The sequence below is a fragment of the Argopecten irradians genome, chromosome 11, assembly GCF_041381155.1.
Source record: "Argopecten irradians isolate NY chromosome 11, Ai_NY, whole genome shotgun sequence".
In the NCBI taxonomy this organism is placed as follows: domain Eukaryota; kingdom Metazoa; phylum Mollusca; class Bivalvia; order Pectinida; family Pectinidae; genus Argopecten; species Argopecten irradians.
Window position 1 is genome coordinate 15416195 of NC_091144.1, and position 60948 is coordinate 15477142.

Here is a 60948-nt window from a genome sequence, read left to right on the forward strand (position 1 = left end):
ATATAGATTCCACTTTTTTAGAAATAAATCTCCGGATCAGATCCGTCTCGTTGATTATAAAGCACGTGAAGTACTGGTCACGAGGTGTGGTTACCACGAGAAAGGCCGTCGTAAAATTCGATGTCGCCTCCCCTGTGTACGGCGCTAGTAACACAAGTACAGAATGAAGCATGTGGTACGCTCTACTCCAAGATAAAATGATCATAAAATAGTTTTATGTGTTGCATTTAAACTGTTTTGAAAATTCCTTTTCCTTTTTATCTAACGAGAATGCCGTTTCTCATGCCGTGTCTCCTTTATCGCAGAAGCAATAGGGAACATGAAATATTGCAATGTTCCGCTACCTTCTCTAACAAGTATTTACAAAAACAAAATATTTATTATCATTTTGTCATATTCTTAATAACGACAAGAAATGTAATAGTAATATCGAAATCAAAACAATTTTACAAAAACACAATCTGAAATGATAGAAGATGGGACTTAATACAATACAATATACAATACAAAGGTATAAAAACGGGGAACAAGGGCTACAATATCATGAATATATGTTGTCACCGAATCAAAGCATACGAAGGCTTGCATTTACCACATTACTTTTAACTGCTATTTTTATCGTTAACGCAACAGCTCTTAGATTCGGATGAGGACAGCTACCATTGACACAACGTCATGGTTCAGTGATATAGCACTATAAAAAGAGCAAGAGTTCGACTACACAAGAAGACTCAACACGAATATACCGCAGTCTCTCAAAACATGTACCGCCCACTTTATTCATACACGCAAAACACCGCATACATTGGAGGCCGTCCTTAAATGACCCTGGCTGTTAATAGGACATTAATTAACTCAATCTAATCAAACAAATAAACAAACGGACACGCTGTCAAGAAGACAGGAACGAGCAACAACGAAATAAGGATGGGTATCATGGAGACAGGACAGCTGCCAAGGGCCGTCCTTAAATGACCCTGGCTGTTAATAGGACATTAATTAACTCAATCTAATCAAACAAATAAACAAACGGACACGCTGTCAAGAAGACAGGAACGAGCAACAACGAAATAAGGATGGGTATCATGGAGACAGGACAGTTGCCAAGGGTACAAGTGCTACGGTATCAAAATTGACATATTCTAAACGGGCAATAAGGGTCTTTTTATCAAAGATCCAATGTAGTTGTAAAGGACATATAGACGGGTGTAAATAATATGACGGACGTCAAGATGGCAGTGGTGTGTGTCTAGAAGGCAAGTGCAAATGTAGGTGTCAAGGAGACAAGGAGAGGTCCCAAGTAAATGAAGAAAGTTGTCAAGGACGATGACCAGTATCACACAGAAGATGTGGTAGATGTAAATAAAGCATTGGAGGAGAACGATTGCTTGGTTGACTGAACAGCTCATCCTAGCCTATTGTATAGTCGCATATTCCATTCTCTTTATGCTGGGCGCCAAGCAGAACCAGACACACTCACATTATAGAATATGATTATCAGGAAAACATAACTAGGCTCATTCCTCACAGGGTCAAACTCCCAATTCAATACCAAAAATGAGGCGATCAAGGGAGACATTAGGACGAGAAATTAGTCATGAAGAGAATATATAGGATTCTAAATTCAGTCGCCTTCTACAATCATACAATGAGGCAATAGGTAGAATTCTGTCGACCTACCTGCAGAGCCTGAGCAGGAAGAGTGTTATAGTAATATGAAACGGTACCGATAAAGGAGTGGGGGTTGTAAAATCAATCATGGCCAAGGCAAAAGAAAATGACAAAGATAGTGTTGTCATGGTGATTTTAAAGTTGCAAAGGAAGCAGAAGATTAGGTCATTCTCCAATACATGATAATAAAGTAAAACGTCTTCGCGCTGTCATATATCAAAGCAATGCTCTAGGATTGCGGAATGCAGTAGCGCTGTGCTGGTGGTATGCTAAGGTTGTAGAACGGCCTCCAAAAACACGTTTTTGAAGAGTCCCGTTCATAACTCCGAACACTAATAATTTGTTGATTGGCGGAACTGAAACGGTTTGATGACAGACATTTACTGAAAAAACATCCGCAGTCACCGATTTGCAAGAACAAATGCTGATAACATTTTAACGACATAATTATCGGGTGCGTCTAGTTCTGAAGACATATTGTTTGAGAGATATTATAGGTACAACTTACAGTGACCAATCGGGTTAACATACATTTTATCAACATGTAGACGATGTCAGAATGTCCAAATCATCACTCTGTCCACAGCTGGGCTCTATTAACAACTGGCCATAGCCGATAAGGCTCGTGCAAACGGCGCGTGCATCTATGACCTTTTGTTCTGACAGGAACATGAAACGGACATACTGAAATATAAGTAAAGAGGTCATACGTTGGGTTCATGCCCCAGGGTAACAGCGTGGTTGATAATTCTATAATACTACATAGTATAATAAAATCTTCCAGCTTTTCTAAACACTCTCAGAAAGAACATCCAGAGTTTATAGTTATGGATACACACTGTGTTCCCCAGGTGGTAAACACAACTGACCGATATCCCAGATAGGTAGACACACGAAGATAGCAAAACTGAATTAACGTCAGGCCAAGTTTCCTTTGAATCTAAGATGAAAAATCATCAATACTTTCTATGGGTTTGTGTTCCCTTTCCTCGGTATATTCGGAACAAATAATGAGAGTTGGATTTAAACTTAAGGTGAATACATTCCTTCCCCTCGGACTATTGTGAACAAATGGTACATGTGGTATAATAATAGTTAGGAAATCCTTATTTACCTGTTTCCGATTTGATACACTAGGTAAATGTAGAGTTACTTCAATCTATTTATTTATTTATCTGTATGTGTGTGGTATTCTGGCGTCGATTGGTAGGATGAAGTGGTCATTCTTCGAATACAACATCACTTTATTTGGAAACGCTAAACAAGTTCCAGTTGTTTGTTTACGTAAACAATCTAACAATGGTGTTAATTTCTTTAGTTCATGCCTTGACAATGCCATTTCTGTTTACGTAAACAACCTAACAATGGTGTTATTTTCTTTTGTTCGTGCCGTGACAATGTCATATCTGTTTATGAGATGGTTCAATCTAGTTACATTATACATATAATCATTCAACAACGACCACTTATAGAGTCGTTTTATTGAGTAAGAGAGAGAGAGAAGGGGCCATTGAAGTTTGTGTTTGCAAGTCATGATCATGTTATCTGGTATATATCATCATATTTAGCGCCATATACATATAACATCAAGACGCTCATAGAAAATAGTTGGGCACATTTGGTGTTTTATACCTTGTCTCCATCGCTTTGGATTGGTGTACTAGGTTTAACGTCCTATTAACAGCCAGGGTCATTTAAGGACGGCCTCCCGTGTATGTGATGTGTTGTGTGTGTGTATTGTGTTTGTTTGATTAATTAACGTCCTATTAACAGCTATGGTCATGTATGGACGGCCTCCCATGTATGCGGTGTGTTGCGTGTATGTTGTGCGTGTTTTGGGAGACTGCGGTATATTCATGTTGTGTCTTCTTGTATAGTGGAACTGTTGCCCTTTTTATAGTGCTATATCACTGAAGCATGCCGCCGAAGACACCAAGCAACATACCCCACCCGGTCACATTATACTGACAACGGGCGAACCAGTCGTCCCACTCCCTGTATGCTGTGCGCTAAGCAGGAGAAGAAACTACCACTTTTATAGACTTTGGTGTGTCTCGGCCAGGGGACAGAATGTGTAACGTCCTATTAACAGCCAGGGTCATTTAAGGACGGCCTCCCGTGTATGTGATGTGTTGTGTGTGTAACGTCCCATTAACAGCCAGGGTCTTTTAAGGACGGCCTCCCGTGTATGTGATGTGTTGTGTGTGTAACGTCCTATTAACAGCCAGGGTCATTTAAGGACGGCCTCCCCTGTATGTGATGTGTTGTGTGTGTAACGTCCTATTAGTAACAGCCAGGGTCATTTAAGGACGGCCTCCCCTGTATGTGATGTGTTGTGTGTGTAACGTCCTATTAGTAACAGCCAGGGTCATTTAAGGATGGCCTCCCGTGTATGTGATGTGTTGTGTGTTTAACGTCCTTTTAACACCCATGGTCATTTAAGGACGACCTCCCATGTGTGTAATGTGTTTGAATGTCTGTATATTTTAAAAGGCTGCGGTATAACTCGAGGCAAAGAAAACGATTAGAAAACAGTTTATTTGAAATGTCGATAAGGACAGGATTTTTTGGCAAAATATAGGACCGATCAAGAACTAATGACAATCGTAAAATGTTAGACGTCACAGGGTTTTTTTTCTGTATATATGTATCCCCATGCCCGCTGAGGCACTAGTTAGAGTGTGGTATCAGATGAACCCCCTTGTCAGACAGAGTCCGTAAACTAGGACCTACCTGATTACCACAGTCGGTAGGTGGCGTGTATTTACCGACGGGTCATAAAAACGTTTTACTTAGCCTAGTATCATATTAAACGTACAATCGTGTAAACCAGGAAGCAATTGCAATAATAATGACATATAATTTGATGTGGAATGTTCGCTCAAACGGTTCGTCGAATTAAAAGCATAAAATCCCAGCGTCCACAGCCTGGTTAAGGTATCAAAATAATAATTTCTCTGTGATAATGAAATAGATCCGATGATAAAATGTATCACATGTCTGGTGTAAATGACAGTACAAAATTATTTCCTTGGTTGCCTTAAAATCGAATAATAAATGTATAATATTTTACTAAACCAGATCATATGTATCTACATGAACAGAATAAGAACAAGCTCGAAAATACACCGAAGTTTCCGTCTTTCAAATTTATATCGACGAACAAAAATAAATGAAATCAGCCAGAAAATCCACCGTCTGGTGTCCAAATTACCATAATATAAATAGAAAGTAAAAATAAACGATTTCCTTTCATACTTAAGGGTGTAATAGTGGCTGGTCTAGGGCAATACACTCATGCCGCCTGAGGCTGTATTGCCAAGCTACCCATGCAAGAAAGCATCGTGACGTCACGGCGTCAACAAAAATTCTATTTCCTCGGTAAAATTTTAACATTTTTTCACAAACTTGACTGGTTTTACTATAGAGGATGCAAACAACGGATTTTTTGTTGACATTATGTATGAAAAAATGACTTTCAGCCATGGATTTCTTCGATTTTATTTCAAAGTTGTAAAATTGCAATAAAACGTCGAGGTATGAAAGAAAAATACTCTTTCATAAGTGGATATGAAGGATAGGGACATTCTACCCGAGGGTCACAAAATATAGTAAAACCTTAAGCCTCTACATTTTGTGACCCTCGGGCAGAAGGTTTTACTACATTTTGTGACCCTCGGGTAGAATATCCCTATCCTTCATATCCACTTATGAAAGAGTCTTATATTATTGTTGGTTAACACATTCAAAGACATGCTGTGCCTCGGCCATGGACAGGACAAAGAACTAGCAACTCTAGGTCAAAAAGCGAAGAGCTGTCAAGAGCGACGTTATTAGAAAGAGCAATAATATCTCAAATTTAGTCGCCTTTTACGATCATGCAATGAGGGCAGCAACAATCTGATTTGAGGACATTCCATTACGGGTCACGTTAAATATTATGACCTTTATAGTTCACTTCAGTCCGAATGTATTTTTAGGTCACCTGACCCGAAGGGTCAGGATGACCTATGCACGTCATGTTTCGTCCGTCGTCATCCGTCGTGCACCGTCCGCCGTGCGTTAACTTTTCACATTTTGAAATTCTTTTCAAGTTTTACTGGTGCGATTTAGTTGAAACTTACATGAAATGATCCTGACATGGTCCCGACAAAGTGTTGTTATTTTTGGAGTCGATCCGAAATCCAAGATGGCCTTCACAGCCATTTTGAAAACCTATTTTGAACTTCTTCTCAAGTTCTACCGGTGCGATTTGGCTGAAACTTGCATGAAATGATCCTAACATGGTCCCGACAAAGTGTTATTTTTCGGGTCGATCCGAAATCCAAGATGGCCGCCATATTGAACACAAATTTTGAACTTCTTCTCAAGTCCTACCGGTACTATTTGGCTGAAACTTCCGTGGAATGATCCTGACACGGTCCCGACAAAGTGTTGTTACATCTCTCGTTGATCCCAAATCGAAGATGGCTACCATGACACCAAAGTCTATAAAAGTGGTAGTTTCTGCTCCTGCTTAGCGCTCAGCACACAGGGAGTGGGACGACTGGTTCGCCCGTTGTCAGTATAATGTGACCGGGTGGAGTGTGTTGCTTGGTGTCTTCGGCGGCATGCTTCAGTGATATAGCACGATAAAAAGGGCAACAGTTCCACTATACAAGAAGACACAACATAAATATACCGCAGTCTCCCAAAACACGCACCTCGCACAACATACACGCAACACACCGCATGCATGGGAGGCCGTCCTTACATGACCATAGCTGTTAATAGGACGTTAATTAATCAAACAAACAAACAAACAAACACTACATCTGATTAATTTCCTATATGATTATTGCTAAGTTAGTCAGATTTCAAATTAACGTTAAGGCCATTGTGCCTCTTGTCTCCGTCTTACCATAAACTAAAAAAAGACATTTCGATATTTCGTCACAACATGCATATACGCTACAATTTGTTGTGTTTGTATGGGATAAATGGACGAAAATGGTCCAAACAGCTCCATGTTTGAATTATTTCGTCCCGTCATGAAATTTGGAAGTAGTAATTTGATCGGTCAAATTCGAAAGGTCACCAGAACCTAGTTCCCCTCGTCTAAACTAACATTTTATGGAGAGATGTATCGGTACGAAATATGAGATTTGCTCCCCGGTAGTAAGTGTCTGTTTGACGACATTTTCCAAATATCTTAACATTTAAAAGCTCCGCCTAAATTCTTAATTTTTTGTGCAATTTAAAACCATTAATTTTGGAATAAGATGATATATTTGATTTTCTTTCTATCACGATGTTGACTTGCTTCTCAAACAAAATTATATGTACCAGAGAATCGTGTTTTGGTTACAAACCCATTGTACGTCACGGGTTTCTGTGATGGTGCTTATGTTAACGTGTTAAACAGAATGGATCGTAAACAAACCCCAGCCTAGACCAGTCAGACTGTGCACAAACACCTGTGACGCCACCGTTATCTGATGTCGATAACCTTTATCCCACACACGCGCATGTACGTGCAAACGTACGTGAGTTACGTCACCCCGATTACAATATCTGAGAACAAGCATTGTTCGTGCACAGGTCACGTGCTGCACGCTATTGTTATCTCCGATAAGAAGTGTTTAATGGAACAGTTCCGTGACATAACTTTGGGGCTGATATCATAATTCTACCTGTAAACGGGTTCCGGTCGGTACAGCTACAGAAGCTACCTCCTCTGTCGAGGGTTTCCACCATTCGTGTATAGTTTCCACGCCTTAAAGAGAGCTTCCGATGCTAATCGATCAACGACAAGTATTATAAAATCGAAAAATATCCTATTACTTGTTTTTCATATTCTTTGCATCCATCATTTGCTTTTCTCCCAAATTGCATTTGCTCAGTTCGGCGGAGGCCCAATAAACAACAGTCTCAAATTTCAGATTTCTTTTTAGTATTACAAAAAAAATAGTTCAACTTGAATTAACGTCGGCAATGAATACAAATAAAAAACGAAATACGAAACTAACTCCCGACTGTGCGAATTCAAGAAAGCTTCCTAGTGATGAATTTAATCTATTTTTTATAGAGAATTCCATACAAAAAACATCCCACGCAAACAAATATTTATATAATTGTGATCTATTTCAGATTTTAGTTTAAATATGCTTAAAGATGCTCCATCGCTGACAAATGTGAAAAAACAGGAGCAGACAAATTATTTTTTTCAAATACAAAAGTTACTTAATTTACACCATAACCACCATTGAAAGGTTTGAGCTTCTAATTTTACTTAAAAATGATGAAATGCATCCCCGGAAAAAATCCGTAGCACTATGGAATGAAGTACAGATTGCACATACACAAAAAGCAAAAAAACAAAAGAAATTATTTCATATTATTTTTCGTGTTAATTAGACATATTACATGATTTAACACCAATTATTGTTCCATTTGTGAGCTTCGTTTATGCTCTGTCGGCGATGGAGCATCTTTAAAGTTTTATTATTTCCATAGTTCATGAGATTCTTTCCAGGACTTGAAAAGTATTGTAATTTACTTTGACAATAAAATTTAGTATATATATAAAAAGGGAACCAAATCTTCATGTGACATGTTTTAGCTAAATATGGTAATTAAAATATGAATAAGCTATTGTTTTTGTTTCTGTTATTTTTTAACCTTTTCAAGGATTCTTAGATCGCAATTTATTGGAGATATAAATGCATATATAGCGCACGTTATTATTGCATTGCCTAATGCGCCTTCTCGGTTCATTACGGTTGTAGGGGAGAAAACCCTTATTAAGCGTCGGAGTTTGAGGAGAGCATGCAGTAAAGTTTTGGACCGTTCCACATATCAAAACAAAGTTTTTAATGGAAGTGATGTGATAATAATTCTATCATATTAGTACGAGAAACGATGTTACATATAATTTACATACATATAGGTCTGCTACATCATTCGAAATTATGAAATTTCAAACGGAAAAAATATATGTGCCGTAACTGGGCGAAAATTTTGGGATGTTATTTTTTCTTCATTAATCTATTGAAAACTATAAGGTTTGATAAATAAAGCCGTGAAAATCATTTAAATGGCTTCAGATGCCTTATAAACGTTATAGTTACAACACAGAAATTAGATATCGGCTAATTCTAGATTAAAGTGAAAGTGCACAGCATCCGTGAATAAATCAGAAACAAATGATTTATTTTCATAAAAAAAAATATATATATATATAGTGTCATCAGTACCCTTTGTAAAGAAGTAAACAAGATAATATATCGATAGTGACACATTCGATTTCCCACTCTAACTTTAGTGTATTGTTTATTATAGGTCTGTGCGGATGACAAATACACACAGGTGAGAGATGGGCGTTACGTAGACACAGGTATGTTAGGTGTGCTCAGGTGTGTAATTACTAGACATGCCTCGTTGATTATGTGTCCTTTGTTTTAGGAAATACACTATCTTATGAAAAACAAAGCTTTCCGCCATTTTCTACAATGGGTCTCTCTATTCAGACACTACATTGGAGTTAATGCTGACATCGTCTTTTAAACATCATAGACTGTCGTTCATAACAAGGTACAGGTTGATTACATTTATAGTTTATAGAGAATTCAGATGAGAGTACAACTCCAATGTGTTTGTGTAACGCCGCCATGTTTGTAATTAACATTGCTTTTAACTAAATGATATAAGGATAATATCTAAACTGTTGAGACACTCTGAAGCTTTTTCCTAGCGAACCGTATATTAGGTCTTGTTGATTTTTTTAAAATGTATATAATAAGTTCATATTCTTCTACTCAGTACACATACGTATGACGAAAAGTGATCTTCATTCATGTATATGAAGGTAAACGTGAACTATTTCTAAGAAAGAGAGAGCATTCTATACGGTGGTACAGCACACCACCCACTGAATCGACATGAATAGATCTAAAGTAAGGCGAATGATGAGTAATATAAATTGAATATTGCAACATTTATTATAGTAAAACCATGTCCATCAGCTTTAATTTCATAAGCTGGCGAGCTAGGATATAGTGGATGTAGATACGTTTCTTTGTTTCTTAAATTATTTTTCCTTTTCCCTTTTTAAACATAATATCAAGCGATACTTTGGGTTTCCTGAGACTTTTTGGTTAACAAGTGTGTTAATTTTTAATCTATCTAAAAACTTTCTTTTATCTTTTCGAGAAAAAAAAAAAAAAATTTTGTAGCTTCTTTAACATTCTACAGTCGTTTCAAATGTCACGTGAACATGTGATCGGTAGAACGAAGTTTTATGACATTCCTAATGTTCGAAGGCCTACAATTTGATCGCTTTCCAAAATCGAAAAATAAAGCAGTATAATTTTCTTACAGTACTCTAAAATCCAAATTTATTGCTATGGACATGCAAATGTAATTCTCGTCATTCAAAGATATGACTAAATATAACAAAACAAAACAAAAATTCTTTCTATCTGTCCACATTTATTGCAATTGTAGATGCAGCTACTAGCAATCTCCTCATGAAGGGCAAATCCCAACTTTAATTCTATCGTCACCATGACAAACAAAGCAGATTCTTTTTTATAAAAAGGATAAGAAATATCTTAATGCAGAAAACGTTTATTTCATGTTTTAGAAACAACGGGATACAATGGAAAACGCCGGCACCAAAGAAGAAGAAATGGAACAGAATGCCACATTATCTTCAAACCAGAGTACAGCTACCACGGCTGTGATGAATGCAACTGCAATCACACAGAAGGATGTCACTAAAGTTACAGAGACGGATGTCTCTCCTGGCACAGGACAGAATGTTGCTCCAGGTCCAGGGAAGAATGTCGTTCCAGGTTCAGGGAAGAATGTCCCTCCAGGTCCAGGAAAGAATGTCGCTCGAGGTCCAGGGAAGAATATCGCTCCAGGTCCAGGAAAGAATGTCCCTACAGGTCCAGGGAGGAAAGTCGCTCAAGGTGCAGGAAAGAATGTCGCTCCAGGTACAGGGAAGAATGTCGCTTCAGGTCCAGGGAAGAATGTCGCTGCAGTAACAGAACAGAATGCTGCTTCCTCCGAGATAACATTAAAGACGTCACTTCGACATCTGCCTTCGGGCGTGCCATCAGAAGATTCAGCAGACTCGCATGCATCAAATGAGGATGTATCCTCTAGTTTAGGTACAGGAAGGACAGGGATCGACAACGCAGCCTTCTCCGACACAGACGTTGAAAGCAGTCTGGCAGGGTCATCAGAGGTCACTATGAAGACCTACTTCCGGTATGTTCCACCAAGCGTCATATCGGACACCACTTCAGGAACTGGTTCCAATGATGACACAGCCTCCAGCGTTGGTATATCCAGCACTGACACTAAGAGTTCCATTGAAACTGTCCAACCATACGCTGTATCCAATACCCTTGGTTTGACTGTCGATATTAGTCAGTCTGCAATCGATTCAGCATATCATAACCCTTACGCGCACGCTTATGCTGTAAGTAAGGTTGAAGAGGAGGCTTCTGCTCAAGGAAGCGAAGCGCCAGTATCGCCGGGAGCAACATCCATCACCACACATCCCCAATCTGCAGCGTCTGCGAAAGTTTCTTCTCCAGGAGTCTTCACAAGACAACTTAACATGTTTATAGGGGAGGAGTGGGAAGACGTCCAGCCAAGATGGCCGGCGATCGAACGGAAGGCTCTCAGCTGCCCGGGTAGCTTGAGGATACCTCACGACCCAGCTCATCCTCAGCGAATGGTTTTCAAACACGAACAGAGTAACCGCCAGCGTCTGGAGTACCTACAGAGCAGACGACAACAACTATCACATGATCCACTACGGTATTTCTTTTACAACATGTCGCACGAGGAACCAGTCCTGCAGAAAGACTACATGGTTAAACCTAATCCACACAACAAAATAAACCACATGATTCACAGTGCCCTCCATTGTCCGTGTTTCTTCTTCTTCTACCTCCTCTGCTGCCTTCCTGGTGTGCACCTGATGACAAAGGGCGATCTGGAGTATAAGACTGGTCACGAGGAACACGCGAGGAAGTTCGGACGAATAGCTACGGTGTTGTATTTCATTGGATTTGTGTTGGGCACCACACTGCTCGGCACTGTCGTCTATCTGGCGGTTAGCTTTGTACAGGGTCAGGTCGGGTAGTGCTGCCACAAAACATGCCAGGTGCATCGCCAACCTGCCATACGGAGAATGATCAGTGTCAATTGATTATATAGGATTAAACAAAGCTCTAGTTCGTGTAATATGGCTAGGATTCCTTAGTGTGTAGAACTTACATTTCACCTTATTAAGTTATGGTAGATAGAAAAATGATGTTCAAGCATTTGGAGTACTTGTGGAATCATTCTTCGATCATCAGCCATTCGATATATGATTTTTGAAATGACATTTGTATATTTTTTCAATGAAATAAAACGGCAATCAGCCGTTTTTCGTCACATGCATTTAAGTTGGTAAAAGATCACCGCGATTTCGTTACCAATAACCCTACATTGTGACCAATCCGTCTGTTCTGGAACATAAGTGAGTAATTACACGTATGTGTGATATACGGCGCCACTGCTAATGACAGCATTTGTGTCGTCTGGAAATACGTTTTCTGCAATGACTTCAAATTCTATTGGGTGACCAACTTAATGGGCATCTTCCTTATGGAACATCCTTTCGTTGTATTATTTCCAATGTCCGAAATATTTGTGCAACAATTTAAGTTCTCTTTGGGTCTCCGAACTCGCAAGTCCATAATAGGACGATGATCGATCAAGGTATCCTGATGTTCAAGGGGTTATTGTCACTCTCCCCTACACTGTCATAACAAACTTATAGGGTATGTACATGTATAGGGCGGTGAGTTAATCATCTGATGATCGAATAACGGTGTGTGACTGAAGTTGGGTGTCGCTCTTTGTAAATATTCATAGGAAGCCTCGATAGGTCTGTGATAGGTCAGTTTATTTCTCCTGAAATGCCTTCAGTTCTGCTATGATATACAGTAGTTCAGGACGGGGATATAACGACAGTGTTAATAAAATAACCTCTGGAATATCAATGTTTATTATGTGATAAGGTCATTGTTTCTAAACAAAATATGAGGCTATCATACTCAAACTTGATGGTACACTTTTCTACACGATAAATGCTAAATCTCTTGCTTAAGATTGTTAATCAGGTCAACATCTTCCTACGCCACTGCAGCTATGTCAGAAAAAGGAAATATCTGTTTTTCTCATTAATCCCCTCCCTTTTTAAATATGCAAAGGATATACATGTATCATACATATAGTCTGCATTGCTGCAAAACACTTCCATTGTGAAATTTGATATAGCCACATAAGTTGTGAATTAGTGGAATGTTAAATTGTGGACCAAGCAGACACATCAATTCAGTTTGAGAAAGACTACTTAGAAATAGTGGAAACAGCTTTCAGTGGTGAAAATCAAAAGTTTTCAGTTTAGTCCAAAAATGTGATTAGCACAACTAGTTGAACCTACAAATATACTTTAAACTTAAATTGTCAAAATCAAAGATGGCTGCCTGTTTCTGATTAGTACAAAATTTACTTCTTACAATATGGACCTAAGATGAATTTCAGAAATACCCATCAAATACTTTCTGTGAAATAGGAAGAACAAACTTACCAATTGTCAAAACCAAATATGACTGTAAGATTATCTCATTTTCAACATGAGCCTTAACGGTCATTTGTCCGTTAATACAATATATAGAACTGAAATACACTGTAATTTTTTTGGAGATCGTAGCTTTTTACCCCTGCGACATTGAATGAAGGTCAAGGTCATTCATTTGTAGCCCTTCATCCCAGCATGCTACAGGCCCAATATGAGTACCCTGGGCCTTTTGTCTATTGAGAAGTCGTTTAAAGATTTTAGCCTTTTTGACCCCATGACCTTGAATGAAGGCCAAGATCATTCATTTCAACAAACTTGGTAGCCCTTCATCCCAGCGTGCTACAGACCCAGTATGAGTACCCTAGATCTTTTGGTTTGGAAGAAGTTGTATAATTTTCTTTAATCTTTTTGACCCCAGAGACCTTGAACAAAGGTCAAGGTCATTCATTTGCACAAACTTGGTAGCCCTTCACCCCAGCATGCTGCAGGCCAACTATGAGTACCCTGGGCCTTTTGGTTAGTGAGACGAAGTTGTTTAAATGAAAAGTTTACGGACGGCGCACGCCACCCGACGACAGACAATAGGTCATCCGTATCCTTCGGGTCAGATGACCTAAAAAGAAGTTTTAGAGGACTAGTCACAACTAGCAAGGAACCTCTTCTAAAAATTGTGAGAAATATGACAAGAATTGTTGATTGGCAGGTACCACTGAATGGACAAAAAGCAATTTGAATACTGTAGAACTTTTCCTTGGCGTGCGATTTATTTTTGTGATCAAGATAATATCATAAAAATTTATTTCCACGAATTGATGTCTTACACAATTCTTGCATAATCTAATTCACTAATTCAAATGTATTTTCATATAATTTTAAATCAGCGAACATATTTTGAAACAGAAATCCCGAAATTTATTACGTAGCCGCGAAAGTTGGTTTACAGTAGCCGAATATACATTGTATATGTGATGACATGAAAATGTCATGTCGCATTAATTATACGAACGCTTCACTACACCAGCAAAGTATTCAGTGATTAAATTTATGAATTTCAAACACTGTAGAAAAATGTATCTTTTCAACAATTTTAGAAAAATTAATGGATTTGAAGCCAAAAAGGGCCCAAACCATACATTGTCCTTTCAAACAAGTGAGTTAATACTATATAAATATGCAAATGAGAACAGAAAAGTAATGAATATTTCCAAAACTATTTTTTATTTTATTCAAAGAATACATTTTATAGTACCTTTGCGAATAATTCATACTAAAGTCAAATAGAAACTGTATAATGATAAAGATTGAAAAGTGAATGAAGGAAAGATAGTAGTACCAAAATGTCGATCTAAAATGCAGCGTTTCGTCTCTAAGATAGGAAAAACAAGTTAATGTATAATAACAAGCGTTGGCCAACTATACAGTGCATACATGTATAACCACATCTCTCTCTCACAAGACATTCACACAAAGATGTTGTTGGGCGAAACTTAACATCTTTACTACAATCTTTTTATCTTTTCTTTTGAAATTGAAAAAAAAATGTATGTAAGGATAAACCTGTAGCACACAAATTGGTGAAAAAAATTGTCAAAAAGTACAAATCTTAATAACAATAATCTGTTGTCAAAACAAAATCACACTAGCGGCAGTGTCTGTAAAATATATCTGGAATAATGATTAAAGAATCTAATCATTAACTAATGCTGTGCAAGATAGCTTTTCTTCCATTTACATAGAAGTCTTGTACATGATATATTCATCATGATAATAGAAAACAAAATCTGTGATCCACTATAAAATGGAGTAATTATTGTAAAGAAAAAAACATCCAATCCCATGATAGTACATAGAATTAGAGAGCACCTGTTTCGTGTTTACTTGCAAAAGACAATAAGAAAAATTACATTGTAAAAACAGCAAGAAGAAATTCAATTTGCAACACCATCAAGAAGATTAATCTTCTGCTAAAATTAAATGTTTAATTGGCACAGAAGTGGGCATAAAAACAAAACCAAACTTGAATTCTTGCTTTATATATGATTATAGATATATATACTGCATTATAACAAATCTTTATCAATGAGAAAAAAAACTTTGTAAAACTTGTATCAAAATATGCTGAAGCACTAGATGTAGGTTAATACTACCGTGTTGGTTACTTGTGTCCAGTATATTAAGTGTTAATTAAGAGTGCATATGAATATGATATTTGGTTATTATATCATGAAATATCAATATGCTTATTTTATTAACAGGAAACAAAACAAAAGAAAAACGTAAGATATATATAGAAAATAACTAGGTCATACTGATATATATATTACAAAATATAACACCAATTCTCCCAACACCAGCACCGATTACAGCCCAGGGGAGGTAACTTCTGCCTAGTGACTGTTCAGACTAAATGGGGAAAATATTGTAGTAACTAGTTAGAATTACTTTAGAATCCAAAGGCTTTACACTACAGTTGACATTCTAGTCAGATTCTGCCTTTGGGGAAAATGTAAAGATGAGCACCTGCAAAGCTTCAGCCAACATTTTCTTATCTTTGGTCATATACCTAATATGTAAGTGTGTATAAGCAAATTTTGCTAAAAAAATGTTGAGAAAATTTGAAAAGTCGAATACCAGAAAAAAAGAGTGATGACTACAATCTGGCTACAACTATCTACATCACAAGGACAATACAGAAATGGCATATTGAATGTATAACAGCCTACTACGGTCATAAACAACACGGTGACAATGACCGGTTTTCTGACTTCACTTGCATTACTATACATTGTATTGCAAGGATCAACAACCACATACAACCGGTGTTTTAACAATTATATAACACTTTTACACTGTACAGAATCTACTCAAAGAATTGTAAACTGTACACACTATTTAACATCTTCACTCCTGGTCAATGAATGGTCGATAAATCACAGAAATACCTCAGAGAAAGGAAACCTTTCAAAGAAAACCTTACACTATTTTGCGGAACACACAAAATGTTCAATATTCCAACCATTTTGAAATCACAAAAAGAATGAAATCACACCATTTCATAGAACACACAAAATGTTCAATCATCTTGAAATCTCGGCAAGTACAAATATACACCTTTTCGCGGAACACACAAAATGTTCAATCATCTTGAAATCTCGGAAAATACAAATATACACTTTTTCGCGGAACACACAAAATGTTCAATCTCTCAATCATCTTCAAATCTCAGAAGAAGGAATTTACCGGGTATGCTATTTCACAATACACATGAAATATTCAAACTTTCAGAAAACGTTTTAATACTTTTCTCATTTTCTCATTCAACAACACTTTTGGTTTTAAAATATCCAACATCAAGATGGCTTTCCAATTTTCTTTTTTGCCTGTTGAAGAAGTTCATCAAAGTCTAAGGTTTTCTTAGAGTTTAAACTCTGAAGTGGGTTTAATTCCTCCATCAATTCAATATCACCATCTGAAAGAATAAGAAATAATTTACTTTCATTTTTCTTACATAGATTTATTTTAATTTTATAAGATATAAAACTAACATGGTATTAAATGTTTTAACATGTCACGTTTTCATGGAATTAATTTGGTTAATTACTTAGATTGGATCATGTTCAAGATTACTCCAACAATGTTTGAGGTTAACACGACGAGATACTTATTAACATAGCGTCGTGTGACCTCTAACGAACACGGCCAGTGATTCATGTTGCTGGACCACAGCTGATCACAATGATGTAAAATGTATCAAAAGTGTCATTTTATATGTTGTCACCTACCTTTTTAGATTTATATATCATAAATACACATATTTGCGAGACATTTCCAACATATTAATCCAAGAAGCTATGATAAATGCATTTCTTATAACATTCACCATATTTTCACTTGTATTGACTGCTATTTTTAATTCGAATAGGAATATTGAGGTTTTATGAAATTTAGGATTTATCTAAATGTGTATGCGAAACAAGCGGAACGAAGTAAGCCTCATTTCCATTATATGTTTCGCTAAATTTAAATTTTGTGTTTTGTATTAACCATAGCCGCCATAATGTTTTAGTGACAGTAAAATTCAGCACATCGACTTGCATACGTTTTAAGATGGATTTAAAAATATATGGGTGGTGTCATACAAAATTATTTGCAGGAATTGATTAATATATAATCAACAAGTAAGTCAATCAGTAATCGTTGATATATCTTGTCATTTAAATTGTCTTAGATACGTTTAAAGCCAGCGACAAATAAATGGGCGCTGCCAGCAATATGGCGAACATACGGAACTCGTATGAGGTCGCATATCCACCCAATGTAATCAGGTGGAATAAGACCTCATACAAGTGTAGGAGTAGTTCAAGATATGAATTATCATTCAAAATAATTATTTCTAAAAATTCTACCAACCTAAATCCTCATATTCTGTTTCACAGAATTTCCTTCGACCTCCAAAGCACAACTCAAACGGCTGACAGTCCGGAATGTCATTTCCCTCTGAAATGGAAACAGACCCATGAAGAAAATAGACAAACATGAACACTCAGTACAATCCAAAGGGGTTTCAATATCAGGCGGTACTCGGTACTTTTTGCCAAATGAACCTGGCTGTGGTATCACTTGATTTGGGCTAAATTACATTAGATAGCATACAGATGGTATAGAAAAGTCCCCCCTGATATTGCCATTGTACCGCCTCTCCTGAAAGATAATGAAACCCCTGAATACAACTTCATTTAATACTGATTGGAGCTTTTCTTCTACAAAATCAACATAGTCCTGACGGTGAGCTAGGACATCTTTAATTCATATCGCACTAATAGCCTAAAGGTCAATTGTCAATGTTATGGTTTTAATCATTTTCTTCCTTTTTTACAAAACAATTGGAAGGAGTTAACTCAAAGTGTGTGTCAGCAACTTACTTTCAATGGCAGCGTAGGCATCACAGGTGTAGGAAAATGTTACAAATCCATAGTTATCACTGCAAGGGAGAAAACATAGTATACTTAGTTAAGTATTGTTTTTTTCACTAAGTGACAATGTCACAATCCATACCTAAGGGATATAACGATGTAATATGTAAAGAAAGAAAGATCATCTGTGACATGTGACTATAGGATAAACTCAATAGGTAACAATCCTGGGATTAGCATGATAGGTAACAGTCATGCACCTTTTTAACATAATTTTCAAAACTTCTTGTGTGCAGTAATATAGAATTCTTTAACTTCCACTGTAATTTCTAGAAGTGAAATGCACAGTTGGTATAATCATCATTTGATCATGGCAATGTGTGTTGCACTATTATATCATACAACTTCTTTATAAGTAATGCCTTGTACATGTGTGCAGTTAGACCTGCAATCATTCTGGTATTATCTTGAAGAACCTACCCATGCTCCCTAAAGTGAAGTTGTACATGTTCTATCTCTCCAAATCTCTGGAACCTTCTCCTCATGTCCATTCGTGTATAATCCTTTGGTATACGACCTACATAGATAATCCGACGCTCTTCCTGTAGGCAGAGAAAAAGGCATCAGTTTAGAATTCAATTAAATATCAACTTTAAATACACACCATCAACCTCAGCAATATGTTTTTATAAGGTCAATAGACTCAATGCAATGTATATTTGAGAGCTTCTTTATTATCTTTGCATCCTTATCATCAAATAGATTTAATTTTTTGAAGTTGGATTGATGAAAAATCAGGAGGGGTATATTCTGAAGAGGAAATAAGTGATCAAGAAGTGCAAGTACTGGTGGTGATGGTTATCAACACAAGTTAATGCAAACCAAATATTTTCAAATACAATCAAGTTTTGCGAGTTATTAGTAACCGAAAAAATAAGTCACTGTGAAGACAATTGCACTGCAAAAGAATTAAATCCTTATTTGAGCTATAAATCCTAAAATAAATTGCCATGAAAGTAAGCTAATTTACAACACGAGTCAACAAAGATAAACATTAACATACCATCTGTTTGTTCTTCTCCTTGTTTCGGAGTTCCTTTTGCTCCATCCTTCGTTTTAGTTGAGAAGGACTTACACCTCTACAAATATGAAAACATTAAGTTTAGTATTAATCAAATAAAAAATATTTACTAGCAAATCTTAGCACAACATGAAATTCCAGGAAAAGCTAAATACCCAGTTAAACTCATTTCTCTTGTCCAAGGATTAAAACATATGTAAAAACATTAAAAATTTTATGCATTGAAAAAATTGATGATGAATCACATTGGACTCCAAAATAAATCATATTTTAACTGCATGAATTATTGAATTTTTGCCCTAGGTACTGCATTTATAACCCCTCAATAGTCATGAGCAGGGTAGAAGTAAAATAGCCAGGTACCGTAATAAAATACATAGATATTTTTATTGCAAAAACAATTTATTATCACGTATCAGAGTAGTCTATATAATTTGCTTGCACTTTTGCCACTTTGCGATATTCCTCTGCTAATGTCTTTGGACACTTCATCTTACACCAGCTCACCGGGGTCATGTTGGCGCCTGTGGATAAAGGGAGATAATTTATAATCAACATTATCAGGATGAAAATGCTAAATACCTATAATAGATACATATTATTAAAATATATTTATGTAATTAAAAGATGTTATTATAAATGTAGATTTTATTTAGTGAAATTTATATTCATATTCCTCAATATTAAATAATCTCATAACATCCTCTTCTAAAATGTTTATATTTTATATCTACAGATAATTATTTTATGATTGTATACATGTACATTCAACAATATGCAATATAGATGTACTTACCAGACTCACTGGTTGCCATGACAACACCTAGTTCATTCTCTGCTGTAGATAATACATAAGAATGGGCATCTCCTAACGACATCTATTCCAGTAGTCAAGGTTTATAACAAGACCCCATTATCACTGTTATCAAAATCTACGATCATGTCATGTATTTATAAAACAAATGTATACAAAGTTTTCTTCAATCAACAAATACAATATTGAAAAGATGACTCATTCATCCCTAAAAATTCGTAATGAATTGTTCCAGTCTTAACAGTTAGGTTAGCAGAGTCTAAATTAAGTGTCTTTATGGTGGAATGAGTTAAATAATAGAACATGACATAGAAAATTGAATGTGTGAAATATTTGACTACTAAACCAAAGGATACCACTCTTGCCACCACTATGTCACCTGGTCGGAAACACTTGTACATTTCTACCTGTAAATGGAAATATCAGAAACATTTGTGCAAAATTAAAAATGCACATTTTTATCAGCACAAACAACAAATACCTAGGATTAATTACAATTCAAGAATATAAATTATTATCAGAGTCACAGTTTGGGGTATTCTTTAATTATATTAACCTTTCTTAGTAAGGGAGATAATGCAGTAGTACTATTTACATCAAATTATTTACATCAAATTTTAGGGATCAGTTTCATTGAATTCTACATGTGAGAACATACGAAACATGTGTGAATATACAAAATGACAAGTGAGGTATTGTATTATGTTTGAAACAACTGGAGTGAAATGAATTGATAGTGTGATGATTGATGGGACCAGACATCCAACTTTAGAGACATACATGAAGTGATTGTTTAATCACTGTAATAACAAAACTTACTCGGTCTTTTTCTGTAGCTCGCACATCTTCTTTTCTGAAACAGAAATCACACAATCATGAATTGATTGGTATGGTGTCTAAGACAACTTTTTTTTTATTTAATAAATCACTTATTTTATTATTACTTTTAATATGAAAGTAAATAAGATCAAAAAAGAATCATTTTCTATTCGGGGTGAGATAGGACATGTCATTATCAACCTCAAGATAAGGTTCTTTACCTGTCAAACATGGAGCTTTGCCAAGTGTTTGACATTTTAGAATCATACCCCTGGGTTTCTATCAATCTGAAATTCTCTCCCAATTGACTCTCTAATATCGAATGGGGACACAGAAGGAACTAGCTTATTTGCCTGTTAGTTACTGCAGGACAACAAAAGACAGGATAGATCAAGAGCGAGCAGGGAACTTATTTGGTAAAACTTTCATCATGGAAAGTTCTAGTTACTTAAACACAGTCTGGTTGTCTGTTTTTTTGGCTTCTGTTGGAAATGACTTATGTGATTCCTAAAGGCTTCCAGAAACAAGAGGCCCAAAGGGCCTTAACGGTCATCTGACTAACATGGCAATAGTAAAATTAATTATATATGGTGTCACTTTGTCAGGACCATGTCAGGATCATTTTCAATTTCTTTCAACAAATTTTATTTCAAACAAGAGGCCCAAGGGCCTTAACATTTAGGAAACTAATTAGATATGACTATGGCGGCCATCTTGGATTTCGGATCGACCCGAAAAATAACAACACTTTGTCGGGACTATGTCAGGATCATTTCATGTAAGTTTCAGCTAAATCGCACTGGTAGAACTTGAGCAGAAGTTCAAAATGTGAAAAGTTAACGCACGGCGGACGGCGCACGTCGGACGACGACGGACGAAACATGACAACTATAGGTCATCCTGACCCTTCGGGTCAGATGACCTAAAAACCTTTAAAATCTGCTATCAGGTTGAAAAACAGAAAACCTGCCTAATGTTGAGGACATTAGGAGGTTCCTTGCAATCTTACCTGATCAGGCCCCTGAAGGGTTCCTTGAGAGTAATACCTCCAACACTTAAGATGGAACATTTACAAAATCGTGGATTTACATTTGTCACCTGAAATTCATGAAATAAATGTTAAATAAGAGTTCATATTTGATAAGCATTCAAGCCAATATGACGCATGGGATTTTGATGTATCGTTATTTCATTATGGTCAGATTGAATATCTAAAATATATGAAAATAAATCCATGTTTTTATCAACTTTTTGTTTACTCTTAGAAAAATATTTAGTTAATACTATTCTATATTTGACTAAGATAATTTATTGGTTATAATTTAATGTATATGTTGTATATCTTACTCCAATGAGATTTACTTTCTTGTTAGTTTATGACAGGTAAATTACTTTAATTTTAAGTTTTGTTTTCTTAAAATATATGTATGTAAGTGTCATGAACTGAATATATGTTCAGCACAATCATAGTGACAACTTCAGACATCAATATTTCTAATTCAGGAGATAATTTTTACGATCCGAAAAAAATCCTAAAATAAGTAAAAAATAAGCAGAACACAAAAATACACCTTATAAGGTAATATAGGCCACACCTGATCAATTTTTTATCAGATACTCTTTAACTGGCAGTTATAAAACAACAAAATGTTTCAAATGTGTCTTGCGGTGTAAAACATCTAAAATTGTTGGAGTGAGGAGATGGCTAGAAACGTTACATTGAATATACATGTACCTTATAGAAGTAAAGCTACGAAGCCAATTAATAGTAAAGCAGTTCATTGATTGAGGCTTTCTCTATGAAGTTGCGATTCAACTTTGCTATAGTCAAGGGTATATTGAAATGTTTCAGTGAGAGCATCACACTGAATACACTTGACAAGCCAAGTTGGTTGTGATTGAAATCTGTTTTTTACCATTTATACAGAACCAAGTAATATACAATTGTGTCCACTGTAGGTAGATGTATCAAGAGTTGACACAGTTTTTATATATCAGCTGGTTCTATAATGATTTCAGTTGATTTACTTACTCTTGTGGTAACAACTGCATCAACTGTCGGTACAATATTGAGTTCAGTGTCTGCCTTTACTTCCACAATTACCTGAAATATTAACAGGGTAAAAGTATTTCTCTAACATTATTTAACAAAGATAAAATCTTTCTTGGTAGTATGAAGTCAGGTATCAGCTCTCTTGTTCTACCTTCAACCTTTAAGAGATGTTTTGGTACATATATTGATAAAGCAGTTTGCATCATATCACTTCAAGCATTTATTTATAAATATATTCTTTACTTTCAATTCCTTAAACAAAAATTTCTTAACAAAGAAATGAATAACAAATTCTAATTTTAATCAGCTGAAATAGAAGAGACAAGAAAACATTTGCCAATGATCAGCTATAAATCATATTATACATACCTGGTCGTTTTCAGATCTTGTAGTTAAATATCCAGCTAAACTAGCATGTAGAAATCCCGATCTGATGTAACTGCCATTACCCGACACAATATTTTCATCATGTCGACATATTCTTTGACCTACAAAGTAAGATGGGACAGATATTGTACCAATGGATAATAATATATTTGATACAGTCCTTTAGAACTTTAGATTGATGGTAGTAATATGCTGTTTGAGCCTCTCATACTCGTGCAGGCTACCAAAGGGACTTTGCAATTCAAGTAATTTTTATTTCATATTATGTCCTGATTTCAAACACTGGTCTGGTTGCTATATTCTTACTCCTGATTTGACGCTTAATTATGAACTCATGGTGGTTTTGTCATGGGAAGGGGGCGGAGGTGAAGACTTTGAGAAAGGAATTAATTAAGGAGTGTAGCAGAATACGCTGTTTCCTGAATACAACTTTCAGTCAGTTTAGTCATGTGACTTTGTTCATCATGTGACTTTATTGAGGGCAAATTTTGAACAAAATGACACCATAATGAATGACTGCATGTACATGGAAGGAATATTACATTGACAGAAAATTTAATATTAATTATCAAAACATACTGCACTAAATGTAATCCAAATATGCATGAAAAATTAAGTTAGACACTACACAAGGAATTGGCATGTAAATTAAAGCATCAAATGCAGCTTTAGTATTAACTAGCAGTTCGAAATCAACAGTATCTGACGGCACGACGATTTACCCAAAACTACCCAAAACCACCCAAAACTACCCACAGCTTACCCAAAACTACCCAAAATTTACCAAAACTAACCCAAAACTATTCATAACTTACCCTATATTATCCAAAACTACCAAAACGTGTACGGAACTTTGCTGACAGTATGACATACTAACGTTAAGTTTGTAATAGCGGTTACCTCCCTGAAGCAGGAAATGCAAACCTTTGCGGTTTTCGTAATTCAGAACAACCACTGCGGTCGTTTCTTTATTTTCAATCCTAAAGGCCTATGTTACAGACAATATGCAATCACTAGGTCCATTTTTAATTCATAAACTATCAAAACTGCGTAACCGGCCCAAGGCCTAGTGATCAATTTGTTGATGAATGTCCTTTTAATAAATATGCATATTTTTTTCGCGAACCTGTAGAACCTTAATTTTTATTCATAATTACTAAATCTATAACTGGTTCATCTCCATAAGGGCTCCCTTTGCATTTGCTGAAATATATATCAGTACAATGTAATACATATGTTTCTGATATATGACAAAACAGTTATTTGTAAATCATCTTTTTTAAACGATATGATCAAATGTATGTATACATTACACACAACGTATGGAAATATTTTTTAGTTTTTTTTAAAATTATTTATTGAGTTTGTGTTTATTACATATTTTATTATATATTGTGTATATTTTTCGGTCTCAGTTTCCGCATGCCGGAGCCATATTTTATGGTAATATAGACTGATATATACATAATGATGTAATCATTTTATTTTTCATTACTAGTTTTTAACTTAATTCCTTTTTTATATACGTGTCTTGTGGTTTTTTTATTTAACTGTGTACATTTTCAGTCTCAGTTTCCGCATGCCGGAGCCATATTTTATGGTAATCTAGACTGATATATACATAATGATGTAATCATTTTATTTTTCATTACTAGTTTTTAACTTAATTCCTTTATTATATATGTGTCTTGTGTTTTTTGTTTTTATTTAGTTGTGTATATTTTCAGTCTCAATTTCCGCGTGTCGGAGCCAAATTTTATGGTAATCTAGACTGATATATACATAATATAGTAATCATTTTATATTTAGTAGTTTTAACTTTATTTCTTAAATGCTGATGTGTACATAATATGGTAACCATATTATTAGTTGTAACTTCGTTTTTAATAATAAATGCATTATATGTTGTTACAAAAATGATATCAATTCATGTTTCATGTTTCATATTTGATGGATTCCATATCTGTTTTAAAATATTTACTTTATAATACAAGGACGTATATCTCATTTTATGACGATGTACATGTATTAATTTTGATTTAAGCTTAAGCATTTAATAATATCTAATTTTCGAATTTGTTATGTTGTGATAATGATATATTAAAATCTATACTGAATAAATGTCATAACAGCTGTTCTCTGACGTTCTGTTATATTATTGTTTGAGGTAGTCCTTCGTTTGTAGCGTAGTTACTACTCTTTGAATATAACATGGGTAAAGTACATTAACGTTGATAAGTCCCACCATCTGGTGATTATTACGTTCATCATTTGATGTGAATATCATAACGTCATAATTAACAGAAGGTGCTACTGATCGACGGCAAGTTGTATCCTGGTCACATATTGGTATCTCCAGTTAAAGGGAGGTAACCGCTATTACAAACTAGTATGTTCCGGTTTGTCGTTTCTTTGATTATCAACTACGTCATAAAATCTAAATATTCCAGACTCAGCAAATGTTACTAACTTTACGAGAAGTTCTTTATGAGAAGTTATACAAATTTTTGGGTAAGTTTTGGGTAGTTTTGGGGATGTTTTGGGTAGTTTTGGGTACGTTTAAAGTAAGTTTTGGTTAGTTTTGGGTAGTTTTGGGTAAATCGTTACGCCCGTAACTGATACCTCACTTACAAATATTTCTTAATTTACCTTGGTACTTTTTTCCAACAATCAACAACAAGTGAGAAATACAAAAACATCACAGTTTATCTTGGTTCTGTTATCAGGCAAGTATTATCAACAATGACTTTTACTCGGACATTCATAGTCTCTGCCTATAAGTGTCACTGCTATGACGGAAAAATGTGCTCTGATTTTTGGCTGTCACATAACCAAATAAATGTTTTTTTTATCTCTTTCCCAGAAGAGTTCCCTGTATCCTGGAATCGGTGTATTGGACTTAATCTAGCAATCATCAGTGACAATGTAGCTCAATTGGTAGAGCTATAGTGTTCACCGTGATAATGTCCAAGGTTCAAAATTAATTCTCCCCTCCTGTTACAAATAGGATCTACCGTACAATAAATAACCAGGACCCATCTTATCTATCTTATCATTTGTACATGTGCTACCAATAGTAATTTACCAAAAAATGATGTCACTCACCAAATTAAAAGAAAGTACCTATAATGTTTTACTTAAGTCAAAATGAATGCCAACTGGTAACAATTTAAATGTCTTTTTGCTGCAAATCTTCTGCATGTGATGCGCAACAATAGAATTTAAAATTTATTTCTATGAGTGAACTTTCATTACAAATAAGTGCTGTCTTACAAATAACCTTACCGGAAAGCTAAAATTCTACCAAAAACATTCGCTTACCTGGAACACACACCTTTTCCATGGGGGCTGACATCTTGTTTATTCGGAACTACTCGGATGATGTTAACAAAGCCGAAGGATTCAGAATGAAGGTCGTTTGTAGTTTCGTTTTGCAATATTTAAAGGGACATAAACCTTAAATAATTTGTTATGTATGCTTAGATATGGTTTTCAGATGTTTATTGAATATTTTATTACAATGATTGGTTATCTAAAACGACAGGAAAACGTGGGGAATACCTACCTCAAATATGATAAAAATAGACCGTCATATTCTATTTTTGGAACACAAAACGAAAGCTAACCGAGAGCGAGGAACGACAAACTTGCTGACATGACAAGGAATATTAGTTTTCCACATTTTAAGATTATTTTTCTAATTTATGATGTTTGACAAATGAAGTCTAAGCCATATTTGTTATAAAACAATTTGTATTTAGCGTAAGAATGATCAGTCAAAAGTCAAACGAGACTTTTCATTCGACTGGGCACCGCGAAGGGTTCCTGACTTATTCCACATATGTACATCACGCAAGTATAAAGTGGGGAGTTGCCCCCTTCTCTTGCATTTCAGCGATCCATTTTTACCTACTTTATTTACCAATCGCGCACGTTACTGACTCTTGACGTACAATGTTTTCTATCGGAATTCGTTTGTGTTCGCTTCACCCACGTTTTTGACTTGCAGTGGAGGTCATTAAAGTTTAACACTACTATGCTATCGTTACAAAATTCGACCGGCCGGTTCAAAATACAGAAAGATGGAATTTCCATTATAATTAATTTATTTTACACATTTGCACAATAACTGATATATATTACTTAGTAAGGTATCTGACACGTCTTAAATATGTATTTTACTCAAATTTAAATGGTTAATTTAGGTTCATGTCCCTTTAATGATATTGACTGACATTTCTACAGCTAAGCATGTTGATTTTATAACCTTATCATATTTCATATAGAAAGGGAATCAAGAGGTCCAAGAGATTTAATTTTGAACACATCATTATATAATATAAGTATAGTATTTTGTACTTTAAAGTGAATAGTCGGGCAAAGAAAACCAGTCTAAATGCATTCATTGGCCTTCCAAAAGTTCTCACATATTAATACGACGGTCAAGTTCTGCTTAGTTTCCCAGTTCTGACCATTAAAGTACAGAAAAGTTGAAAGCATTGAAAACGAGGCTGCGTGGAAATGTACCCACGGACATAGTGAGCTGGGAGGACGTTTTAGAATTTCCATACTTTAAATTAATTTCTTCGTACGCAGACAGATTTTGACGAGAGATTTTATTTTTCCATTTCATAAGAAATTATACTGGATACATTCACATCATTTTTACCGACTTTAACCATCCTTGCCCGACTGTTCACTTTAAGGTCATTTATTTTGGCAAATCAATCTAATTAAAATTAGACTTGTAATTCCGCTCAAGTCAAGTCAAGTAATCTTTATTTAGAGTCGGTACAAGGGGTACAACATTTCAACACAGGCCATTAAGGCTTTAACAACCGACTACTCCATTTGGAGCGTAATATAGATTATCGTAGTGGAGCGGAATTACAAGTCTAATTTTAATTAGATTGTTGGGTTAATTTAGATTAGGTAAATCTTTTTTTTATCGTTTGACCGATGATGAAGCTCGAGATAATTTACCTGTCCTCGAGGTAATTTACCTGTTCCGAGGTAATTTACCTGTCCTCGAGGTAATTTTAATTTGATAAAGGCGGACGTCTTTAGCTCCTCTCTGTCCTGAATAATTTAACCAAATTTGACAGGAAGGTTGTATTCGGCTTTAATCATCATTTATCATTGAAACGCTAGTTCGCTTATTTAAGATTAAGAAAACTGAGTGTCAAAGTCATTCATTTGAACTAACTTGCCCTACAATCTGCTTGCTTTTAGTAAAATTGAAGCCAAGATCACAAAAAGACATGGGAAAAGAACAATTGACCATTGATAAGTCACTCCTTCTGTGACGTCATATTTTGATGAGAATTTTGTGATATCATGATTACCGGCAGGTGGGACTAATCGATGATAAATTGTTCTTTACCCCGACTTCGTTTTTGGATCTAGAACTCCTGTACTAATTAAAGGTAATTATGAGGATGTTTTATCCCTCGGTTACTTTCTATGCATGGTTGAAACTGGACAAAATTTTGCGAAAAGTGACTGGTAATATTTTATCAATAGCTATATCAATATACTGAAGTTTATAATTTTTCTTTTCAACATTTCTTCGTTCTTTTAAATAGGCCCCCCTTGGTATCTATGAAGTCAAAATTTTATAATCATCACACCTTTCTTAGAAAGCTCAATGGCAGTCACAGATTTTCCAGGTAATGTTGCAGATATTCTCTTACATGTCATAGGTTTGTTTAAGATAGTTCAATGCTTATACTTACATTATCAACTCATTTTAGGGCCTCTGCATTAACATTGTTTAAGCTAGACCAGGAAACCGTTTATCAACGACGATTAAATTCAAAAGATGGAACAGCTATTCTGACGGTGATCAGTTCACGTCAACATAATGACGTCATAAAGGTCATGTTTTGGGTGTCAGTTATACCGTCAATATACTTCACTTTGCCTTGGTTAGTTTATATAGTAGAAAGGACAACTAAATGTAAATATAAAGTAATCTTCTTCGATTTTACTGTAAAAAAAAAAAGTACACATAACATAAATCTAAGGTACTGGTAAAATAATAATTGGGCCCTCAAACAAACAAGTTTCCTACTGATCTACGATATGAATATGGCCAGTATTGATATATTTACTTTCAGCATTTATCACTTGACCTCCACCTGAGTAGGAAGTTTGAAATCCACGTAAGCAAACCATGTTTCATCACAGCATGTAACATGTGTGTGTTACTCTCTAGGTATGAAAAGTCTTATGTTTATAATACAGTAGTCACTGACATTTGTTTGAGATTTCCTGTCTATATACCGTGTAACCAGGGGTGTTATTATTAAAGTAAGTGTGAATCTGCTGTTTAATATTTAGTGATTTACAATTAACACACATTCCGAGGGTCTCTTTTTGTGAAGGGCTGTGGTGACAGAATGGTTACAAGATGTCCCAACATATTACCACAAGCCTTACACCTGTTGGTCGCGAGTTCAGGCAGTTGCCAGTACAGTACTGATTGCTGGTCGATGGTTTTTCTCTTGGTTTTCCTCCACCAACAATAAAACCAGGCATGTCCTTTAATGCTACTGGTTGTTACACTAATAAAGTATCCAAGAAACAAAGTAGAACAGAACTTTATCATTCTACTGGCATTCTATAGTAAACTGTAGTTGACTTTATGTTTTGATCAACTCACTTAAAAGCCATAAAAATTGCTGTACAAAACAATAAATAGTTTTACCACAATACAAAAGTTTATTTTACGTAAAGATTTAATATTGGACAAAAATTGAAGACAGGATAAAAATTAAACATGCAGTCTTTTCTACTCCATGATTGTATCTAGTTCCCAGCCCAAAGTCGTACATCGAACACGTCCTGTCAGATAAAACTTATAAATATACAACAAATTAACAACAAGATTTCACCTAAACTACATACGGCTTCATTCCCCTCGAGTACAAGATTCTCAACCACAATGACAAGTAGCAGGACACCATGGAAAGTCCTGCAATATCATAAAATACTTTCTACATGTATACCTGTAACTATACGATGTGCATGCCCTACCATTATATAATAATAAAACATTCTCAATCATTATTTCTTCATTACTAAAACATCTTCATATGAAGATCTTCAAGGTGTCCATGTGTACTGAATTTGTTAAAATATCATTTCATTTCATGATAATCTACATTCAGTAGTGAATTTGACATTCTAAAACAACATTATCCCTGTTTTCATATCAACAAGAAACTTGTTACACTGATCCGATATCAGATCATGATTCCCAAAATCGTAGCCTGTCAAAGTTTGTACACATAATCATTCAGAATATGTGCCAGCGTAATTGGACAATCTGCACTATTTGAGATATAGCAATGTTTTATAGATCACTTTTACAGTCTGTGATGCTTTTAACTACAAACATGCCTGCGGAAGTCACATCCCGCATACAACATCACGCCTGAGTAACTCGCTTTGTCGGAGGCGTCCATTTTAGACACGAAGAATCTACTGTTCGTAGGTCATTCAGATGTTTGGATTTCTTCTCCAAGTATTCTTCCATAAGATCCTACAGGAAAGAGAAAAAAGAATGAATAATAAAGAAAGGAAAACAATATTAAACTCCACATCCTTGAAATAGAATATCATATATTACAAACTAGAAACTGTCAGACATTAAATGCTTGATAACTACTTTCTTATTCATTTGTGGACCTTATAAACTTCTTTTATATCTCTGTCTGGTGGAATTAAATTTCCACTTTAATATTCTGTCCTCTATGGCTAAATAATGCCTGGGGACTTAACCAATGAAAACGTAAGAAAAAGTCACGTTATTATAATGTTGTAAAAGTATTGGCTAAAAATCTCTCTTCTTGGTACATAGGTGTGTCTAGTCTAGTGTCTAGTGGTTGAATCAATTCCAGTAATTCAAAGTAATTTGATGATAGGTACTTTGCTTACGTTAACAAGATACTTGTACTCATGTATACTGTAAACCAAAATATTTTTGCGGTAATTTAATTTCACATTTAATATCATGCCTATGGACTTTTTCAAAGAAATTTTGTTTCATGATTTAGACTAAAAATACACAAAATCTAACAGAAATGTGAGAGTAAGTTAGTGTACAGTACATTGTATACAATAAGTAGTATATGTTGTTTGTTATTTCATACCTGTCTTTTGAGGACCAAGTGCTTCCCTTTCCAGTACTTCAGCATGCCCAGAGCCTGTAGTGTACTCACAATGTCATTAGCATTGATTCCTGTTTCCTGACTTACATCTGAAGGAAGAGATGATTAAAAACATGGGCAAAGGTCAATCATAGCTGAGAGTGTTCAACAACCATTCAATACATAGAAATTGATGTACATTTTGTATTATGTGTTTTATAAAAGCATGTTTGTAAATTCAATATAGTTTCATTACTATTTTTCTATTTAAGATAGATTATATGACATTCAATGACTCTAGGCCAAAATTACTTAACTTAACAAATAATGACATATTGCTATGAATACATATTGCTATGAATCAAAACCAGTTTATTTTGAATCAAGTCTTCACATTCAATTTGATGAGTAATCTGTCATAAAACCAAGCATGGCATAAGTTTTTTTTATAAACCACATGAACTGGATATTGATCAATGATTAAAGTGATAATTTATATATATAATTACTGTTTAATTACAGAAATTAAAGTCTGCTTACCTTTGATGCAGATTTCTGCACCTTTATATTTATGGAGATAATTTAATAAGGTGTCTTTCCAATAACTTCTATAACTGATGAGGCCAAGGTCAGACAGAGGTCGTTCTGGTGAGCCAATCTTGTTCTCATTTCGACTTAACAAATAACCTGAAAAGGTAAATAATTCTACATTAAAATATATTCTAAATCACTAGGCTACTGTTAGTATTGACCCCTAATTTTATGAAACTTGTTTTGAAGATATCTCTCTCCTCCTCCCCCTTACAAAGACTTGCTATTAAAAATCAAATCTTGCTTCATAATACAAAATATCTAAATATAACCACAATACAGTGGAACTCTTAAACACCTGTATCCCCATCCCAAAGTTGTGATCAAATCTGTTTGTTGTTATTTCTGTCAAGTTTTCTGGACAAATCAGCGTTCGGATTATCGCAGGTCCGCTGTACATTCTATATAAATATAGATATATATGCTGCCAGTTCTATAATGTATCATTTCAGTATAAGAAGAGACAGCCAGGAGTAGATGTGTCTAATCCTACTATCAATATCCCCTGCGTAGGTCTGTACTCACTGAAGTCTATCAGCATCTTCCCATAGCCTTGTCGCATATACTGAGGCAGAGTCAGGATACAGGACACATTGTAATTCAAGAAGGAATTTTTTTCCTAAAATTAAAATTATACAGTCAAGTTAATTGAAGTCCATCAACGACATGGAATTTTTAAGCAATCTAGTTTGTCTATGTGAATAACACTGAGGAAGTTTGATAAATAATTTCAGTAACTGTGGGAGTATGGACTCGAGATTAAACTAACCATATGCTTTTTATCTGCAATATCTCCAGTTCAATAATCATAAAGTGAAGATGCATATGTCTGAATGATCAAACTTCAATTTTTGTGTTCACTTCAGTGGAACAATGGTTTGAATTTCACCAGTTGTTGTTTGATATCTATACAATGTGTAATCACATCATATTGAATAGTAATGTAATTACAATCCTCATTCTCACTGCATTTCATAGAGAATTTAGTATACAGGGTCTCGTTCTGATGACCTTTCATATTGACCAATCAAATTACTACCTCTTTTATTTCTTTATGGGGACGAAATAGTTTGCATCAGCTGTTAAAATCATTTTTTTTGTATGTAGTCATTTTCATGTATGTAGCCATTTCGCCCCAAGAGCACAACATAGCTACCTGTATGCATGCAATGATGTAATGTTTTCAGTTTTCAGTAATTAAACTGAAATACAGTGAGCATAAAGCTTACCTGAATGTGACTCTGAATGAATGCTGTCCCATCCTATATGAGTGAGAATAGGGATCTGTATTCAGATGGATTATAAAGTGTGCTATGCTTACCTTCGAGAAGTAGCCTACTATATGGCAGCCATGGGAGTCATTCTCCGTCATCACATAGAAAAGGAAAGGTTCTACATCAAAGTACAAGGTTTTGTGGTCCAGAAAAAGCTTGGCCAACAAGCACAGATTCTGGCAATATACCTGTAACAAAAATATATGGATGAGAAAGCATCATTTAGTTGGCAGTTATTTTGAGAGTAATAATACCAATTAGAAATATATAAATTTTTGTTACAGAAATATCGAAAAATTTGCCAAATTCTTTATAGGTTTCCCATTTTGACAGAATAGAGAGAATCTTTGTTACTTGTTGCTAAGAATACATTAAATCATGTTCCAAATTGTTCTAATCTCATATTTATTAACAATATCTACAATATCAAATCAGCTGTCCCAACAAATACCGTATTTTTGCGCGTATAGTGCACACCCACGTATAGTGCGCAGGTACGTTTTTGAGTTTCATTTTGGAAAAAAAAAATACAAAAAAAAAAAATATTTTTGTATCTTCGTTCAAAACATTTTGCATTGCCTCCAATCACTCTTGAAGAACAAAATCAAACGGTTCTTATTGTTTATCAGTGCTTAAAACAACCTTCTGTTCATTAACATTATCTGGCGAGAGGAGTTTGACACGATGATTGACACTTTGTTTACACAACGGCAGGCCTAGTTAGCTTGTGAATTGCCAATGACACTATAATGAGGATCTCAACAACGATGTTTTTACAATCAAATAATTAATCATACCTTGTGTGATTCCAAGTGGTATCAATCAAGTCTATTGTGTATCTGATAGGCATTTAGATTTAATCATTGATCAAGGTATTAGCTGGAAAGCCGACCGAGTAGGCTAATCAACCACAGGTAGTAGGCTACTGACTGCACATTTCCGTATTCTCAATTATTTGAATTAGTATTGAAATCAGGATGAGATCTTGCAGAACCATTTCAATAAATGGTAAGAAGAGTAAATTCTACAGTTATACCATCATTTAAAGTGCCGATTGGTCAGTGTTAATGTAAGAAGGTTTTAGTTTCATATACTCGCTTCCGTAAACATTTGCAAGTTCAAAAGTTTTTTACATGCTGGAGAAACATATTTATAAGGTAATCTGTTTAATGTGACGAATCAATTACACACTTATACATTGTTTCAAGCTCCAGACTATATTCATTTAGCCATTTAGATTTGGAGATAGCTTACTGAAGATTCACGATCGTAACATGTGTCCAGTCATGAACACGTGCTCCCAAAACGAACTTTCAAGGAATTAAAGATAGAAATTTCAAGTGATGTTTTCCTTTTATATTGAATATATGCATTGATCATTGACTTAAAGATCCAAGTATTAAATCATAACCATATCACGACAACATATACAAAATGTTACTGCACACTTTATCTAGGACCTGCCGGTCGGTGATCATGACCCAGGAGCTGGCCATGCCTTGTACCTGCGTATAGTGCGCACCCCAACTTTTCACTTGATAATTTAAGAAAAAAAGTGTGCACTATACTCGCAAAAATATGGTATTGGATCCACAAACCTTGTTGCGTTTTCCATCAACTTCAAATACCGATATACTGTTTTTGCGGTAAATCTCATCTCCAGGTGGGTGACGCCAAACACACTTAGCCTGAACAAACATATCAGTCAATCAGGTATATATCAATTACAAATAAACTTTGTTTTTGTTTGCTATCTAGTTTACATTATCTTACACCAGAATTTTTCATTAAGTTCATCATTGATTCCACACAATTGGCATTATCTAAAACTGATTCAGACACAGTATATTTACATTAAGAAACATACCATTGTTTGCTGGAGTTATACATACCACATGGGATTCAAACTACAGACCTTGAGGTGGAGGGCTTGTGATAATATGCCGTAACATCTGAACTACACTGCCATCGCAGCCCTTCTTTTAGTATAGGTTGGTGAATTTTCAGATAAGCTATAATAATAAACTTACCATGTGACGCCTAAGGATGGTGGCAGTTTTCATGTATTTGAGACAGAATTCACAAAGATATATCTTTGGCAAACGAGCATACTCCTCTGGGTAGGGACTGGAGTACCAGGTGGTCATCTCAAATCGCCCAATCTCCAGCTTTTTTATTCTATATTCCTGCAAGTCACTCCGCGTGTAGTGTTGTGTAATTTCGTGCTCCTGTTTAAAGTAGTAAAGAATTTCCACTAATAGGTATGAAAAATAACTTTCTACATCAGAGCTTTGATTTTTTTTTGCATCTGGTTAGAGTTTGCATTTGATGAAGTATCTAATTAAGCAACGTCTCCATTTTATGACAAGACATAGGTAAAACAACACTGAGACTCAATGTTGTTCTCTTTCCCTGAATTTGTATTAGATTTCCAATTTTCTATTACCCAGAAAAAAGTTCTTACATTATATTTCGACTGTATCACACTGTCTTCTTGAGCTAAATGTGTTACTACTACACTACACTGACCATTTCTCAGTAACACACTCGGCTGAAGAAGACTATGTGGAAGGTCAAAACTTATCGTAAGTTAACAACTTTTCTTTGAGTAATCTAAAATTTGAAATCTCATATTGACATTAATTTCAATATATTTTAAAATAATGAACATAGAATATTGATAACAATGTTTTATCTTAACAAGCTATAATGTTACCCAAAAGTACTATTCCTCAATTTTGGTGAAGGAGCAGGATAAAAACTGACAATGGATTTAAAATAACTCAGCATTTTTTCAGAGTTTTCATTTAACAAATTCATAATATATTGAATCTGTATTTAAAGCTGGAATTTTAACCAGTCAGACTGAATATGTTTATTTTATACTTTATATAACAGATATCTTTGATCACTTACCAGTACTTCACATGCACGAGCTTGAGCTTCCCTAAATAGCTTTAAATCATAATTGGAGGCAAGACCGTTGAGTAGAGGTTCTCGTCCTTTCTCATATTTCTCCCTATGATTCCGATGTTTCTTCTTCTCTTCCTCAGTCACCTCCGGTAAACTTTTCCTTAGTTTGCGTATATTCTCAGACTTTTCCTTCTGTTCCTCTGTCTGTATCTAAGTTATAGAATAGTAGTTCTTCATTTAATATGTTGGTTTTGGGGCACATTTCATTCAGAAAAGTCCAGAGTTACATACTAAAAGAATCAATCTGATTGAACTACAGATCCTTATCATTACTCAGTTACATAGAGGATCCCATTAGGGGTCACGTTCTTATTACAAACTTGTTACCTTTTTTAATACCTGTACTTCAGTCCACTATATTTTTTTCCACCAAGCTAAATCAAGTTAAAATGACATTTTGTCCTAGCTTGGGTGAGATGACTACACACGAAAATTATTCTGACAGCTCTTGCAAACTAGAACACTGACACGTCAGAAAGGGCCCCGCTATGTGTCTGACGTGCTTAAGTGGAAAAGTAGTATTTTGACAACGAATTCTTCCGTGTTAGCTATATGTTGCTAATAAATAATTAATGTCAACATTAATTGGGAAACCGATGATGGTACATTATTATAATTCTTTGGAAAAAGTCTTCCAAGTATTTAACTTGAATCCTGATTCCAAGCTAACATTACATTAAGAGCATACAATTAACTCAAATAAATTTGACCTTGACCTTTGACTTAGTAACCTTGGCCCATGACCTTACCTTTGGACGGTCAACTCCTTGTTTAATTCTGAACAACTTTGCATCATAATGTTATAACAAAATGTTTATCAGTTAAGAGCAACAACATTGTGATTTTTTTAAATGTTAAAATCCAAGATGGCCGATTTTTTAATTTAATTTCAGCCTGAAAAATTTCCAAGCAGATCTAAGATGGATGGGGAATCATCATGTAAAATATGGGGAAAATACTCCACTCCCTTCCATCATTAATGTGCAAAAGAAAAAAAACGGACAGACGGACGGACGGACAGACAGACGGATATTTTCGATGCGGGGCCCTAATTATTTCATCCCCATATGGAATGTTTTCAGATCCATTATTAATCAGACTGATAGTAAGGATCTGCATTTTAATCAGATTGTAAAAGAATGCATAATGAATATGAAAATTGTCTGACATTACTTTAAAAAAAAATTATAACACTATATTTCCATGTTTCGCTCACCTGGTTTGTAATGCCAAGTAATGTTCTGAATACAGGTTCATTGTTTCTTTTCTGAAGGAATGTTAATATTAACCTCTAAGTCCCCTATTGGGCCCCACCCCTCCTGCCCCCAGGGGGTCAGAGCCAAAGTTCTGTTCTCCTTCCCCCAAGGATGTTTATGGCCAAATTTGGTCACAATCCAAGCAAAACTTTAGGACAAGTAGCGATTTATAGGATTTACCTTTATTTCCCCTATTGGGCCACACCCGTCCTGCCCCCGGGGGGCTAGAGCCAAAATTGATACAAGTTCTGTTCCCCTTCCCCCAAGGATGTTTGAGGCCAAATTTGGTTACATTCCATGCAGAAATCTATGACTAGTAGCGATTCAAAGGATTTACCTCTATTTCCTCTATTGGGCCCACCTCTCCTGCCCCCAGTGTGTCAGAGCAAAAATTTATACAAGGTCTGTTCCCCTTCCACCCAGGGTGTTTGTGGCCAAATTTAGTTACAATCCATGCAGAACTCTATGACAAGTAGCGATTTAAAGGATTTACCTCTATTTCCCCTATTGGGCCCCGCCCCCTCCTGCCCCCGGGGGGTCAGAGCCAAAATTTATACAAGTTCTGTTCCCCTTCCCCAAAGGATGTTTGTGGCCAAATTTAGTTACAATCCATGCAGAACTCTAGGACAAGTAGCGATTAATAGAATTTACCTCTATTTCCCCTATTGGGCCACACCCGTCCTGCCCCCGGGGGGCCAGAGCCAAAATTTATACAAGTTCTGTTCCCCTTCCCCCAAGGATGTTTGTGGCCAAATTTGGTTACATTCCATGCAGAAATCTATGACTAGTAGCGATTTAAAGGATTTACCTCTATTTCCTCTATTGGGCCCCACCTCTCCTGCCCCCAGGGTGTCAGAGCAAAAATTTATACAAGTTCTGTTCCCCTTCCACCCAGGGTGTTTGTGGCCAAATTTGGTTACAATACGTGCAGATCTCTATGACAAGTAGCGATTTAAAGGATTTACCTCAAGTAGCGATTTATAGGATTTACCTCTATTTCCCCTATTGGGCCCCGCCCCTCCTGCCCCAGGGGACCAGAGCCAAAATTTATACAAGTTCTGATCCCCTTCCTCCAAGGATGTTTGTGGCCAAATTTGGTAACATTCCATTCAGAACTCTATGACTAGTAGCGATTTAAAGGATTTACCTCTATTTCCCCTATTGGGCCCCGCCCCTCGTGCCCCTGGGGGATCAGAGCCAAAATTTATACAAGTTCTGTTCCCCTTCCCCCAAGGATGTTTGTGGCTAATTTTGGTTACAATCTATGCAGAACTCTAGGACAAGTAGCGATTTAATGAATTTACCTCTATTTCCCCTATTGGGCCCCGCCCCTCCTGCCCCCAGGGGGTCAGAGCCAAAATTTATACAAGTTCTGTTCCCCCTCCTCCAAGAATGTTTGTGGCTAATTTTGGTTACAATCCATGCAGAACTCTAGGACAAGTAGCGATTTAAAGAATTTACCTCTATTTCCCCTATTGGGCCCCGCCCCTCCTGCCCCCGGGGGGTCAGAGCCAAAATTTATACAAGTTCTGTTCCCCTTCCCCCAAGGATGTTTGTGGCCAAATTTGGTTACATTCTATGCAGAACTCTAGGACAAGTAGCGATTTAAAGGATTTACCTCTATTTCCCCTATTGGGCCCCGCCCCTCCTGCCCCCGGGGGGTTAGAGCCAAAATTTATACAAGTTCTGTTCCCCCTCCCCCAAGGATGCTTGTGGCCAAATTTGGTTACAATCCATGCAGAACTCTATGACTAGTAGCGATTTAAAGGAAATGTTGACGGACGGACGGACGGACGGACGGACGACGGACGACGGACGACGGACGACGGACGCCGCGCCATGACATAAGCTCACCGGCCCTTCGGGCATTACTTTAAAAAAAAATTATAACACTATATTTCCATGTTTTTATCAATATTAATAAAAACGCATGATAATTCATAATATTAAGTTATCACTGTAAGTCAATGTCCATTAAAACATATCATTGATTGTTCATCACATAGATTTTCTGTGATCCTATCAAAGCATATCAATACAACCTGTATATGAGGTATCAGTAATATGTACCTGTTTACGGAGGTCCCGTTTGTCGTGCAGTGTAGCAACAACTTTCTCTCTTTCTGTTTGTTCCTTGTGTCTATCTTCCATTCGTCTCTGCAAATAAGACATTTACATTGTAAATTACATATTATAAATTCAAAATAACATTTCTTTTATGAATTCTATTGCTCTTTATACAATAGATCCCAGAGGGATCTTTGCGTCCACCAAAGAATGATCTATGTCTGAGAAAGGAAAGAGGGATCTTTTCTCTGCTTTCAAACTTTTACTACATATTTCTACATATAAATTTGAGAAAGATCCTTTGAGTACTTTCTGAGATACATAACAGTAACAAACTTCAATTATCAAAATCAAAGATGGCTACCTGTCGGCAATCTTCTTGACCAATCGGTCCGAAAATGCAATATGCACAACTAGCTAGGGCCCTAGGGGAACCTACATATAAAATTTGAGACAAAGCCCTTTATCACTTTCTGTGAAATAGTGGTAATAAAAAATGTTAACAGACGGACCACGGACCACAGACGGAAAGCAATTTGAATAGCCCACCATCTGATGATGGTGGGCTAATAAATTTTAATCATTGCCATTGTAAAAAGTTTAATCAACTATACAAGTAATTTAAAGCTATTTTTACTGTATTTTTAAACTACGATGTAACAACACAACAGGTGACCTCAAATTTCCCCTCTTATACTAAGTCAAGCTGTCAGATCTTTTAAAAATCAACATTGTGCCACTCACTGACCACTATGAGGAAGCACAAACCTTCTTTGTGCATGTATGGGAGGCTGTGGTATATTGGTATTTAAGTCTTTTGTATAAATAGTGTTTTCTTATACTTATACGATTCTATGTAATGTTGTGTTTCTTGTAGATGAGTATCTTGTAGTGTAAAAATGTAGAACTTCAACACAGATTGAGTGGATGGTATGATATGTTTATTGGAGTCTGGAGTCGACTCTGTACAAAGGTTACTGGCGAGTTATATAGCAGTAAACTGGAAAAGGGAATGCCAATATTTGGGTATGATACCCATTACCTGAAACATCTGATACCAAGATAGCTGCTGTATAACATGGGGAAATATGGTTAATCATTAGGACTTATTCTGTATCATAATTAACAACACGGCTATGTAATTAGTAGTTATACAATGACCCTAACAGAAGTTGGTATCCAATAAAGCTTTACACGCTATTGTAAATAAGAAACACATGTGCTTGACCTACACAATGTAACATACTTGAAAGCCGCACTGTAAATGTTGATAATTTTATATTAGTCCAAATTTCAAACTCTAAAATTCTTTTCATTATTATATTTTATTACATCTAGGTATAGTGGTAATTAAGTAATCATAGCACACATAGCAGTATTAACTCTATAAGTGGTATAACATTGTCTGCTGTATTTAAAGGCCCAATATCTGAATCTTTCTTATTTTTTTCATGATTTAAAAGAATGTTGAAAAAAAATCCTGTTGTAAATTATGCAGAGACAGGACTAAATCAAAGTCAATATCAGTGATTATGATTCAAAATATTTTGATAAAACTCAAATAAATATTAATTATTGCTAGGTGGGTCCCACTATGTCAAACAAGCCGAAGTTAGCCGACATTGCAACGTCGTTGTCAAGAACATCGTGTGACTACCGTAACTACGTATCGTCTGTCCGAACTCTTACGAAAATGGGTCATGAACTTTCCGACTTCCATTTGGCAATAATCGCAGCTTCTATATGGCGACCAGTTTGAAATGAAGGCATGTTTACATGTAGTGACTTTCAACAACTGCTGTACCAAAATGAAGTTATTGAAAAAAACATTATAAATATTCTTTAATATATCTTAATTTCAACTACATCTACAAAAACTAACAATATCGGAGTCAAATTTAACTTGAATTTTTGTTGATAGTTACGTATAGTGTGACTTTAACCATCATCATAAAACCAAAAAGGCCTATAGTAGTAATAGTGACAAGACTCCTACCTTACAGTCCTCTGCCGACGTGTTGTGATACAGGGGACAGGAAGCCAACGTTCTGTGACGGTCATGTCTGCCTGTTAAATGACCTGTGTAATAAAATAAATCTCTCATCTCAATTACTTCAATAAACATGCAACACACAACTTTGGGTTTAATCTTTGACTACTTTCAACATATATGGCCCTTAACAATATATCTATTAAACAAATATATCATTTAAAGAAACAAAGGTATTTTAAGCCAAGTAGTCTCCATACACAGGGCGAATTGTGTTGAAATTGGGTTATTTGGAACCACAAGAATGTCGAAACAATTTAGTTGTTGAAGATCACCAATGTCTCTGATTGTTCAGGACTTTAAAAATGAAATTATTGAGGTGACCTGATCCCTAGCTAGGTACCATGTAATACCTGATAACATTTGTACGGGACTATTGTTTCTATTGGTGATGAAATGATGTCCAAAGATGATATCCCGCCAAATGTCATTTCAGCAGGAAGTTACGAATAGTTTCATTTCATCACCACTGGAAATACTAGTACCGAACAAACGTTATTGGGTATCATGTGGTACATGATTAAGTCCCACTAATGTTTGATAAATATTGATGAATATTTCAAAATAAAATCAGTACAATATAAGATACCTATGCTGGCATTTTCTAGTAAAATGAAATCACTATTTTGGTTTGGGACTTCAAACTTTCAAACCTAAGGGTCCCAAGGACCATCAAAGTCAAAACTGGAGGGAAAACATGGAAACCAGCTTCCAACACCTACCTTTAGAATCACAACCAGGCAGCGGACACTTGGCATTACTCTCATTGTAGTCCATGGAAGGAGTTGGGCGTTTTTCTGTCCAGATAGACATGAAGCCATTTTCTGCTGTAGTTTCAACAGTCTTTCTTTTAGACACTGTCTTTTCATTCAGTTTAGCCTGACTAACATTTTTGGCTTTGGCCGATTGCTTTCCCTTTCCTTGCGATGACGGCGTTTTGTCCTTTGAACCAGCTTTATTTGTTTGTTGTTTACTATCTACACTTTTACGCGAGGATTTGTTTTGAGTAATATTAGATGGTTCTTTTTCACATTCTGATGCAGATTCTGAAGTCCTTGTTTCTGTTTTTCTTCTTTTCCGAGCAGGCGAGGAAATACCGACTGATGAAACAAGGCCTGAAATAAAATTGGCTAAGATAATGAATTACATATATTAGACAATATTATCCAAACGTTTTAATTGGTGAAATTTTGAATTGTAACTTTTTTTTAGCTCATACATGATAGTTATCGTGCATACCACCATACCTTCCACATTTAAAACATTTAATTTTGTTGGGGTAACACTTCTTTGTTTGATGTCTTTAAATGTTTTTGTTTGAGGAAATTTTCGTTGTTCTTTTATTTAAGATAAAGATTTAGTTCTGGTAAAATTTTCTTGAGTGTTTTATTTTCGTTGTTTTTTATGTACCCTCTACAATAAACAAAATTAAATGTCCAACAAATTAATGGTTCTACTGGGTCACGACCAGTTGCCGTGATTTTTTCAATTTTTTTTAAGGATTTTGTCATAACTAACGCACAGAAGGCGTTGAAAATTGACATGAAATATCTTTAGTCAAAGATACTTCAGCAACAATAGTCGTTGTTTAATTCGAATATGTTTTTTTGAACAGAAGCCATTTATTTTCACTGCTTATTGTACAGTTGAGGATACAAACAGGACCAGTTACTGTGATTTCAAAATCGAAAGGAAATGTGCTTTTAACAAGAGATCCCAGAGGGATCTTGGCGCCCACCAAAGAATGATCTATGTCTGACAATGGAAAGAGGGATCTTTTCCCTGCTTTTCAAACTTTTTCAAACACGACTACACATAAAATTTGAGACAGATCACTGCAGTACTTTCTAAGAAATAGTGGTAACAAACTTCAACAATGAAATCCAAGATGGCGGCCGTGCAGCCATCTTGTTGACCTATCAGTTACAAAATGCAATATGCACAACTAAGGCCCTAAGGGAACCTACATATAAAATTTGAGAGACATCCTTTCAGTACTTTTTTTAGAAATAGCAATAACAAACTTTAACTATCAAAATCCAAGATGGCTGCCAGACGGCCATCTTGTTGACTGATTGGTCCCAAAACGCAATATGCATAACTAGGGCCCTAGGGGATCCTATGTATGGAATTTGCTTGAGATCCCTTCAATACTTTCTGAGAAATAGTGGTAACAAACTTCCACTACCAAAATCCAAGATGGCCGTCTGTCTTGTTGACAAATCAGTATCAAAACACAATATGCACAACTAGGTCCCTAGGGGAACCTACATATGAAATTTGAGAAAGATCCCTTTTGTACTTTCTCAGAAATTGCGGTAACAAACTTTAACTATCAAAATACAAGATGGCCACCTGGCAGCCATCTTGTTCACCGATCGGTCCCAAAATGCAATATGCACAACTAGGGCCCTAGGGGAACCTATATATGACATTTGAGATAGATCCCTTTAGTACTTTCTGAGAAATAGCAGTAACAAACTTTAACTATCAAAATCCAAGATGGCCGCCTGTCCGCCATCTTGTTGACCGATCGGTCCCAAAATGCAATATGCACAACTAGGGTCCTAGGGGAACCTGCATATGAAATTTGAGAAAGATCCCTTCAGTACTTTCTGAGAAATAGCGGTAACAAACTTTAACTATCAAAATCCAAGATGGCCGCCTGTCGGCCATCTTGTTGACCGATCGGTCCCAAAATGCAATATGCACAACTAGGGTCCTAGGGGAACCTACATATGAAATGTGAGAAAGATCCCTTCAGTACTTTCTGAGAAATAGCGGTAACAAACTTTAACTATCAAAATCCAAGATGGCCGCCTGTCGGCCATCTTGTTGACCGATCGGTCCCAAAATGCAATATGCACAACTAGGGTCCTAGGGGAACCTACATATGAAATTTGAGAAAGATCCCTTCAGTACTTTCTGAGAAATAGCGGTAACAAACTTTAACTATCAAAATCCAAGGTGGCCGCCTCTTGTTGACCGATCGGTCCCAAAACGCAATATGCACAACTAGGGTCCGAGGGGAACCTACATATGAAATGTGAGAAAGATCCCTTCAGTACTTTCTGAGAAATAGCGGTAACAAACTTTAACTATCAAAATCCAAGATGGCCGCCTGTCGGCCATCTTGTTCGCCGATCGGTCCCAAAATGCAATATGCACAACTAGGGTCCTAGGGGAACCTACATATGAAATTTGAGAAAGATCCCTTCAGTACTTTCTGAGAAATAGCGGTAACAAACTTTAACTATCAAAATCCAAGATGGCCGCCTGTCGGCCATCTTGTTCACCGATCGGTCCCAAAATGCAATATGCACAACTAGGGTCCTAGGAGAACCTGCATATGAAATTTAAGAAAGATCCCTTCAGTACTTTTTGAGAAATAGCGGTAACAAACTTTAACTACCAAAATCCAAGATGGCCGCCTGTCGGCCATCTTGTTGACCGATCGGTCCCAAAATGCAATATGCACAACTAGGGCCATAGGGGAACCTACATATGAAATTTGAAAAAGATCCCTTTAGTACTTTCTGAGAAATAGCGGTAACAAGAATTGTTAACGGACGGACGGACGGAAGGACGGACGGACAACGGACCACGGACGAAAGGCGATTTGAATATCAGATGGGGGGCTAAAAATATGCTTATTGCACCAAAACTTACTTTGTGTTTCATTAAAGTGACCAACATCTATTTGATATCTTTTTGTGCAATAATATAATCATATTTCATGGTTATTTTGGGATCAAGTGACTGACCGAAAGCATCACGAAAAACAAAAGCACTGTCTAAAGGTGTGTTTGATACGTGACCAGGGAATCACTAAAAACAAGATTCTGCTCTGGGCTGGAGTAAACTTAGACAAACAAAGGTGTAAATTACCTAAAACTTACAGAAATTCAATAAATACAAATCAATTAATTTTGTTTGAAAAAAGGGTAAACACAAGACGTATGAACCAGCTAAAAACTACCTTTGATCCTGTCTATCCATGCCCGATCGGAACTTGTCATAAACCCATTATTTTGCATACTTTGACCTACTTTGATGCAAACAATTTTTGAAAACGATTGACAAACAAGATAAACGATGATTTCATGAAATTTCAGGATTAATATGCAAGTAAGTCACAATTTCATACGTTCCTCTCTGCGATTGAGTGTTGCAAACTCTGATTTCAAAAGGAAAACAAAGATGTGTTGGCAATATCTGTTGCAAATGAACAATTTTTTGTTGAATGACCATTTGCATGGCTACTGTGATTAGCTGATCAAAAAATTAAAAAAAATGGGCCTGAGATAGAGCGTGTGCAGAAATCACGGTAATTGGTAGATCACAGTAACTGGTTGCGACCAAGTACAGTATATTCTTTTTTTTTTTATTATATTCCATGCAATACAAGAAATGAATTAATAACAATTTTTTCTAAGTGGCAAGTTCCACATTGGTAACCTGCTCTGGCTCTGGATATATATATATATATATAAAGTGTTTACCAGGGGAGATTATACCTGCTGCTGAGCGCCTAGTAATGCGGGGGGCTATGGTGTCTGAGCTATCTTCATCACTCTCAGCAGATGTCTGGTCAGGTTCATGGTCACTTTCCTCAGATGACACCACCTCTCTAGGCCTCTGTAATGAAATGTAAACTATAATTAGAGACAGGCATGGGGTAATCGTAAAATCGTAATCAATTGTAATTAATTACATTTTCTCAAGTAATCGACGGCTATTTCGATTACTTGTAATCATAATCGTAATCGATTACAATAAAATTTTACTGTGTAATCGTAATTACATTTCGATTACTTTTCAATTACATTATACCTATTATGAAGTTGAATTTAGCAGCCAGTATACTAAGTTTAGAAAGTGTAAAGTTCAACTTGTCTGCTGTAGTTCAACTAAAACTGAAGATAGATGTAACAGTGTTTATTATTGGTCTATTCTATAATTAGTTTTCTGATGAACTGTAAGGCTCAAAGAAATAAAGAATACAAACGAATTGTCTAATGTCTATACAGGTACACTTTATAGCTAATTTTAAGTTTCACCAGTGTGCCCATGGGCATAAGAGCATATTGTATTAAACAATGGAAAGCATTGTTTTCATAAAAGTCAACAGGCATTGACTAAGATCAATTCAGTTGTTTCAGGGAGTATGTCCTCAGATTTCCAATGAACTTGTTGTTTTAGGAAACAATGAGAAGTCAATTAATTCTGTTTGATATTCCCAGTAGCTGTTCTTTTTACCTGTACAGTCAACCAAGATTTATCTGTTTAGCTCAGAAGCATAAGTCACATTTTTGCTTTAAAAAAAATCTTAAATTATATACTTGATTCATTTTTAGCTCACCTGGCCCGAAGGGCCGGTGAGCTTATGTCATGGCGCGGTGTCCGTCGTCCGTCCGTCCGTCAACATTTCCTTTAAATCGCTACTAGTCATAGAGTTCTGCATGGATTGTAACCAAATTTGGCCACAAACATCCTTGGGGGAAGGGGAACAGAACTTGTATAAATTTTGGCTCTGACCCCCCAGGGGCAGGAGGGGCGGGGCCCAATAGGGAAAATAAAGGTAAATCCTATAAAACGCTACTTGTCCTAGAGTTCTGCATGGATTGTAACCAAATTTGGCCACAAACATCCTTGGGGGAAGGGGAACAGAACTTGTATAAATTTTGGCTCTGACCCCCTGGGGGCAGGAGGGGCGGGGCCCAATAGGGGAAATAGAGGTAAATCCTATAAAACGCTACTTGTCCTAGAGTTCTGCATGGATTGTAACCAAATTTGGCCACAAACATCCTTGGGGGAAGGGGAACAGAACTTGTATAAATTTTGGCTCTGACCCCCTAGGGGCAGAAGGGGCGGGGCCCAATAGGGAAAATAAAGGTAAATCCTATAAAACGCTACTTGTCCTAGAGTTCTGCATGGATTGTAACCAAATTTGGCCACAAACATCCTTGGGGAAAGGGGAACAGAACTTGTATAAATTTTGGCTCTGACCCCCTGGGGGCAGGAGGGGCGGGGCCCAATAGGGGAAATAGAGGTAAATCCTATAAAACGCTACTTGTCCTAGAGTTCTGCATGGATTGTAACCAAATTTGGCCACAAACATCCTTGAGGGAAGGGTAACAGAACTTGTATAAATTTTGGCTCTGACCCCCCAGGGGCAGGAGGGGCGGGGCCCAATAGGGGAAATAGAGGTAAATCCTATAAATCGCTACTTGTCCTAGAGTTCTGCATGGATTGTAACCAAATTTGGCCACAAACATCCTTGGGGGAAGGGGGAAAGAACTTGTATAAATTTTGGCTCTGACCCCCCGGGGGCAGGAGGGTGGGGCCCAATAGGGGAAATAGAGGTAAATCCTATAAATCGCTACTTGTCCTAGAGTTCTGCATGGATTGTAACCAAATTTGGCCACAAACATCCTTGGGGGAAGGGGGAAAGAACTTGTATAAATTTTGGCTCTGACCCCCCGGGGGCAGGAGGGTGGGGCCCAATAGGGGAAATAGAGGTAAATCCTATAAATCGCTACTTGTCCTAGAGTTCTGCATGGATTGTAACCAAATTTGGCCACAAATATCCTTGGGGAAGGGGAACAGAACTTGTATAAATTTTGGCTCTGACCCCCCGGGGGCAGGAGGGGCGGGGCCCAATAGGGAAATAAGAGGTAAATATTCAAATTCCTTCAGAAAAGAAACAATGAACCTGTATTCAGAACATGACTTGACATTACAAACCAGGTGAGCGATACAGGCCCTCTGGGCCTCTTGTTATATATTTAACATGCATTGAATTGTAAATGAAAATTATAAATATAAGAAAAATTACACTGCTACAGATTTCCGCTTTCTCACTAGAAGAATCAAGAATTAGATTTCAGGTTTAAAATATCCACTTGTTGTGTTATACGGTCATCTGCAAAATGCAGGTTATCAATTAACCACATACGAGAAATGCACATGGCCATTTCTAGTTTCAAGTTTTAAGTTTTATTTACTTCTAAGACAAACCAGTTTAAAAAGCATGATGTGGGACAGGTGTAAACTTGAAACTAAATTAACAGTTTAACTAATTCCAATGAAACTATTTTATATAAATATAACTGGTCGTTGAATGCTATCAAATCGTAAAAAGTAAAAATTGAGAATATTGTGATAGAAGATAAAATATAATAAATCAACTAAAAATTTCAATTACTTTTTGTAAAGTAATCGATTGTAATCGATTACAGGTCAATGGTACCTGTAATCGATTATTAATCGATTACAGCATTTTCTCCCAAGTAATCGATTATTAATTAATTACATTTTGAAGTAATTGTGCCCATGCCTGATTAGAGAATGCTTGATATGTAACAAGTCGTCAGGATACGCATATTTCCAATTAAAGTTGTATGGTTTATTATTTCCCCCCCTTTTTATGACAGAAAAAAAACATTTAAAGTGTTCTACATATTTTTCTCCGCCTCTCTCTAATTTTTTAAACTTTCCATATTTACAGACTTTTGAAAAGTTTGCATTTACAAAATTATTAGAAAATTAAATAATCATTGGTTTAAATGGCTTCACAAAAGGTCACTCAAGCTGTCTAAGAATAACTAAAATAGCTAAAATACAATAGCTAAAAATAACAAAGTATTTGTTTAGCAGCAGAGTTGTAGATCACTTGGAACAGCTAGTATACCAGAATATATATGTAAAGTCTTTTTTAACTCTTTTAAATTGTGTCTAAACCAGCACTGGCACAATGAACCCTCCAAATTATCTCTACATGTAACAGTGTTACTCTATATCAGTCACTGAACAGTGAATTGTTTGCTACAAGCATTTGTCTCCAATTGAACTATATTATTGGTGTCTTTGTACTATTGAGAGTTATCTCCCTTATGGAAAGATATCAATTGTGATGTCATTATTGTGTGAAGGGAACTCATTGTTTTCTTTTAAATAATATTATATTATGCTCCCAAACACATGACCTCACCATCAATACCTACCCACAAGTGCAGATTACCCTTTGTATACAAAGATAGAATTGCCTTTAGATGTCAGCATGCAGCACCAAATCTTGATACTAAATAGCATGGATGTGGCCTGGTTAATCCTGTAAGCAAAGTGAGGAAATTGCTCAAATGATGACAGTAAATTCTCCACCATGTGTATGAAAATGTCATTTTATGATGTTTCATATCACATCTGACATGCTTTGATTGTCATAAAGATTGTTCAGTAGGGCTGCCGCGGTTCACCGGTATATTGGGGTATTGCAATACACCACCAAAAAATATTGTACCGCGATACAGTTTACCTGTACCGGTTTTTTACGATATATTTTCTTAGTATCATAATTTCATTAATTTGATATAATTAAAACGTCCTGTCATTAAAACAAAACCAGCAAGTTGTATTTGTTTTCCTTTCCGATAATATGAAGCCATGTGGGTATCCCTTTCGTTTTCATTCGATTCAGATGTCGGTCAAATGTTTGTAACTAACGTGTATAATGTTCAAATGATTCAAACATTTGCATGACGTTGAATATAAACAATATGACATTAGGCTAGTTTCTGAAATATTATCAAGCTGATTCGCTCCATCAATCAACAATACCGGAATATCTAATTCTCTAAACACATTTAAGGCCCGGTGAATACATGGCTGCAGGGATTTTGCCAGCTTTTTCAGGCTTCATCGTCCGCCGCCATTTTCGATTTCCTACACGTGTCAAAACAACACTGCAAGCCGGTCAGCCCTTTGAAGTTTAATCACGATCGTAAGCTTATTTTGCCAGGACAATTGTACGTAAATTTGTTCATCATTTAGGTTCAAAAGTGTAAATATTTGCAGACACTATCATGTTTAGTTATTGCATTATTAGGTTACGATCGTCTGTAACAGTTAGCCTATCGTTTTCACAAACAGACTCGTATTTTTTTTAAAACAAGAACACATTTGAACATTTTTGTTACTCAACAACATGGTTCAAATCGATGTAAAACTACATAACATAGCACTGTATGTTTGTATAATGTAATGGGTGTTTTTATTATGGAATATATACAAAATAGACAACACATATGTTAAGGTCAAAATATTGCAATACATATCACAATACAGTTGTTGTGTATCGCAATATATCGTGGTACGCTTCTGCCGTATCGCGGCAGCCCTATTGTTCAGTCAGAGGAAATCCTGTGAAAAGATGAAGAATCACATCTCTGTAAAAAATAATGTCATAATTACACGAATCTGTGCGTTTTTGTCCTGTTCCTGTTGTACACACTTAGCACATTTTTGTACTGATCTTTTTATACAAATTTACCTTGGATATTCCCCTGCTCAATGATGAGGACTATAGTTTAGAGAAGGTTTGAAAGGACATTTTGTTCAGACTTTTTGTAATTTAGAGGACAACAAATTATTTAAATACCAGTTTTATCGATTGAGTACTGATAAGTTCGGGTTCATTATCAGCTTATGCTAGGCTGAGGTGGTATTTGAATTTTTGACCGAATGCCCGAGCCCCAAGCTCATTCGGCCATCGTTTGTGATTTGGATCTTATAGGCGTTTAATCATTGATCCATCAATAGAATGTTCTTTTTTTGAAAGTTTATGGTACATTTATCATGAGTAATATAACACAACATTCTTAAGTTCAAAATCATAACACAATGAATTTCAAAGATGCACAGCGTCTCAAAATTCTAAATGTAGTAACAAAACAGAAGTGAATGTAAGCGGATTTGTTACGCACTTTTCGCCTAGGCATGCTGAGTGAAAGTTTCTCCTGTTCACGCAGATCGTTGGTCAGGGATCAAGGATTCATATTTGCTTAATTATCGTCAATTATTACGGATGTTTTCTTCTTTTTTTCATTCATTTTCGTCTAGATTCTTTTCGCGCCGATCTTGTTCCGGTAACACCGCCACCTGTTGGAAAAACATTTGCATCTATTTCCTTTAAGGGACGTAACTCGAACGGGTTTGCTTCTTGTGGTAGCGCGACACTAAATATATATGACTGATTTCAAACATGTTAGTTCCATATAGCCGAACGAAGTCAGATGAAACTTTACATGTTTCAAAATAAAACAATTTCGTTTTGTCATACTAAAAAATATCAAAAATCAACTTACAACCAGATCAGCATAGAACTAATGAACGGATTTATTTATGATTCGTGCTATAGCAACAGGTTAGATAAACACTCTAATTAGATAGTAAATTAACTCGACTGATTGCTGTTAATGATAATCTTAAAAAAAAATTCTATTTTGTTGAGGTGAAATAGTATATATATATGTAAAAAATAGACATGTAAATTTCAAGTTATAACATTGTGTCTTTAAAAATAAAAAATAAATGTAACAAAGCAAATGGTAGAGGTCATTAAATGTGACTCCCAGGTTCATTATAAAACCGCATTAGTTGTCGTATTAGCGATATCGAAAGTTGACGTCTGTACATGTGGATTGAATTATTAGTAATTATTAAAATGAAACAGTTTTGTTCATTTTCGACAAAAGAAAAAACAAAAAAAAAAAAAAAAAAAAAAAAAAAACTAGATATTTAAACGTGGGAGGGCTATTATGTTACAATGATATGACGACAACTGAAATCCTTATAAAGGTAATGGGCGGTAATGGCACAAGATACCCGCTTCTATGTGTGTTTCCTTTCACATTTACTTAAATATTGCACGAGGGAGATACAGGAATCGTCAGAGAATTAAAAGGTTGCGTGAGGTCTGTAATGCTAATGATATTACAGATAAAATTCACTTTATACTTATATGCAATTGTTACTCTGATTTAAGAAAAAATACTTTAAATCATATTATTACAGACGCCCTCCTATGTTTAAATTGGTACTTTTATTATCAACCCAAAATATAGGGGAATTAAACATATTTGGAAAATGCATGGATTTGGCTTTAAAGCGACGAGATAATTTGAATTTCGAATTTATGTTAATTAATATTACCATTTGCAAGGCTTTGAAATGTGTATTATGATAATGATATTATGTCTGATGAAGCAGTATATATACATATTTAATCATACAATGTACCTGTTATGTTATGTAAGATGTAGTTATATGTTTGTCCAGCACTGTCTGCATTGTTATATGGTATGTGTTTATGTCAACCCTCCAATTTATTAAAAACAAGGAAATAAAATAATCTGAATCAGAACTTATTTCGCCCCACTGACATTAATTTTGCCCTCTGGTCATGAATTCTTTTACCTGTAACTAACATCCTGACTTGGTTATACAGTCCAAAAATTCAATTCAATCCCTTTATTACCCTACGGATCTTATGAAGAAAAGAATGAACAAAATGTCTTTACATTGTAAAACCTACATCCTAAGATATAGAATTAAACATTTTGTAGTAATAGCTATATGTACATGTACCCCTCACCAGATTTTGTGAATAGTTTGAATATCTAATTGTATTTTGTTAACAAAACTACATGACGATAGCTTTACTTAATTAACAAGGTGTCCAGTTTAATTGGGAAAAAATATATGTATGACATTTTTAGAATAAGATATGAAATATTTATTTGAGTTATTGATATACAATTAAATTGTAAAACCATGGATGATTGAACTGGTAAATAACTAAAAAAAATTTAATAGTCCCTGAAGCCTTGCTTGCAATGCTTAAGGACTAAACACCAATTACATTTATTACAGTGTATTAAGACAAAAGCGGTAACACCGAATACGGTCGGGCTGGCTGACTCGTGATAGGGGAGCCATCGTTACAACTTGGTAATGGTACCATTCTCCTGAGAGGATACTGGCTGACTATAGCATTACACCATGGTAGTACTCGATAGGATATCAATCATAAAGTCAGTGATTTACAAATTGTCAATAACAAAAGAAATGCAATCTCATTTCTAGTAGACTAGGGTTTCGGATATTTTCTTTAGATAAAGATGGTTTCACACGTGTTTGCTCGTTATTTTCGTTCACCACATTAAGAATATTTTCCATGGGTTAACATCTAATTACACTTATACCAAAGAAAAATATCTTGCAGTATAAGAACTTTCACTATTAGTTTGTTATATTGTATTTGTTACGGGTTTTAAATGTCCTTAAGGAAGTGATAAGTCGTTTGGTAACATATACCTACTTCGAGAATTAAACTTGATAAATCTTGTTTTAATGCAAAAGTCATAACATAGTGAACCGCAATGAAAAAAAAAAGTTTACTTAGAATAGCAATTGACGGTAAATAGGCTGAAACTTATAATCAATACATGTACGTAGAGATATACGGTAAAGCCAAACAGTAGAGATTAACGCTAATGTATAGACATATATGACCTTCAACCTTCTTTGTATTTCATTTAGTCTAAACAATATTCTATTAATTGAAAGGAAGTGAATACAATTGCAATACAATAATTATTTTATTAAAGAACATACATTGTATATGGAATATTTAGCCTATATATTCACAAAGCTGTCATGTTCGTAATTATGCAACAACACCACGCTTCAATCAAGTAAGATTTTCTTGATCTGATTCCATTGCATAGACATATTTTGTCTTTCAACTAATCATTCGAAGGGTAATCCGCTTTAACATCATCCGCTATCTGATTTTGGTTTTCGGGAGGATGAGAAACAGGGGGCGTAGCCGGAGTAACGACACCAAAACTGGGTGGGACTGGAGGAAGAGGTCCATTGGGCGGGGGAATGTAACCGTAGGCGGGAGGAGGTGGCATGGGTTCGGGTTGGTCGGCAGGTAAAGGGTTCATCTGTATCGACGGTGGGTTTGTTGCATTTGTCGGTCGTTGGATAACTTCGTGTGTATAGTGAATGTGATGCACGTGATGAGTTGGTGCATGGTGGTGACCCCGAGCTGAAACGACAAGAGTGATAGTAAGTTTAGTATCGTGAGATATCAGAAATCGTTATTGAAGAATTGACGTGAATAGATTTTCTATGTTTTGAAAATACTTTTGATCAGATTGTGAAATAACTTAGCACAACAATGGATCTAGATATACTTAAATACTGTACTACATGTATTTGACATAATATGTTCTTAAAATCAGCAGCGATTTGATTTAAGGACAATGATCAGCGAATGAATGTGACGTATGTTGAGCTAACCTGGTCCTGTCCGGTAGGGTGGTCTGTTTCCAACCGTTCGAGGATGTACTTTTTTTGCATTGCAGCAACCGCAGCACACCGCAAAGAAGATGAAAACCAAGGTGAAAAAGAATATACCTCCTAGTACACTGCCAAGCAGGATGCCTAGTCTATAAATCAACACAATAAAGTATTATCACTTGATAATTTTATATAAAACTCCATACTTCAACTTAGATCGTATAACAATTTGCTTCACGTAGACGTAGATATACTATTATACTGATAGAACCTATGTTCTTTAGGATATTATAACATTTTACTTCACATACATATACTATTATCCTGATAGATACTATGTTCTTTAGGATATTATAACATTTTACTTCACCTACATATACTATTATACTGATAGGTACTATGATCTTTAGAATGGTATAACATTTTACTTCACATACATATACTATCATACTGATAGATACTATGTTCTTTAGGATATTATAACATTTTACTTCACCTACATATACTATTATACTGATAGGTACTATGATCTTTAGAATGGTATAACATTTTACTTCACATACATATACTATCATACGATAGATTCTATATCCTTTAGGATTTTATAACATTTTACTTCACATACATATACTATTATACTGATGGATACTACGTTGTTTTGGATGTTATAGTGATATCATAAAATCTAGTTTCATATTATCATGTGTCTAAATAGCATAGAATACATAAAAAATACATTATTTTGTTTTGGTACATGCGCAGTCAGTACGTCATTCAATATAGGGCATAGAGCCGTGATTTTTTTCGGAACTCAATTAATTATTTTTAATATCTCTAAAATGAAGTAAAATGATAAGCTCAAACTTTTTCAATGATGACAATGGTGTAATGTTAATAGTTGTAACAGAAGAAAAATACATAATTGCATGCTCCTGTTTTTGATTGAGAAAGATACCATTCGTCATCGGTAGAGCATCTTTAATACAGATTTGTTTTATGAAAAATTTTCATACAAAGCTGAAGCTAAGATAGTACAACAGTATGGCCATTAAGACAATCACTCTATTTTTATAATGTTTCCCCCCTCGTAACTTACAGCTCGTCATCGTCAAGTAGTGAACAGCACGTTCTCTCACAACATCCATCGTCACAGAATCCCACATATACCGTGTAAGAGTAGTAGGAATCATAGTGGTAACAGGGAGTACCAATAGTACCTGGAACAAAACCAAATCAATATCATTTCATAACGTCTAGGTCACATACAATTGTATTGATGCACCTTATATCATCCAGTTAATGATTTCATTTTGAATGTTATAATGGCCAATGCCTTATCTTTGTAAACGCACCAAATATTTTTAGACGTTTTATATTCCTTCATCTAATTAATCTCTAATGCCTTCATTAAAGGGACAATTCATTCGACGAGAACATTAAAATTTGTATATATATCGGAAAACCCCCAGTTCTAATGGAAATTAGATCAGTCGGTTTTACTGTGATATGTCAGAACATCCCATGGTGGTGAAATGCGTGTGAAATGTTCAAACTCACTCGCTGTCCGCCATTACACATTGTGGTCGAATATCTTGTATGCCGAACCCAGTCCCTTGCTCGTAGAGTAATGCTACTTTTGTCTAGAACAGCTCAAATCGCTATGACAGAAGTGTGTTTACCTTATTAGGTGAATTGTCTTGCCTAAAAAATCATTATATCACCTCCACAGTGCTTATGTAGTTCATTTGTTTAACGTGCGTGACTTTGGCTCGGATATTGGTACAGCGTACATATTGTACCTGCTTAATCGTATTGATCAACGATTTGTAATTACAACGGCATCAATTAAAATACTAAACAATGACGTGGAATTTGTCAATATCTTATGTTATATATTTCATAAGAAATGTAGAACAATACATTTATGCCATATTTTGCTTCTTGGTTATGTAAAAGAATTAGCGTGAGTGAATTGTCCCTTTAAGAGAAATAAATATTAATATAAAAAAACAACATAATTATTTTATCTTCAAGTTTATAATGACATGTGCCCTATCTTTCGTACAGTCAATAATTAAAATCAATTCTTTTGGTTAGATATTAGGTATTCCTAGTTATATGTAATATACCATGAGGATATTTTATGAGATATGGGTTGTATCATTTTAATGAATCAAATATTCCTAGTCATATATAGCATGCAGAGATACTGTATGGCGGTCATTCAATTAGAAGCTTTTGATTCGTTAGTTCTAAAGACATATGTTGACACCTGCAAGTGAATTCAGACTCAGTATTATACACACATAGAAGTGTCTGTATAACTAAAGAATCAAACGTCTGCGGTTCTACTTCTCAATCTAGCTGACAGCATTTATTATGGGTAAACCATATGTTTTCGAAAAATATATCTGTTTAAGCTGATAAGGGATATAAATTCTTATAGCAAATATGTTACTTGCATTAACCAAATGCTGAACAATATGCATCAATAAACGCTTTTATGATTATAATAAGTATGATTTAGATAATTGTAGGAATAGGTTTCGTTCCTCAATGCAGATAGATTGGTACATACAAGTTAAGAGTGTATAAGAAAACACGTCTATGTCATGACATAATCTCATAGACAAAATAATTAGGTTTACTTGATTCTGTATTAAACTTGAAGGAATGTCCTATTTGATGTGCAGGCTTTTCATAAGAGTACCACAACTACGGTCTCAAGCTCTAGTCTAGGAGATATCTGTAGGTGTAAGATCTATATGTCTGAGAAATGGCGTGTTCTTCATTTGCCCCCTTATTAGAGTTTTCGCACTAAGCACGAATCCGAATCGGTAAACGTATCCGTATCCGTATCGGGCAGGGAGAAACGTTTTACTTGATTTTTTACTACATGTATTAATTATCTTTTCTGTTCATTTTCGAATTTTAAATTCTTAAAACTAAATCGCAATAAACGTTTGTGTTCCTCATTTTATATCATACACAATGTTATAACACATCATTATTAAAATATTATCTGTACAGGTAACTATATCTATACACGTGAAGCTGTTGATGTTTTACACGAATCGGTGAACGCATGCACTCGCGATTGGTAGTTGGTCACAGAGTAACAGTTTAACTAGATTTAGGACGAGCGGGTACATTAGAGTTTGAGGATATTATATCAGAGGGACAGGCGAAGCATTTTTGTAGCCATGTGTATAAAGTGCCAATATCACGATAAACTTGCACAGGGACCTGACACGACTTTCTAACTCGCAGTATACACGTGTAATTCAGTGTTAACTCGTTGGTTCTGGGTCTCGATGTTCCATATTATTTTTTAACGTGCTTACCTATTTTCGTTTACCTGAACTACCTATAGTTAGACACCACTGAGGAAATAGAGATATATCAATATATATACAGTAGTACTATATATTTTTTATATATTTCATCACCATTAGGATAAGAATAAAGAACAAAATTGCATCCAATTTCGTACTTTTGGCGTGTACTGTAGGTTACCTGCAAGCTGCAAAATATTTCCAAGAGTAATACATACATTCCACAATCATTATCATAAAAAAATCTACATTTCCATTGTTAGGAGAACCCAAACAAGACAATAATGCTTGTAATGTTGGCAAGTGCACTGATGTAGCTATATAGATCATATCACAATTAAGATAGGATGATACATGTTACAATATAGATGTAGTATCTAATTAATTATATCATATACAGTTATATACCATATATACCAAACTTCAATGTTCCGAAATAAAAAAAAAAGTTAAACATATTGTATAACTTTCTATGTTTGTGTATTGTCTATAATTCTTTTTTTTTAATCTCTAGTTTTTGTTTGTATATACAAATATTTTATTCACTCCACTACAAACATTAAACCAAGACAATTAAATTCCAAATCTTAATGTGAACAGAATACTCAATACACAAGTAATTTTCTTAAAAAGTTTTTCCTTTTTTCCCTTTAACTATAATGGCTCTAAAAAAATTATATTTATTGTTTAAATTGATGCATGCTGTGCGAGAACCCTCCTGTGATTCAAGATTTTTTATTCACTCATGACATATGTACATATACAACAAGAGGTCAAAAGGAACAAAAAATAATAATTATAAAAATGAAAATAAAGAAGGAAATGATAGATGGACACAGTCATCAATAGGCAAATTTAAATACATTGAAACTAACAATTCTATTTTTATAGTTTAAAGAAGCTTAATTACTCTCTGAATAAAACTACTTACTTTACTTAATAGAGCTGTATTGCATATAGTAAACATTCCTTTCATTTTGTGATAATTATGATTAGTAAAGTAGTATCTTGGCACATAAATTTCTCGTAATGCTACAACAGATTCATGATTACATACATATAGATAGTGGTACTCCTCTCCAACACAATTTGTACAGAGAGGACATAACCTTTCCTCGCGAGGACATTATTGTTCGAGGAGTTGACCCCAGGGCACCCCACCCCTGGCAGCTCTCACCGAATTACCGATGTGTATATACATTTGTTGCAATGCCACAAATGTATATACACATCATACACAGCTGGGGGGGGGGGGGGGGGGGTAAAATATTTGTACTGTGAAAAAAAAAAACAAAAAAAAAACCAGGTTAACTTTTCAGAAGTAGACTATAACCCTTGTCACAACATTCTGATAATCATTAGATTATAAAAAGTGGGCAAATGGAGATACAGCCGTCTGAATTCCTCTCCAAATTGATATTATTATTAATAACTACGGACATGTAAAAGAGATATGATATATAAATGAAAGATTCGTCAACTGGCAGGTTCCATGATAAAACACATTCAACTTTGGAGGTCTGTCAAAGCCTTGTACGTACGTCTGTATACTTTACAGGATTTAGATAGAAACATAGTTATCTGATATATTTAATGGAAGCACAACATTTATACGATTATCTGGGTTAGGAACGTAACAGTCGCTATATATTTGTTATAAATTTATTTGTCGTTTGTATTTTCTTACCTGGGATTTGTGCCAACGAAAGAAGGAACCAGATTATATGACTGGAAGCCATTTTGTAAGATAATTAGTCTCCACTAACTACATGTGTGCCGTTAACTCAAAACACGTAATACAATAGATCGCACACTTCAGTGACCAATTATTGTTAGATAGACTTGGTATGTAGACATTATATATGTGCTGTGTAAAATGTGGGGTCTACCCCGAACACCAACTCTGGGTAGGGTGGGGTGTTTACATAGGGATTAAGGTGTGTTGATAGGGAATTATAGTCTATCTCAGAATTGTTCTCATTGCAAGATCACAGGTAAATCAACTCATCTGATAGGTGATCAGTAAATCAGTAACAGTTAATTACTGCCAAGCTGCTGTAGAATAGTGTATAAAACTGACATATTTCAGAAAAAAATCATACTTGCTCTGATATTTGAATTGTCAACATTGTACATTGAATTATCAACTTGTCTTTGTATTAGTAGACTTTGAGTCTATACATTTTTCTGCTATTTTTTAGCTTTATAAGTGTAAATATTTAATAGAAATACTGTACTAGATTTTTTAATTTCTCGTTATTTTCTTAGAACTTCTGACTTGTTATAGTTTTCAGATTTAGGTAATATAGATTTTGTAAAACATCTGTACTAGAATTTTCCAATTTACTGTTTCTTATTGATTTATACTTGTGTTACTTTTCAGTTTTAGTGTAAATATTTGATAGAACTACTGAACTAGATTTTTTAATTTCTCATCATTTTTATAGAATTTCTGACTTGTTTTAGTTTTCAGTTTTAGGTAATATAGATTTGGTAAAACATCTGTACTAGAATTTTCCAATTTACTGTTTCTTATTGATTTATACTTGTGTTTCTTTTCAGTTTTAGTGTAAATATTTGATAGAACTACTTTACTAGATTTTTTAATTTCTCATTATTTTCTTAGAATTTCTGACTTGTTTTAGTTTTCAGATTTAGGTAATATAGATTTTGTAAAACATCTGTACTAGCATTTTCCAATTTACTGTAATTTCTTTTTATCACACACGGAAT

At 35.4% G+C, this 60948-nt stretch overlaps 5 protein-coding genes across 9 annotated transcripts; 1 reads left to right on the plus strand and 4 right to left on the minus strand.

Moving 5' to 3' along the window:
• Nucleotides 1-8985: 8985 nt before the first annotated feature.
• LOC138334839 (uncharacterized) lies at nt 8986-14036 on the plus strand. Of its 2 annotated transcripts, none has more exons than XM_069283606.1 (2): nt 8986-9046; nt 10295-14036. In XM_069283606.1, the coding sequence occupies exon 2, from the start codon at nt 10310-10312 to the stop codon at nt 11810-11812; it is 1503 nt and encodes a 500-aa protein (XP_069139707.1). In that variant the 5' UTR covers nt 8986-9046; nt 10295-10309; the 3' UTR covers nt 11813-14036. The 2 variants fall into 2 exon arrangements, with proteins under 2 accessions (XP_069139707.1, XP_069139706.1); XM_069283605.1 differs by lacking the exon at nt 8986-9046 and adding an exon at nt 9112-9243.
• Nucleotides 14037-14497: 461 nt separating this feature from the next.
• On the minus strand, nt 14498-19391 carry LOC138334840 (peroxisome proliferator-activated receptor gamma coactivator 1-alpha-like). 2 transcript variants are annotated; one of them, XR_011210193.1, is made up of 6 exons: nt 19277-19391; nt 18694-18815; nt 18223-18281; nt 17711-17797; nt 16474-16769; nt 14498-16411 (listed from the first exon to the last, which is right to left on the minus strand). XR_011210193.1 is itself a non-coding variant. In XM_069283607.1 (5 exons), the coding sequence occupies exons 1-5, from the start codon at nt 19319-19321 to the stop codon at nt 16651-16653; spliced, it is 432 nt and encodes a 143-aa protein (XP_069139708.1). In that variant the 5' UTR covers nt 19322-19391; the 3' UTR covers nt 14498-16650. The 2 variants fall into 2 exon arrangements, 1 of the variants encoding a protein (XP_069139708.1); XM_069283607.1 differs by having other exon boundaries at nt 14498-16769.
• A 143-nt stretch (nt 19392-19534) lies between these two features.
• LOC138334841 (exosome complex component CSL4-like) lies at nt 19535-26797 on the minus strand. Of its 2 annotated transcripts, none has more exons than XM_069283608.1 (8): nt 26689-26797; nt 23350-23468; nt 22960-23031; nt 21937-22025; nt 20928-20961; nt 20465-20515; nt 20091-20172; nt 19535-19818 (listed from the first exon to the last, which is right to left on the minus strand). In XM_069283608.1, the coding sequence occupies exons 1-8, from the start codon at nt 26720-26722 to the stop codon at nt 19703-19705; spliced, it is 597 nt and encodes a 198-aa protein (XP_069139709.1). In that variant the 5' UTR covers nt 26723-26797; the 3' UTR covers nt 19535-19702. The 2 variants fall into 2 exon arrangements, with proteins under 2 accessions (XP_069139709.1, XP_069139710.1); XM_069283609.1 differs by lacking the exon at nt 26689-26797 and adding an exon at nt 25630-25715.
• A 3270-nt stretch (nt 26798-30067) lies between these two features.
• LOC138334842 (histone acetyltransferase KAT7-like) lies at nt 30068-51687 on the minus strand. 2 transcript variants are annotated; one of them, XM_069283611.1, is made up of 13 exons: nt 51496-51687; nt 46234-46369; nt 42454-42846; nt 41678-41760; nt 39685-39771; nt 36302-36508; nt 35416-35613; nt 34984-35073; nt 33433-33573; nt 32637-32730; nt 32061-32207; nt 31524-31630; nt 30068-30913 (listed from the first exon to the last, which is right to left on the minus strand). In XM_069283611.1, exons 1-13 carry the CDS (start codon nt 51508-51510, stop codon nt 30800-30802), a joined length of 1812 nt encoding a protein of 603 aa, XP_069139712.1. In that variant the 5' UTR covers nt 51511-51687; the 3' UTR covers nt 30068-30799. The 2 variants fall into 2 exon arrangements, with proteins under 2 accessions (XP_069139712.1, XP_069139713.1); XM_069283612.1 differs by having other exon boundaries at nt 46249-46369; nt 51496-51686.
• Nucleotides 51688-54152: 2465 nt separating this feature from the next.
• On the minus strand, nt 54153-60087 carry LOC138334843 (uncharacterized). The gene is made up of 4 exons (XM_069283613.1): nt 59903-60087; nt 55977-56097; nt 54881-55029; nt 54153-54626 (listed from the first exon to the last, which is right to left on the minus strand). The coding sequence occupies exons 1-4, from the start codon at nt 59952-59954 to the stop codon at nt 54319-54321; spliced, it is 630 nt and encodes a 209-aa protein (XP_069139714.1). The 5' UTR covers nt 59955-60087; the 3' UTR covers nt 54153-54318.
• Nucleotides 60088-60948: the final 861 nt, after the last annotated feature.

Excerpts from the sequence above, each read along its gene's own strand:
- LOC138334842 (XM_069283611.1), bottom strand. Across the intron at positions 42,847-46,233 it reads AGCAGGTATAATCTCCCCTG|GCCTTGTTTCATCAGTCGGT; the intron begins GTAAACACTTTA and ends ATTTTATTTCAG. Across the intron at positions 32,731-33,432 it reads TAGTAGGCTACTTCTCGAAG|GAAAAAAATTCCTTCTTGAA; the intron begins GTAAGCATAGCA and ends TTTTAATTTTAG.
- LOC138334843 (XM_069283613.1), bottom strand. The coding sequence starts at position 59,954 with ATGGCTTCCAGTCATATAATCTGGTTCCTTCTTTCGTTGGCACAAATC. Across the intron at positions 56,098-59,902 it reads TTCGTTGGCACAAATCCCAG|GTACTATTGGTACTCCCTGT; the intron begins GTAAGAAAATAC and ends GTTTTGTTCCAG. Across the intron at positions 55,030-55,976 it reads CTACTTGACGATGACGAGCT|ACTAGGCATCCTGCTTGGCA; the intron begins GTAAGTTACGAG and ends GTTGATTTATAG.
- LOC138334841 (XM_069283608.1), bottom strand. The coding sequence starts at position 26,722 with ATGTCAGCCCCCATGGAAAAGGTGTGTGTTCCAG. Across the intron at positions 23,032-23,349 it reads CAAGATCTGAAAACGACCAG|GTAATTGTGGAAGTAAAGGC; the intron begins GTATGTATAATA and ends TTAATATTTCAG. Across the intron at positions 20,516-20,927 it reads GAGCTACAGAAAAAGACCGA|GTAGAAATGTACAAGTGTTT; the intron begins GTAAGTTTTGTT and ends TTCCATTTACAG.
- LOC138334839 (XM_069283606.1), top strand. The coding sequence starts at position 10,310 with ATGGAAAACGCCGGCACCAAAGAAGAAGAAATGGAACAGAATGCCACA.
- LOC138334840 (XM_069283607.1), bottom strand. The coding sequence starts at position 19,321 with ATGGAGCAAAAGGAACTCCGAAACAAGGAGAAGAACAAACAGATG. Across the intron at positions 18,282-18,693 it reads CTTCACTTTAGGGAGCATGG|TGATAACTATGGATTTGTAA; the intron begins GTAGGTTCTTCA and ends TCTCCCTTGCAG. Across the intron at positions 17,798-18,222 it reads TGCCTACGCTGCCATTGAAA|AGGGAAATGACATTCCGGAC; the intron begins GTAAGTTGCTGA and ends TTTCCATTTCAG.